The sequence below is a fragment of the Panicum virgatum genome, chromosome 1K, assembly GCF_016808335.1.
Source record: "Panicum virgatum strain AP13 chromosome 1K, P.virgatum_v5, whole genome shotgun sequence".
In the NCBI taxonomy this organism is placed as follows: Eukaryota; Viridiplantae; Streptophyta; class Magnoliopsida; order Poales; family Poaceae; genus Panicum; species Panicum virgatum.
The window spans coordinates 26,612,709-26,676,990 of NC_053136.1; the positions used below are offsets into that span (position 1 = coordinate 26,612,709).

The 64,282-nt window shown below is 46.4% G+C and overlaps 4 protein-coding genes and 1 long non-coding RNA gene across 5 annotated transcripts; 2 read left to right on the forward strand and 3 right to left on the reverse strand.

The window, feature by feature from the left end:
- The first annotated feature begins 26,568 nt into the window (after nt 1–26,568).
- LOC120651859 (GDSL esterase/lipase At4g26790-like) lies at nt 26,569–30,312 on the forward strand. The gene is made up of 2 exons (XM_039929502.1): nt 26,569–26,965; nt 29,451–30,312. The coding sequence occupies exons 1-2, from the start codon at nt 26,570–26,572 to the stop codon at nt 30,144–30,146; spliced, it is 1,092 nt and encodes a 363-aa protein (XP_039785436.1). The 5' UTR covers nt 26,569; the 3' UTR covers nt 30,147–30,312.
- Nucleotides 30,287–31,293, reverse strand: LOC120651866. The gene is made up of 2 exons (XR_005666342.1): nt 30,721–31,293; nt 30,287–30,641 (listed from the first exon to the last, which is right to left on the reverse strand). It is a non-coding gene; the product is annotated as an uncharacterized LOC120651866 (long non-coding RNA).
- A 13,189-nt stretch (nt 31,294–44,482) lies between these two features.
- LOC120700282 (microtubule-binding protein TANGLED1) lies at nt 44,483–46,217 on the reverse strand. The gene is made up of 3 exons (XM_039984516.1): nt 45,983–46,217; nt 45,764–45,906; nt 44,483–45,676 (listed from the first exon to the last, which is right to left on the reverse strand). Exons 1-3 carry the CDS (start codon nt 46,085–46,087, stop codon nt 44,755–44,757), a joined length of 1,170 nt encoding a protein of 389 aa, XP_039840450.1. The 5' UTR covers nt 46,088–46,217; the 3' UTR covers nt 44,483–44,754.
- A 3,103-nt stretch (nt 46,218–49,320) lies between these two features.
- On the forward strand, nt 49,321–52,772 carry LOC120700293 (L-type lectin-domain containing receptor kinase S.7-like). Its single transcript, XM_039984526.1, has 2 exons — nt 49,321–51,509; nt 52,569–52,772. Exon 1 carries the CDS (start codon nt 49,433–49,435, stop codon nt 51,491–51,493), a length of 2,061 nt encoding a protein of 686 aa, XP_039840460.1. The 5' UTR covers nt 49,321–49,432; the 3' UTR covers nt 51,494–51,509; nt 52,569–52,772.
- A 393-nt stretch (nt 52,773–53,165) lies between these two features.
- On the reverse strand, nt 53,166–54,919 carry LOC120700314. The gene is made up of 2 exons (XM_039984545.1): nt 53,805–54,919; nt 53,166–53,678 (listed from the first exon to the last, which is right to left on the reverse strand). Exons 1-2 carry the CDS (start codon nt 54,481–54,483, stop codon nt 53,599–53,601), a joined length of 759 nt encoding a protein of 252 aa, XP_039840479.1. The 5' UTR covers nt 54,484–54,919; the 3' UTR covers nt 53,166–53,598.
- Nucleotides 54,920–64,282: the final 9,363 nt, after the last annotated feature.

Sequence of the window (64,282 nt, forward strand, 5' to 3'; positions counted from 1 at the left end):
TACTAATATAGTTTCCTGATCCGGTACGCTTTTTTTTCCTTGGGGTGCATCACCTCTGTAGTTGGAAACGGTTAACATACCGCCTTCTGGAAAGACCGGTGGCTTCATGGCAACTGTTTGCGGACGTTGCTCCCTGACTCTTAGCTGCTGTACTAAAAAGAAGCGCTGTCAAATTGGACTTGGATTTCAGATATAACCGTTGGGATCTCTTAGATGGCTTTGAGCTGCAGCCGGAACCATTGTGTGTTCGATGGCATCACGCCTAGCATTGCTGGTGCCTTGGTCGCTGCAGGTGAGGAACATCAACTCTGGTCATTGGTCAGCTGTCACTTTTGACCGCCGCACACTCCCTGTGGATTAGTTGTACGTGTGTGTTGTGTTTTGGGTCATCTTCGTTCTAGTTATGCAGGCACGGATATAAATGTTATAACAGTGTTGTGTGTGTGTGGGGTGGGGGGGGGGGGGAGGTTGTGAGTTGTAAGGGTATTTAACCCCTCCTTTTAAATATAATATGATGAGGCGCAGCTCTATTGCATTTTTGAGAAAAAAATGAAGTCATGTTTAAATAGTTGCACTCTGTGTTCTAGCATCCCTATAGATATGGGTCTCCATCGATAATAAGCAGAGCAATGCAATGTTATTTTTGTATATAGTTATGGAATATACATTTTAATCCCAAGACCTTTGTCATCAATACATTTTAAACTTTATTTTACTTCAAGTGTGGTATATATATGTTAAAATAATATTCCTAGCTGTTAACTTGTTGAACTAGTGTGAGAAAATACCACCACTCAATCCTTGTCAAGCTATCTGCAGAGACACTACCAGAGAAGTACACCATATACTGACTACACTATAGTCACCCACTACAGAGACACTACCAGGGATCTATATATATACCGACTATACTCAACCTGCAAGGGGTTCAGGTCGACCCTCTTATGAAATCGCTCCGCTCCTTGAATCAGTGCGTGGATCGAAGCGGACCAACCCCAAAACAGAGATGAGCAGCAGGGTCGTGAGCCTATTGACCCCTAGAGACCCTGGATCGACCCTTTGAGCATCGCCGCTCCTTGCTGCCACCACGTTCAAGAGCTTTTCCAACTCGTCGCCGCCCATTGTCACGAGATTGAGCTTTGGTCCGAGGAGCCCCGTGGGTTATTCCGAGCAGAACAAGGGCCGGGTCAGTTCTTGACCGTGTTTTTGTGCAAACGGGGCAGCGGAGCGCGCGCAGGGGCACTCCGGTCCAGTCCCTTTGCAGGCTGACTGACTACAAGCTATAGAGAATTACTACCGAGGAAGATTGTCAATGACCTGCTGACATCCCCCGCTTGCACATTACCATTAACACAGCTTGATTTGGTGTGCAGATATTTTGTCCACGCCAGATTATATTGCCACCAAGACTTAATATATGCAATATTGATCTTGTTTTGTAAATGTTGTCAAAATAAACATTTTTAGCATGCGATGCTTAGTTTGGAAATAGTTTAAAGTTTAAATGTTGAAGGCAATAATTATCACGAATTGCAAAAACCTGTTGAGCGGACGTAGCCAGAGGACTGGAGTCGGTGAGGAAGAAATCTCCCCAGATGGATGGCTCAAAACTTGAGGTGTCTCTGTTCGCACGGTCCTCCATTTCTTTTGGCTGCTTGTTAGCATTAGCGGTGGCACTAGAAACGATGCCAGCGGTGGCCCGAATTCAAACATGTGAAGGCTGCTGCCTCCATGATGAAAGACTAGGAGGGACCTGTCGAACCAGCAGCAATTGCTTGCCGGGCGATGCCCTAGCACCGGCGGCAGAGGTGCCAACGGGAGGACGGCAGCCAAGGCTGCAGCGTCGTCCACTCGGCAGAGGTGATTGTCATTTTCCAGCAACGTGCAGTGCTTGGAATCTGATCTGCTTGCAAGTTCAACAAGTTGGGTCACAATGCATGCCATTCCCACGCCTTATGTAGGTGCCTTATGTCAGTCTTGTTCTCCGACTGGGGGGTTGGTTGCAAAAGGCCGCATTCACGTGAACCTCGAGCAGCTGGGGTTTCATTGGTATACTATCAGCGTGGTTAACGTGATGCTACCAACTAGAACGACTAGAGATCCGCCGTTGTGTTCTCATATTGTTGAAGGAATTGAATTTGGATGACCTCTGGTGCTCATACAGACAAGAATCTAGAATTGCTTTTGTTTTTGTTAATATTTAACATGCCACCAGCAATTTTCGCTGGTGAAAGTGATGGCAAATATACTTATATTAATTAGTTACTCCACGTAACATAAAGCCATCAGATGGAAATGTTGATCACGATGGCAAACATATATTAATGCAAACGTGAAACATATATAATTTGATTAATGTAATGTATCACAGCGACATGTTCCATCAGAAGTTTTATAGAGATGATTGGCGCGCCTTGCATTGATTGCTATGTCAACGTTTAACCCCCCAATGCTATATGGATTGCCTTTGTATTCTCAGATATTTAATGTCACTAGGTATATGTCTGTGTGTTGCTACAGGTGGCAAAAGAAATTGAGCCAATTCTCTCAGTACCACAAAAACTCTAGCCTATTCCTTTACGACCATAAAATTTTATGAATTCTCCTAAGTATCATAGAAATTTTGGTTTACAACTTCAATACGATTCCATCCCTTTTTCCATCCATCTGCTGTTAACTGAACTGTGAAAAGATGAATTTGCCCTCTGGTCCCACATATATGCTGTAATATACCAATTACTCAGATAAATTTTTTTTAGTTTTCAAAATCGAGGGAGATTAGAGATTTGACCAAAATTTGACTTTCTTAATCGTTGGTCAGATGGACGATCGGGCACCGCGCTTACATAGAGCTCGTCGAAACAAATCGGTTTGACTACTAGCTTGTTTGGTTTGGATGTCATATGGATTTTTAACAGACCTTTGAAGCTGGACCATCGGGTATTGTTTTTCTGGTCAAAAGAAAAAGAGGGGAGGATTGATCCTTTATTGTCGCCGCCCTCCTGTCGATGTTTTTTCCATAGTGTCGCCACCCCTGCCCCAGCCCTCGTTCCTGTCCACTGCCGCCTCCCCTTCTTCTGCTGCACGCAGCCTTTCATCTCTTGCTTGCTAACTAATCAGTCCAACGTGGGGGAGGATCTAGGGAAGAAGCAAGGGAGAAAAGGAGTAGCAGCACACGGAAGGGAACAGAGGAGAGGGAGCCGCAGGTGGGGAACCATTATTTTGAAAATTGGTGAGGTTACCACGGTGCTGACCCCTATTAAACATGCCCACAAAGTTTTGGGTAGAGATTCAATCCGAGGATTGGTTTTTAGTTATGTCAAAACAATTAGGCTGATTTATTTGATGAATTTCTGGCATTAATGGGTGGGGAATTTGATCCTGCTCTAACAACGAAAGTTGTAGGTTTCGTCGATATCTTTCCACTGGCGCTGGTTTCATTCAATTCCGATTAGCGGTTTAGGAGATATCTTCAAAACTGTATCGCTGTTCCATTTAGAAAATGTGTGCGTAGAAACTGTTTATCTTTTTTCAATTTAGAGGCCGAATTTCCCATGGGTGCTGTAATGACAGTTGTAGGAAATTCTCTATAGATGTTCAAGATGTATTTATTTACTGCATTTGGTTAAGCGAATCAAAAGTTATGGGCCAAACAGCGAGTAATTTTGAGAGTTAACGGTTTAGGCTTTTATCTCGGGATTTCTTTGGTATATAGGCTTTTGGTCGATATGAACTAATTCCTAAGAGTGATTTATTCTATAGGTTCGATAAATTCTAGTGGCGAGCGTGTGACGCCGGATTCTCGGCAAGGTTAAGGCAAGTGCAATGACGAACCTCTTGATGTGTGACTATGTTTGTGGCTTTCTTGCTGCCCTCGGGTAACGTTTATTCAATGTCTTTATTTCATATGTCAATTCCTTTAAGCATCATGTCATAATTTTCTGGTTCTATCAAATGTTCAAGATCAAGTGCCGGGGGTTTGTATAAACACCGGTTGTGCAATTTGATTCTTATGTTCAGATTCCTATGAATAAGTGTTGGCCCCACTTATTCGGCTTTACCGGTAAATGCTAAAGAAGTTTCAGGTGATGTCCATTTCATACGGAAACTACTATTTCATTGTTGTTCCATTGATTTTGGATTTCCATTTTTCATGTACTTGCAGTCATTTTTCGGGTTCCGAATTGTGCTTGCTGAGTATTTTTACTCACTCGTGTTTATTTGGTTTAGGTACTCGCTGATCAAGTTTGTATGGAATGGGAGTAGCCACTTCATGATGAGCATGCACACCTTTTGCCATTCATTAAACAAATCTCTAGGCTAAATAATTTTTTGATATTGAGGATTCTCACGTGGTTGTTTGGTTGTTGCTTGAGATTTATTTATTCGATTGTATTGGTTGATGAGAAAGTCTATTTACTATCTTTATATTCACTATGCTATATTTATGTCTTGTGTGTCGCGGATGTTAGAATTTACAAAGGAGACTGCCAAAATTTTCTAGAATTTTAATAATAGTGCAAATTAATGTCTTTAGTCGTAACCTCCAGGTATATCGGTACTTGGGGCGTTACAGTTGGTACCCAGAGCCAGGTTATATTTGGTTGTTAGATTGTTTAAGGCTAAACATTTGTGAAACTTGATTAGGCCTACAATTAAAATTTGACACACTTATGCACAATACAATGGGTTGCATGGGCATATTCTGCATCTTGTTTTCTGCTGTCTAATTTTCTTTATGTGCTTACTCCAGCTATGTTAGCACGTTGTTAATTTGTACCCTCATTGTTTTTCCAAACTATTAGAACTATGCCGCAGCGAAGGAGTGCACGTAATGCTGCGCGTGGGTGAGGTCGTGGCAGAGGCTGTGGTCATGGTAGACGCGATGTTAACCTGCAGGTTAACAATGAACAAGTGAACCAAGAAAATGAAGAGGTTGAAGGGGAGGAGGAACACTCAGTTGCTGCTGCTGCCCTCGTCGGTGGTGGTGCAAATGCTCCAGTTCAAGCAATGACATTTACTAGGTGGATGTCTATGCACTTGGACACTTTTGATGGCCCAAGAACACTTTCTGATGCTATTGATTGGCTGTGCAAGATGGAGAAGGTCATGGCTGCATGTAGACTGAGGAGATGGTCCTGTTTATTTCTCACCAGTTGACGGGCCAGACCAATATTTGGTGGGTAGTCGTGTGTGATTCATGGACTCCTACTCGTGGTGCTATCGTTTGGGAGGTTTTCTTGGCGCAGTTCAGTTCTAAGTATTATCCGGACTCCTTCAGGGACAAGATGAATGATGCATTGAACCACATTCAGCAGGCGGACAAGACAGTGGATGAGTATGAGAGGGATTTTAGCAACATTGTTTGCTTTGTGCCTAATGTTGCAAGTGATGAGCGTGGTACTTAATGCCTGGTACAGGGAGGTGATGGGAAGAAATCCTCCTACCACATATATCACACCAGTTGAGAAGGCTAGGGGTATGGAGACTCAGTTTCAGCTTACCATGGTCCAGCAGAGACGTAATGGGAATTTGAGTAACACGGGTGGTGAACATAAGAGGGTTTACCAGGAGGGAGGAGAGCCCTCGCAGTAACCCTCTTTCAAGAAGTCTAAGGAAAACCAACTGTCTCAGCAGCCTTCCAAGTCTAAGCAATCAGGGGCTCAGTCTTTTTCAGGGCAACATGGTGGGAACTCCTCATTCATGCATCCTGTTCTAGGACAAGGTTTTGATTTGTTTCAAGGGTGGAAAGCCACATCGTGCCTAGAATGTGGTTTTTCTAGTACATGTAACACTTGTGGCAAGGAGGGGTATGTCAGCATGGTTTGCAAGAGAAATTCAAATTGTATCATCAAGTGGCAACGTTCAGATTCTTCTTCGGCTGGATCCACCTCAGTTGCAAGTTCTAGGGGTTCGGCTCCTACAGTTGGTGCTCCTCGTGGTATAGTTCAGATGATGGCTGGTCCCCCAGCTCCATATCCTTCATGTCCTCAGTACTACTACCCTCCACCGGGTTACTATTGGCCTCCACCTCAGCTTCCTACACCGCGTGCTCCTTTATAGTTACCTGCTCCTACAGCTCAGCTTCCTCAGTATGCGGCGGGAGGTTCTAGTTCGATAGCACCTACTAGTGTATACACCATGCCTACAGCTTCTATCTCGGTCGCCCAGATGTGGTTTCAGGTATTCTTGATGTTGGTTCACATGATGCTCATGTTTTATTTGATTCGGGTGCTATGTTTTCGTTTATTTCACTTAATTTTGCGAGAAGGACCAATATATCTAGTCAACAGATTTCTGAGTAAATTCATGTTAGTTCTCCTGGGGGCTTGATATCTAGTTCAGTGGTGTGCCCGGGTTGCACTATTTCTATAGGTGGAGATGCCTTTTGTGGCTATTTAATGGTGATTCCCTTACCAGTTTTTGATGTTATTCTGGGCATGGATTGGTTACATCACTATCGAGTTGTTATCTCTTGTTTTTGGAAGACTGATACACTTGAGGCGCCATCAGGACAAACCATAACCTTTCAAGCTAATCCACCTAGTCCGTACTGGTGATGGCGAGTCTCTTTCCTGGGCGTCGCCCTATGAAGACAGGCTTTCTTTGGAGCCTGGTTAAAATGCTTACCAAGCCATTGATTATTGAGGAAATTCTAGTAGTGTGAGACTATCTTGATTTCTTCCCAGATGAGCTACCAGGAATGCCACCCAAGTGTGAAGTGGAGTTTCGTATTGACCTTATACCTAGCACTTGTCCTGTAGCTTTTGCCCCATACCATTTGTCTCGCCCTTTTCAAGAGGAGTTGAGAAAGCAGTTGAATGATTTGCTGTCGAAGACATTAATTCGACGAAGCATGTCACCGTGGAGGGCCCCTGTGCTATTTACTAAAAAGAAGGATGGTGGTTAGCGTATGTGTGTTGACTATCGTGGCTTGAATACTGTGACAAACGAGAACAAGTACCCATTGCCCCATATTGAGGTGTTGCTTGAGTGATTGAAGGGGGCTATAGTATTTTCCAAGATTGATCTTCAGTCTGGGTATAATCAGATTCCTATTCAGGAGGAGGATTATTGAGAAGACAACCTTTTCCACCATGTATGGCCATTATGAGTTCAGTGTTATGTCTTTTGGACTCACTAATGCGCCCCCATACTTCATGGAGATGATGAATAATATGCTTCAGGGATTGGAGGAGTTTGTTGTAGTGTTTATTGATGATATACTTATCTTCTTCACAATTGAAATGGAGCATGAGATCCATTTGTGGAGAGTTCTTGAGACTCTAAGGAGTCATAAATTCTATGCTAAATTCAAGAAGTGTGAGTTTTGGCTTTCAGAAGTTGGTTTTCTAGGCCATGTGATTAATAAACATGGCATCTCTATTGATCCTGGCAAAGTTTCTACTATAGTGGAATGGGAAAGACCAACAAGTGTCAAAGAAGTCAAGAGTTTCTTGGGTATGGCAGGTTATTACCGACGCTTTGTAAAGGATTTCTCTATCATTGCTAAGCCTATGACAAAGCTTACTCAGAAGAACATTATATTCGTGTGGACTCAAGAGTGTGAACATTGCTTTCAAATATTGAAGGAAAAGTTGGTGACTGCTCCTTTTCTTATCCTCCCTGAGCCCGGCAAATGTTTCATTGTTTATTCAGATGCTTCTCGCGTAGGACTTGGTTGCGTCCTTATGCAAGATGGAAAGGTAATTGCCTATGCATCAAGGAAATTGAAAACACATGAACAAAACTACCCCACTCATGATATAGAGCTTGTTGCAGTTGTTTTTGCACTTAAGATTTGGAGGCACTATTTATATGGGGAGTCATGTGACATTTTCACTGATCATAAGAGTTTGAAGTACATTTTCACTCAGAAGGATCTGAATTTGTGGCAAAGGAGGTAGTTGGAGTTGATCAAAGATTATGATCTGAATATTCAGTACATGCCAGGCAAAGCAAATGTGGTGGCTGATGTCTTGAGTCGTAAGGCTTCTCCTCCAACCATGAATGCATTAGTAGCTGATTTTGAGTGGATGGGTATCTCCTACTGCTTTGCTGGAGTGGCAGAAGCTGAGACACAATTAATTCTATCGTCAGCTGTACCAGGGTGTGTGTTGGAGGCACAACACTAGGACCGATTATTAATAGATGTGAGGAAACATATTCATGAGGGGAAGGTTGGGGACTTCACCTTGGATGCTTCTGGCGCTGTTCGATTTTGTGGTCGGGTGTGTGTGCCACAAAGGTCTCAAGTTAAAGAAGATATTCTCAGAGAGGCACATCGTACTCGATACACCGTCCACCCTGGTGAGAATAAAATGTATCATGGTCTGAAGAAAACTTATTGGTTGGAAGAGGGTGAAGAATTGAAGATTGATGCGGCCAAGTATGTGGCTTCGTGTGGTATTTGCCAGCGGGTGAAGGCTAAGCATAAGAGTCCTGCGGAAAAATTGCAGTCCTTACAGGTTCCTATGTGGCCTTAGGATGATATTGCTATGGATTTTGTGGTTGGTTTGCCACGTTCTCCAAGAGGACGAGACACTATATGGGTTTTTGTTGATCAACTGAGTAAGGTGGTCCATTTCATTCCTATTCGGTCCACAAGTAGACCCACTGATTTGGCACCTATCTACATGCGGGATGTAGTGCGATTACATGGTGTACCTCGCACCATTGTTTCAGATAGGGATGCCAAATTTGTTTCTAAGTTGTGGGATACCCTGCAAAAAGCATTTGGCACTACCTTGAGGATGAGCACTGCTTTTCACCATCAAACAGATGGACAGTCTGAGCGAACGATTCAGACCTTGAAAGATATGCTTAGATCATGTGTACTATCTTGGAAAGGGAAATTGTGAGGATCATTTACCACTCATGGAGTTTTCCTATAAGAACAGCTATCGTTCTATTATCTGTTGTGCTCCATATAAGGCTCTATATGGGAGAAAGTGCAGATCACCAATTTGCTGGGATGCAGCGAGTGAGAAGGCTATTTTGGAGCCGGATTGGGTTCAGCAAACCACTGAGCGGGTTGCTGAAATTCGAGAACACATGTTAGTAGTTCAAAGTAGACAAAAGAGTTACGCTGATGTGAGAAGACGAGACCTGGAATTTGGAGAAGGCGATGAGGTACTTCTTAGGGTGAGGCCTACCAAAGGTGTTCTAAGATTCAATACTAAGGAAAAGCTTAGTCCAAGGTTTATTGGTCCTTTCGTGATCAAAGAGCGTGTGGACAAATTGGGTTATCAATTGGAGTTGCCTGAGTCGATGAGAGGGGTTCACGATGTATCCCATGTCTCAATGTTGAGAAAATATCTAAGGGACCCAGAAGATCATATTACTGTGAAGCCGGTTACCATTGAGCAAGATTTGTCATTTCAGTCTTATTCGTTAGGATTCTGGAAACATTAGAGAGAGTCCTTAGACGCAAAACATTCAAGTATGTAAAGGTGCTATGGACTAACAAAACTGAGCATGAGGCAACCTGGTAGATTGAGTCACATATGTGTGAGGAGTATTGTTGACGGTCACTAACGACCCTATTTGACCGTAAACTCCTGCACAAAATTGAATCATAATGTGGAATAAATGCTAGGATAGACTTATTTACTAACGAATTCCACAGATGATACTTGAGAATGTGTGCAGGTGATTTTAAGCTAATTTTGCAGCATAACGGTTTGGCATGATCCAAGACACGACGTTCCAGGGAATCAGAGCGCGACATGTGTCATAACATAGATTGGATAGCCCACCAGAGCAAGAAACCGACATAACAGAAGCCATACCTCGTGCAAATGACATGTGGGCCCAGAGTTCAGCCCAACAGAAGAAGATAGAGGTCGGTTGGCCCCACTAGGTGGCCGGCCGACCACCCTAGTCAGCCAACGGCCCAATGGGCCCCACCACCTCAAATCTTCCATGTGGAGGTGAAGCGTCCCCTCATAAGAGAAGACTTAAATGTGATACAAACATCAGTCCCAGGAGGCTGATGACACATTTATTACACCAGATGGTTCATTACCGTACAACTCTACGCGGTAGTGAGCAGATAAGCGCCACTATCGCAAGAATTACAACCCACACCCACACAACGATATTAAATACAAAAAGGGGGTCATCAGAGTCTTGCGCCATGCGGTATCTCCTGCGGGTGACCCTAATTCACAGGCAAGGCTGGGTGCAGGACGGTACCCTACTCAACGTCCTCTGGAACGAAGTCAGGGTCTTCCTCTGTAAAAATTAAGAATGGGGTGAGTACAAACGTACTCAGCAAGTCCAACCACACCCACGGAAGGGGGGTATAAATAGAATATAATACACAGGGTAAATCAAGGATAAGGCTAGGGTTTGATTTGCGGAAAGCAATATTTTATGCAGGGGTTCATTTGAAAGAAAGCATTTTCCAAAACCAGTTTCTTGTACTGAGTAACACGAGGGGTTGATCCACACAAGATCCAAGTTTTAAGCTGCTACCGGACTCCTCATCCGCCGTAGCACACGACACAACTGCCAGACACATTTCCAAAACAACTCACGCCAGCCCATCCCACAATAAACACTAGTTATGTGACCACACCGTAACTCGCCCAGTACCGTGGGCACGGCTATTCGAATAGATTCTTAACTCTGCAGAGGTGTGCAACTTTACCCACAAGCGGGGTACCGCAACTCGATCACCTTAGTGTCGGTGCAGATCCCAACAAAGCCATTACCCACCTTAGCTAGACCTGACTAGCCATCACGGGATGCACCAAGGGGTCATTGACCTATCACAGAGGTTGTAACCGGGGCATAAGTCACACAGAGCTAATCCCTTCTCCTTGATCACCCGTTGCTCTCAGCTCTCCTGATGGCTATCAGACTAACTAGTGGGGTTTATGCTAAGCCGTTGCCCATACAACGGTCGAGTGGTTTGCACGATAGTGGAGTTAGGTGAGATGACACACCAACTTGGTCCTTAGTGGTGACAAGATGGATATCTCCCTTCCTTGCTCTGCCACACAGGCACGAGCACACCATCGGCAAATCACATAGAAATGCCATCCATCCCGTCTAAACTCATCTTTCGAAAATCCCACTTTTATCCCCTCCCACACACACACACACCTTTTCTTTATAAAAACAAGTTGTATTGTGTATAAGATCCTAAGCGTTCTAGCAGCGATTAACGTCCAAACAAAACACATTCAGACATTAATCTAGGTGATCAAGGAATGGTTATAACAAATCAAGGGGTGGCTATCCAACCATGTTTTCAGCAGGCAAAACATATGCAATTTTGTAAAACGGGCCAATAGGTTGTATTTATAAAAACTAGGACAAAAGCATGCATCAAAGGATGGGATTGAACTTGCTGTCTTCAAAGCCTTCCGGGAGGTCCTGGTCAAAGTGCTGTCCTTCGAGCTCGGGGTCGCAGAACTGGTCCTCGTTCACCTGCTCGCAGTACTGCTCGTCAATGGGCTCTCCTTCGTTCTCACCGTGGTCTACGACGCATACAAGCAAGCACACAATCAAGAAAAAGAAATAAAAGTTTTATCATTGAGCTCGAATCGGAAACAGTTAAGATATGGGGTTCGGAGTAATATTTTTGGGTGGTTTCCTAATGGCACGTTCAAAACTATGTTATGAGAGGCGTGATGAAGTTTTAGGTCGATCCGAGGTCGTTTGGCGCATGAACTGATAGGTTACAGGAAGGTTTAGGGGTCAAATAAGGATCCAAGGACTTGTTTGTAATTATATTTGAGAAGGCAGGGGCTTGGTTTGTATTTTAGAATTTTTCTAGGTCAATTTGGAAAAGGTCAGGGGTTTATTTATAAATGTGTTTATATGAGAGGATGGTTTATTTCGAAATATATTAAAGGAAGGGTTTAATTTGCAAAAATGTTAAAAGGTGGGAGGGATCTTAAGCAATTAGGAGAAGGGCCAGGGGGTTATGGGCAAATTGCCCCTCTCCTTCTCCCTCGCGACCAAAACAGGGGAGGGGGAGGCGGCTCGCCGACGACGGCCTGGCCGGCGGCCCTGGGCTCGATGGCGGTCAAGGGGTGAGGGAAAAGGGAGAGGGAGTCGCGGTGGGTCGATTCCCCCACTTAATTTGGGCGGAGGTGGCCTGTGGAGGCGCGGCCATGGTGGCGGGCGGCCGGGGTTAGGGGAGAAAGGGAGAGGGAGGTGAGGAGGTCCTATTCCCCTCCTAACCTCAAGCAGAGACGGTGCAAGGAGGCGGCTCCGCGGTGGCTGGCGAGGGGCGGCGGCTATGGCTCTGGGTGGCGGCGCTGGGGAGCTGGTGAGGGAGTTAGTGGCGGCGGTAAGGTTCGTGGTGGCGAAGGGCGACGCGGGTGGACCCTTTTATAGGCGAAATGAGGCAGTGGCGAGGCGGGAGAGGGGAGGAGTAGGTGGTGGCGGCCGGTGAGCGGCGCGGCAAGCCTTAATAGCGTTCGGCCGCGTTCACTCGTCGCAGAGCGGCGCACGGGCGGCGAGGCGGCGCAGGGGTGATGGGACGCGAGCGGCAGCAGCGGGTGGTGGCAGTGGCGAGCACAGGGCGGCGCTGTTGCTGGCGACGGGCGGCGCGCGGCATGCGCATGTGGGCGGGGTCGGGAGCAGTGGCGAGCGGGACCGGGGCGGCCGGCGAGCGGCGCGGCCACGCGTGCGCGTGCGCGTCGAGGCGGCGAGCGGCACGGCGGCTCAGCGAGGCAGGGGTGTGCTCGTGGGCACGGTGGGGCTCGCGGCGTTGCGGCTCGGCGCGCCGGGCGCGTGCAGCAGTGGCGAGCACGTGGGCAGGGCGCGTGCAAGCGGCAGCAGGCGAGCGCGTGGGGTCGGCCAGGGCAGAGCACGCGCGTGGAGGAGGGAGGCGGCCGGTGCTTGGCACGGCGGGGTGCGGGTCAGGGGGCGAGCGAGCGTGGCCGCGAGGAGCGGGACAGAGCAGAAGGGGGAGAGGGAGAGGGAAGGAGAGAGGAGAAAAGAAAAGAAAAGAGGAAATGGAAAAGAAAAAGGAAAATGGAAAAATAAAAGAAAAGGGAAAGAGGGAGAGAGAAGAGAGATCGTGCGCGTGCCAGCGAAATCCGCGGCGGCGACCGCGGGTTGGTCGGCCACGCGCGCGTTGTCAGGCGGCACTTAGCGCGTCGCGCGGAGAGGAAAAAGGAGATGGGACATCAGTTGTTCGGGACAGGAAAAATTCCCGGAATTTAGGGTTTAGGGCTTTATGAGGGTCTTGAGCTCAACGATGAAAAATAATATTGAAAATAAAATAGCGCGTGATTTATTTTGTGGATTTTCGGGATGTTACAAGAGGCTCATCATTGGATGCTTAAGTCGGTTCTTGGAGGAAGAGGTGCAGAAGACACCCCTGTTGGCCGTGGCTCCCTCCTATAAATACAATGGGGGGGTGAAGAAACGAAACACACACCACACACAACACAACTCACCTCTCTTCCTTTGGAGCTTGGAGGTCCTCATCCTAGATGCTTTAGGCAGCCTAGGAGGTGTAGATGATTAGGAGGAGAGTAAGAAGGAGTCGGGGGAAGTCCGGGTTTGTCGGCACTCTTCTCCACTTGTACCTCGACGGATGCTTATTCAGTTATAAGTGTTCGAGACTTTCTTATTTAGAATTAGAATTTCGTTGCAAGTTATTTCTTCTGCCTTATATAAATTGAGTGTATGCTTAGAGTAGCATTTGATCCTAGCTTAAGACTCTAGATCGAGAAGGATAATCTTGGCCAGGGTTAGGATTAGTACGGAATAGCGTAGACATGGTGTCTAGGCTAGACTTTACCACTCAGTTGTCTGATAATCCCACAGTTCGTTGAGGTAGCCAGCAGGTGGTGAGAGCCCTGTCCGAGCCCTAGTAACCCTCCACGTCCGGATATTGGATAGAGCATTATTACTGGATCTATTGGCTTGTATAAGCCAGTCGAAACCGGTAGCTCGAAGTATAACGACGAAGTATCTTTTCCTTTAAACATAGATTCTAAATCTTAGGAAGTCCACTCTATCCTATCCCACCTAGACCTGTGTGTGTGTGTGTCCTTGGATGAGCCTGAGCCCTTAGGTAGTATACTCACGTTCCTCAGTGGATACAATACCCTGAAATACTCAGCCTGTAGCAATGCTTGCTGGAACTCAGCCATGTTCTTCTCTCTTGTCTTTTGTTCCAGACCCGACCCGACCCAGTACCAATTTCTAGAATGAATGTTTTCCTGAGCTTGATGTATAAGCCTGAACTTGACTTTTGGATCTTAGGTTGTGAACTTGCCAAATATGCAGTAAATCTAAGGAGAATGCAAACTAAAGTGTTTTGAAATCTTGGGAAAGAGTTCTGTAACTTGTTCACACATGCATGTTCAGTTCTGTTCATTTCTATCTAAGTTTAAAACTTGAGCTAGATGAGTCATGCATGTTTTAATAGTTCTACATATGACTTGAAACTAAATGATGCATGGTAGTTTCTTAAGTTAAACTGAATTAATTCTTGCATGTTTGTTTCTGAAGTCGAAACGAAACTAAAACTGAATGTTTTATCAAATCATGTTCTACACTAGAGTTGATGGCTACTTGTTGATCTGCATTTGTTCCTGAAACTTTTTAATAAGTTGTTGTCAAATCTGAAACATGCAGCAAATGTTTTAGCACCTGTACTTGCATACTTCGCTCTATTACATGCATCTTGAAAGGATAGAGGCTGTTTATTTTGTTCCTCATGTTTAACTGTACAAGTTTTAACTGAAAACTGTTGCTATGAGTTTTAATGAAACCATGAACTCTGCAGCCTCAAAAATATGTTTCCTAGTAATTTTAGCAAGTTAACTCAGTTACTTTGTGGAAAATAGCAGAAAGCACAAATGTACCAATCCAACTTGCTTACAGAGTTAAGTAAAGATGTTTAATACTCTATAAATGATTGCCTAGTAAAATGTACTTTAACTTGCAGCACAAACAAACTATGTTTTGTGGTTTACAATTTTATAGTAAAGTAAATAATGAACTTTCATCTTCAACACAACTCATACATCTGCATTTCATATAGATACGACTAGTTTAGCTGGCGAGACATACGAGTTGGTGTTGGAGAACACTGAAGGAGGGTATCCTGAAGACCAGGTGAACCACGCTGAAACTACTGAAGATCTGAACCAGAGTTCAACTGCTGACTGTTCTAACTCAGCCCAAGAAGGCAAGCCTGTTGACGGTCGCTAACGACCGATTTTGAACGTCAACTATCGTGCAAAAGTCGAGCATCAGAAGGAATAGATGTTAGCATAGGATGATTATTTGACGAATTCCACAGATGCTGGTCTGAGAATATGTGCAGGTGAATTTGGGCTAAAAAGGCAGAAAACTAGCAAGAATGATCCAAGGTACAAATGTCTAATCACTCATGGGAGAGCCCAAGGGCCAAAAGGGCCCATATGGCAGCCACACAAGATGAGGAGAACCAGCCCATGCGCAATGCCACATCAGCAATCCGAGGCAAACTCCTCTCAACCAATCAGACACAAGTGCGAGGATCCATGGGCCCACATGCAGTAGCTACACCGACTTACCAGAGGCAATACCACGTGCTAAAGACCGAGGGACCCACGTGTCAACCACTGGACGAAGGCTGAAGGCGGTTGGCAGCTGGGCCAGGTCGGCCGACCCCTTGTTCGGCCGACGGCCCAGTGGGCCCCACCACCTCAAGCTTCGACATGGCACTTCCTCATTGGTGGAGGACGTCAGTTTAAGGAGTAGTAGCTGCAGCTCGGCGATGCAAGACCCCTAGCTCCCTCCTATAAATACAAGGGGAGGGGGTAAGGAATGACACACACATCTCACCCTCTCAACTCACCCTTCCTCCCTTGGAGCGTGAGGCCTTCATCGTAGATGCTTAGGTAGACTAGGAGGTGTAGAAGAAGAGGAGGAGAGTGAGGAGGAGTCGGGGGAAGTGCCGGGTTTGTCGGCACTCTTCTCCGCTTGTACCTCGACGGATGCTTATTCGGTTGTAAGTGTTCGAGACTTTTTTTGTTTGTTTATCTGGAATTAGAGTTTAGATCGCAAGTTATCATCTCTGCCTTATATTAGTTGATGTGTATGCTAGTGAGTAGCATTTGATCTTAGCTTAAGACCCCGGATAGAAAAGGGTAGTCTTGGCCAGGGCTAAGGTTAGTAGGGAAAGGCGTGGACGTAGTGTCTAGGCTGGACTATACCACTCAGTTGTCTGATAGTCCCACGGTTTGTAGAGGTAGCCGGCAGGTGGTGACAGCCCTGTTCGAGCCTTTTAGTAATCCTCCACGTTCGGATATCGGATAGAGCATCATTAGGAGCTATCGGCTTGTATAAGCCGGTCGATACCTTTAGCTTGAAGTATAACGGCGATGTAATCGCTTCTTCTAGGCATAGATTCTAGATATAGAAAGTCATCTCTTCTGTCTTCTTCACACGACGTGTGTGTCCTTGGATGAGCCTGAACCCGTAGATAGCGTACTCACGTTCCTCAGTGGATACGATACCCTGGAATACTCTTGGGTGAAAGCTACAGCGGTATCCGTGCGCTTGCGGATTTTATTCGTGACGTTGCAAACTACCAACAAGCTTTCTGGCGCCATTGCCGGAGAATGCTTGCTACATTATCTACGGACTCAGTCATCCTCGTATCTTCTTTTTTCTTTTTCTTTCCTTCTACCTTTATCCCTGCTACCCATGGAGGAGCCATCCGTTTCACGGCTCTCTAACCCCAAGGGCGAGTTCTAGAAGCCATCATCCTCATCGAATCCATTTCTTACGGCAAGCGGTGAACCCCATCCTGCCTTCAAAGCCATGGTTCGACCTCAACTCTTTTCTAGAACAATTAGTGAAGATCCCGGCGATCATTTGAGAGTGTTCGAGGGACTGTGTTCAAGCTTGGTAATCCCAGGCATGACACAGGAGGCCGTGCGGTGGAAGTTGTTTCCTTTTTCTCTCACAGAGAGGACAGAACAATGGTACACCCTCACAATAGGAAGTATGAGCGGTGATTGGGAGGAGCTTCGAGATGACTTTTGTTACTCGTTCTCCCTCACCGAACGCATAGACTCCCTACAGACCGACATCCTCGACTTTGAGCAATTAGAGGAGGAGTCCATAGGTGCAGCTTGGGCTAGATTCTTACGCTTTTTGGCATCTAACCCAGGCTTGTCTCTACCCGACGATGTATCATTGAACATCTTCTGCTCGGGTCTAGACATGGAATCTGCCCTCAAACTCGACATCACCGCCAGAGGTTCATTTACTCAGATAATTCCAACGGAAGGAAGAGAGATCTTAGATTTTCTCCTAGCAAACTCTTCCTTCCCTACAAACCACAACGAACCCATCCAACAAGAGTGTGAGTCGCATCAAGAGGAGCTTCCAACAGCTAAATCCAGTCCTTCAACTTCTACATCCGTAGATTCAGCCATAGGACTCACGCCCGACACAGGAACATCGGGGGAAGAAGAAATTCAACCTCCGAAGTTCTGTGTTAGAGTCGAGGATGAACCTTTACGAAACATCCAAAACACCTCGAATCATCTTAGGCACGAGGAGCCTATGAAATCGATGTTTCTTTTTGAGACCCTCGATATAATTTCCCACCATACACCTGCAATTGATTGGTCAAAGGAGGCAAAGCGTGCTTCCGAAGCAATTCGGATTAGCCCAACCTCTACAACCATCACTTGTTCTATGAAAGGAAATATCTAGAAGCTCTTCATGACCCTGCTGCTAAGGTTTGCATTATACCCGAGTACCTTTTGGATACTCTTGTGGGTAATAAGCCTTTAACCCCGACCGACAAATACTTTAAAAGTCCATCCGGACTGTTCTTTGAATGTCGGGGATTGCAAGGGACGTGCCTATCACAATAGACAAAATCGAGGTGCATTTGGATTTCTACATCTACGATATCCTTGATTTTGATCTTCTCCTAGGCTACCCGCTAGAAAAACTCTTAGCATCTCATGGGAGCCAAGATGAAATCCCATGGCAAAGCATTTCCCTGAGCAGAACCTGCTCGAGGAGATGGTGAATACATCTCCGTTCGTATCATCCGACTCCGTCCTCTTGAAAGATGTAGAATCTTCTGAAGAGTACGACTCGAAAGATAGCCTTCACTTTTGTGAAGACGAACGTTCATCGTCCCCCTCGATCGAGTGTGAGCCTCTTCCCGCTGGCCATGAATATGTTGTTCTCGATCTTTATCGAGTTACAACTATGAGCTTCCACGATAAATCTCTTGAGATGGAGAAATCATGGGCCAAGGAATTTTGTGAGGCGCCGACTCTGGAGTCCAACGAAAAGGATTTCTCACATGAGCATGGGAACTTCACTCTGGATATACCACATAAACCATGCTCATTCAATGCAACTCCAGAGTCAGGCACGCTTAGTGCACCGTGCACGCACAAGGACTACAGCCACCCTATAATCCTCTTTTGCAAAATCTTCAGGAGGTTGGTTGTAGATGTATATGTCTATCGTAAACATTGTAGATTTCGTGGGTGCACCGTGGCACTAACCTTGTAGCTAGCTTCAACAATTGGTGGTGAAACAATGACCCATCACCAATGATGGCTACAAGAGTTATCATGGTCGAGCTTATGACCAGAAACAAAGCACTGCCAGGAGATAGCCCGGACTATTATCTATTTATTTACTTCTTTATTTCCCTTTCAATAAAAAGCAAGAGCATGTTCTAGGATATAGCTTTCCTTCGGGTATTTTTGGTCGCTAACCTTTCTAGGGAAAGATCAAGAAGAATGACGGGCAAGCAACACCGATGGACATGAGAGCTAAACCGACTACAACACATCGATATATTTTGACGAAGGAACAACTACAGAAGGAGACTTGAACCCCATACACTTGGAGTTTTGCAAACTCCAAGTGTGGGGGAGGTATGTGAGTACCCCAAAGTAAGTTCTTTTCTTAATTCATATCTTGTCTTGGAATTAGTGTATGTCCTCGCATCTTGCTCTATAAAAAAAATGAAAAAAATGAGAGGAGTCGCCACGGTGACAACATTGAGTCTTCATCAACAAACCATCATGGTAAGTACTCTCAATGTCCTACTTTTGACATTAAAGAAAGCCCTACCGGGAGGTCGCTCGAGGATCACCAGGTTCATACTCATACCTATCTCTCTTCAAATAAGGCTCAATCATGCTTTGTGCTCCCTTTATCTATCCTCGTATGCTCTAGTTTGAATGTGTGTCATGAAACACATTCATAGGCCTTTTAAATCAAGCATGGTGTTTGGGTTAAAATGTCCTCTTCAGTCAAACTAGACCTTGTGTCAAGTTTGATTGATGTTCTGGAGTTAATACTTGCATAGATGTTGGTTGCATATATGGACTAACCCTTGCAGAAAAATCAAATCCAATTGGGAGAGTCGATGAGCTGAAATCAAATGGAAAAGGTAAGACAAGGTTTTGGATTAATGTTGCACAACATACTCATATTGATGCAAGCTTAGTTCAGCCTTGCCTGAGTAAGTATCGTGGTGAGATTAAATTTTAGTTTCAATAAATTTTAGGAGCTCCTTGGTTCTTAAAACCGGTAGAGCTATTAGTTTGTTTCCATATTTTTGTTTTTGAATAAGCACCAGGTACAATAATGAGTGTGGGGGAGATCTCTCGGAACTTTCATGCATATACACTCGAGATCTCTCACAACACGTGCACAACACCGAACGAATCAGGTTGCAAAAAGCCAAGACGAATCAGAACTCGTATTGGGCAGTGAAACCTCAGGTTTGGCTAACTAGCACCAGCTCCGATCATCTTCATTGCGACGGTTTGTGCACTCTACCCCTCGTACTCTCCTCAACCAATGAGTTTAAATGAAATCTTTGATTAATCATTAAAATTAAACTCAAGGTATCCTCTGGTTTTGTGCTTCTCAATGATTGGCTTGCGTACTTTTTATTCTTTGCTAAGCCTGAGCTTGTGAATCATATCTTAGCGAACCCATAATTGTTAAGTTGTTGACCAGTGAGATATGGTTTGATGGAAGAATCCTTGCTTTATCTGCTTATGTGTCTGGGAAATTTTTATCAAAAGGAAAACCTCCATAGCTTTACAACTCGTGTTTGTCCTACCAAAGCCATATGATGATCTTCATAATACAAATTTTTACACATATGTGCCTTGTGGTTGCTTTGAGCTTCATCAAACTTTGTGACCCTAGTGAGACGTCTTTCATACTTGTTTGATCAAGATCATGTGCACTCCACCAGCTAAACTTCTACAATGGAAGTTAGCTATGCCATTCCATCCATCCACAAAATAAAACTCCATGTTTAATGATCTCTCTCTCTAGTATCTCTCAAATGAGGCATGGGCTATATATAAAAAAAAGAGAAAAGATGGCATGCCCAAGAAGCATGACCCAAAAAAATATAGGGACACATGAAGGTCCCAGTGTTGAAAAAAAAATTTGGACACATGAAGGTCCAAGAAAAAAAGGGGAATATATATATTAATATAGCCATGTCCTCATGTTATCCAAATAAAGGAGAGGGATTCATAAAAGGAGTATTTCATTCCATCATCCACCTTCCATATCTGCACAATCTAGATCAACTTGTGTGATTTGTCATCTCCATGGATCCTTTGTTTGATTTTGCAATATATGTGACACAAGTGCATGCTTCCACTTCCCCTACCATGAGCTCCACATAAGCCATCTTTAGAAGTAGGGTGAAAGGAGGCAATGCCTTGGTGAGGATATATATACACAATGAGCGACATGAGAGATCCTATGGAGAAGTAAAGCTATGGTTGGTCTTTGCAAAATATTTTCAAAACCCCAGTCATATGGCAGGAAAGTGGAGGAGACGAAAGTCAACACCGTTCCACTCTTCAACTTCCCAAACTTTTATGGTAGACACATCAAAATTCACAGGTAAGAGTGAAGCTTAGAATAATCTGTATGCAGGTGTCATATCATGTGAAGTCGGGTCCGCCTTAGTTCTTGGCTTTACTCGAGGATGAGCAAAGAGCTAAGTGTGGGGGATCTTGTTGACGGTCGCTAATGACCCATTTTGATCGTCAACTATCGTGCAAAAGTCGAGCATCAGAAGGAATAGATGTTAGCATAGGATGATTATTTGACAAATTCCACAGATGCTAGTCTGAGAATGTGTGCAGGTGAATTTGGGCTACAAAGACAGAAAACTAGCAAGAACGATCCAAGGTACAAATGCCTAATCACTCATGGGAGAGCCCAAGGGCCAAAAGGGCCCATATGGCAGCCACACAAGAGGAGGAGAACCAGCCCATGCGCAATGCCACATCAGCAATCCGAGGCAAACTCCTCTCGACCAATCAGACGCAAGTGCGAGGATCCATGGGCCCACATGCAGCAGCTACACCAACTTACTAGAGGCAATACCACGTTCTAAAGACCGAGGGACCCACGTGTCAACCACTGGACGAAGGCTAAAGGCGGTTGGCAGCTGGGCCAGGTCGGCCGACCCCTTGGTGGAGAACGTGGCGCTTCCTCATTGGTGGAGAACGTCGGTTTGAGGAGTAGTAGCTGCAGCTCGGCGACGCAAGACCCCTGGCTCCCTCCTATAAATACAAGGGGAGGGGGTAAGGAATGACACACACATCTCACCCTCTCAACTCACCCTTCCTCCCTTGGAGCGTGAGGCCTTCATCCTAGATGCTTAGGTAGACTACGAGGTGTAGAAGAAGAGGAGGAGAGTGAGGAGGAGTCGGGGGAAGTGCCGGGTTTGTCGGCACTCTTCTCCACTTGTACCTCGACGGATGCTTATTCGGTTGTAAGTGTTCGAGACTTTCTTTGTTTGTTTATCTGGAATTAGAGTTTAGATCGCAAGTTATCATCTCTGCCTTATATTAGTTGATGTGTATGCTAGCGAGTAGCATTTGATCTTAGCTTAAGACCCCGGAGAGAAAAGAGTAGTCTTGGCCAGGGCTAAGGTTAGTAGGGAAAGGCATAGACGTGGTGTCTAGGCTGGACTATACCACTCAGTTGTCTGATAGTCCCACGGTTTGTAGAGGTAGCCGGCAGGTGGTGACAGCCCTGTTCGAGCCTTTTAGTAATCCTCCACATTCGGATATCGGATAGAGCATCATTTAGGAGCTATCGGCTTGTATAAGCCGGTTGATACCTTTAGCTCGAAGTATAACGGCGACGTGATCTCTTCTTCTAGGCATAGATTCTAGATATAGAAAGTCCTCTCTTCTGTCTTCTCCACACCGGCGTGTGTGTCCTTGGATGAGCCTGAACCCGTAGATAGTGTACTCACATTCCTTAGTGGATACGATACCCTGGAATACTCTTGGGTGAAAGCTACGGTGGTATCCGTGCGCTTGCGGATTTTATTTGTGACGTTGCAAAATACCAACAAAGCACAGGAGCATAATCCTATATTTTACCTCCTTATGCACTTACACATATATGTTTATATATCTATATTTGTTTGTGCATTTAAGTGTAGGAGTTGGATAAACCTCTAGCTACATGATCTTAGGTACCCTTGTACTGCTTACTAGCTTTTGGTTCGAGTAGATGCTTTGCTAAATAGGACTAGTAAAAGTCGAGTGATTTCATGTCACTCGCGAGAAAAATAGGAGTTGCTTGATCTCCTATATGCAGCAACTATAAGGATTGACGGGCTGGGTAAATGTTGATGTTGATGATGATGATGATGATGATTGTGGCACCTAGTCTGTCTAGTGATGAAAATGTTAAGGCCGCAGTGTGTGTTAGTGGTGGTTAACCAGTTGAACGTACTAGCCACATGCCGTGAAATATGGTAAGCGGTAAGCAGAGTACCTGATCGGCCCTGGGAGTGGACTTTTCTCTCTCTCTTTGAAAGATGTTTCTCATGCTGCCACATGCGAGTGCAAGAGCAGCGACGCCCGATGACGTTCCGTGGTTCGTGGGCCTCTTGTAGTCGAGTGGGGTGACCCTGATCGACGAGCTGGAAAGAGAAGGAAAATGTTGTGTGGGTGAGGATGCTCCCCATGCGTGTGTGTTAGGTTTCCCCTGACCAAGTTAAGAAATTCAATTCGAATCGTCCATTTCTCACGGTTATTGAGACTGCTTGACCCTTTTGCCACATAGAGTAAGAAGTGAAACTTGATGATGATGATGATGATGATGATGATGATGATGATGATGATGATGATGATGATGATGATGATGATAAACTTAGATGTTTGTATAAACTGATTGCAACTTGTTTGATCAGTTCTAGACGCTCACCTAGAATGGCTAACTGAACTAGAACTTGAAAGCTAAAATTTAAAACTTTTGAACATATTCTTTGTTGCTTTTGGGCAAAACAAATCACCAGCCAAAGAGCTTTGCATGTCTAGTTAAGTGGGCTAAGTTATATCCACATGTCGGATAAGCCTTGCTGAGTATTAGTATACTCAGCCTTGCTTGTGGCTATATTTTTCAGGTGTGACATTAGAACATTTGAAAACTTCATAGTTAGTCTAACTTATCCTTGTACTCTGCCTGCTGGTTGGTCTGTGGCTTCCCCGGGCCAACAGTAATGTTCTGGGATGATTTTCACATACGGGCTTCATTGTGAAGATCATTATCGACGTTAGATGGTCGTGTTATTTTGCTTCTGCTAATGTTAAAAACTCTAAAGTTCCACTATTGTAAAACTCTGAAATTTATGATGCCTTTAACTCTGGATCTACCACTATTAACTCTGAGTTTCTGAAGTTATGAACATCTACCTTTCAGTTTTGTGATGTAAATAATTTGTGAAGTGTTGTAATCTTTGGACTCACCTTCACGTGAGTTGTATGCAACTTTGAGATCGGTCATTGTCAAGTTCTTTAATCGGGATGTAACCCGACTGAGCAACCATTTTACTCTGTTTGAAGTGTAGGACAGATTAGCTTGTCCTTGTGACATTGATTGCTGCACTTGAGCCGGATTAATCTGGGGTGTTCTGCCACACTACCCGCCCGCCCACCCACCCAATAAGGGAAGCCAACCCCTTCTCCGGCTCCATCGCTCCCCAGCCCTGGCGCTGGTGCAGCCCTCGGCAGCAGTGCTTGCTGCCGTGATTGAGCCCTCCTCCCCGCGCTTCTTCTTCTCCTCGCTGACAGGGACCAACTCGGCCTCCTCGCACAGCCGCATTGCCATCACCGTTGACCTCTCTAACGAGTCTACCTTCGCCATCAAGTGGGTCGTCCACAACTAACTCCATCCCAAGGGCGTCGTCTGCTACTCCACATGCGCCCCACCTCGGTCCTCTATGGCGCTAACTGAGGCTCCATCCTGGTCTCCGTCACCTACGAGGCCAACGCCACTTTCGAGGACGCCTGTTTATTTTGAGGCTAGTTGGAGAAGAAAGGAAGGAGGAAGAAGATGACGTGGGACCCACACGTCAGCAAGCGGGGAGAAGAGAGGGAGCAGGGGCATTGTTGATATTTTGTAGCGCAATCACCTAGCATGGACATAGAATCCATCCCCAGCAATGGCGCCAAAAATGTTTATTGGCATTTACCAGCGTCACCGCTAGGTTGGGTGTACCTATGCAGCGATGCTTGCAGACACCAAGGGGTAACGGGGATTTCATAAACTATGAATGAATTTGCAAGCGCATAGAATACCGTTGAAGCATTTTACCCGAGAGTATTCTGGTGTGTCATTTATATTTTCGCAGGGAAAGTGGTGGTTAAGGTAGAACAAGTTGATGAACTAATCTAGATTGGATATTCAATTATATGCGAAGGATTAAGATAAATGATGGATAGGGGTAGTATGACACACAAATCTCATACTCAGCTCAAGATAAGATAAAGGTAGGGAGAAAGAAAGAAGTTAGCAGCTCAAATTTCAAGTACTTTAGCTAATTATACAGTTTATATCTTACTTTACAACATACACATGATTAAACTAGCTTTATTTAACCTAGCACTACTAGGAGACCGCTTATAACTGATAGATAGGACTGTCAACCATTACGGTACTTTATGGACCTCCTACCCCCCCCCCCCCCCCCTCCATCCGAACCTGGATGATTTCGCTGGCACTAAATAGGGTTGTCACCACCTGCAGGCTACCTCTATAAACCGTGGGAAAGGGCTACATCCAGCAACACTTATTTAACCCCGACAAACCCCTACTCTTTGGATGGACAGACATCATACTAGAGCAAACATACGAATAATGAAAACGGTACCGGTGCACTAAACCTAAACATCTAGCCATGCAAAGCATAGAATGAACATATAAACTAATCAAGAAGTATATGTCTGATACCGCAGGATATAAGTCATGCCAATATAAAGAACTATAAGATTTGTCTATTACAAATATCCGAGAATTTCAAAGGATAGTAAGAGATAAACCCATACCGAAACTCTTGAACAACTTCGGGACCCAAGGAGTAGCTAGATCAGCCTAAACTCCGCTAATCTATAGAGCTAAACATGAGAGGAGAGCTTGAGCTTCAACTTGGTGTGTGTCCTATTCTCACCCCTCCCCGTACTATTTATAGAAGGGAGCTATGGGTGAACGGTGAAGACCTACAGCCAAGCCTTGCCAAACCGCTATCGGGAGCCAATGAGGGAGTGACACGTCAAATTAAGGGGAAGGTCAATGGAGCCCATGGGCCGTTGGCCGATCGGGCCGGTCGGCCAACCCCATGTGGGCTCCAACGGCCCCCATTTTCTTCAGGCTGGCTATCTTGTGGGCCTTCATGCCTAATCCACGTGAGTTGCAGATGTCCTAAGTCGGTTACTGCTGAGAGTGGGCCCTTCGAACCATGTGAGACTAAATTATGCACTCTAATTGGTCAACGTATTTCTACCTCGGATCAATAGGTACTTCCAGCCTGCATTTTAGCTCAAATACCAGTGTTGCATATTTTCTAGGGGTACAGTGGGTTTTTGCATTATTCTAGATATGTATGTAGGTAAAGAATGCAAATTCTAATAATTTTCTGATCAAATTGATGCTTGAAATGGTCTTTATCGAGCGTCGATAGGCATTTTTGACCATAAGAAAATACGAAGGTCTGCGAGTAGATCTAAGAGCATCAAATACGTACAAAATGGCTCATCTCAAGCAAAGAATAGATTGTAATGGCGTATCTCCAAAAAGGTGAATCGTAATGACAGATCGGTGAACTTGAAAAATTATAATGGCATACATCCAATTAACCCTAATGTTTTATACACTCTGGAACATGACCGAATCTGTGAATATGCTGGTGGTCAAGTGGGCGAACAAGCCATCCACGCGCGGAGAGAACAGGTCCATGCATGTTCGTTGCACGGGAAGCACGGCGCCTTGCAGCAGAGCTTTCCTGTTCTCGCTCCGAAAGGTGCGCGACGGCAGCATCCGCCATGCACGCGCACGAACCTGACAGCGACACGCCCGCCGGCGCAGGAAAATAGCCGCAGCGGGCAACCTACCCGCCGCCCAGAACCGCATGCAACCATGCCTCCGGCTTTACTGCAAGGCCCTTTTCACGCCAGTGCTCCTTTTGTTCGAAGAGGCATGCTGCCCTGCCCTTCAAGAAATTGAAGACGTATAGGATAGTCGTCGGAGTCCCGGAGATAGCTATAGCATCGGCATGGCTGCGGGGGCATCCGCCGTGCACGCGCGCCGTCGTCGACGTCGTAGCCTCGTCCTGCCGTTGCTCCTGCTCCTCCTGCCGGTCGTGCGGGCGCGCGTGACGGCGCTGATCGTGTTCGGCGACTCCACGGTGGACGCCGGCAACAACAACGCCGTCCCGACGGCGGTGCGGAGCAACTTCCCGCCCTACGGCCGCGACTTCCCGGGGGGCCGCGCCACGGGGCGGTTCAGCAACGGCCGCGTCGCCACCGACTTCTACTCGGAGGCGCTCGGGCTCGGCCGCGCCTTCGTGCCGGCCTACCTCGACCCGGACTACGGCATCCGGGACTTCGCCATCGGCGTCTGCTTCGCTTCCGCGGGATCAGGGCTCGACGTCGCCACCTCGCGCGTCTTCGTAAGTACTCCTGCGCTAGTATCTATCAGACGATCGAGCAGAGTTGTGCGTGTTTTATTTTGTTGATTTTTGTGCTCCATGCCTCCATCTGTCTCTTGCTTACGAACGAATGCACTGGCGCGACGTTTTTCTTTTTGGCCGTAGCAGAAATTATTGTCTGCTAGGTTTCTTTTGAGAATAATTGAATCATTTGGCATTAAGATGAAAATGTAAGCGTGTAGCTCGATGCATGTTACGGTTGACGTACGTGTACATATACACATGATAGAACGTTGTAAGGTACGACTACTCAAGAACTGGAGCCTAATAGATGGATTGTAGTTTACTAGTTTCGGGATATATCAGGTGCAAACTAACATTTCCGTGCAAATTATGCAAACTTCAATCTAAGCCACCAGATCAACATCTAAGAGGTATGGGGTGATTAGGTAATTTACAATTAACCGCTCGTCCTTGAATTGCTTAATCACACTTTTGCAAATCCCTCCTCCCACTCTCCCTGCGCCCGCCATGGATGTTGATCCTATGGTCCAGATTGAAGTTTGCATGGTTTGCACGGAGAGATTGGTTTGCACCTAATATGTTCCCTTTAGTTTTAGCTTTAGATTTTAATAGATGGGCTGTAGACTATAAGTTTTCTAAAATTGGATTCTTAAACTTTATTTATTTGTATAAGCAAGGGGCTCATTTGATTTAGCTTCGAAATAATCTAGGAAAACATTTCTAATATATATATCACACACACACATCGAGGAAATATTTGTTAGATACTGATACCATTTAAACGAGATCGAAAAGGTTCACGCAACGTAAATGACCCAACATGATTCTATAGATCGCATGCAATGGAAGTACGTTAAGAATGAATATAATGTAACAGGACCCACGTACGGTTCCTTTTCCTCCAAACTATGTGAACTTTAGTAACTGTACTCGTGAATGTAAGGCAGGGCATCTGCTAGTCATTTACTCCTGGATGTCCAATCATCATGACAAAAAGAAGAGGAAAAAGGGCGGCAATTCAAACATTTTTTTCTCCAAAATGCAAAAGAGAGTTGTGTTTCTTTATATCAAGAAGATGGCAACTCAAACGGGTCGTCTAGGAATTTTATATATATTTAACTCGTTACACTAACAGAATGTCAATGTGTTTGGATGGCATACTTCAAAAATATATTTGCATGGTTACGAAATCATGGATAAGTTCAATGCGAACCAATATGGATTGGATCAAAACGTGACCCTAAGTTTTCAGATGGGGAAAGTCCAATTTGTACCTCAAACCATCACAAAAGTCTAGTTTTTAATCTTCAACTATAAAACCAGATAATGTGGGGCATTCATATGTTGAAACTGAGCAAATTTGGCCCCTTGAGTGGTTTCAAATGTGTTTTTTTATTTTATAGAAAATTTAAATATTCAAGTTTAAACTAAAACATTTATAAGTAATTCATTTTAAATTAGAAAATACAAATAGGTGCCAACTTTTTACTAAAAATGTAACCTATTTATTTGTAATCTACTTGTCAGTTATTTGAAACCAATTTCTTTATATTCCTAGTATCCATTTTCTTGTAGTTTTGCCTATTATTTTTGGATAAATAAGATTAGCACCAACATAGATTAAACTTTAGAAATTCTTTGGTACTTACTAGTTTCATATTTTTATAGTTTAAAATTAGTTCATTTTAGTTTTGTAGATCTATCCAGAATATTTAAATTTTCAAAAAAAAAACAAAAATACCTTTGAAACCATCCAAACAAACAAATTTGTCTAGTTTCGATAGTTGGATGGTTGTAGTTGAAGGTTGAAAATCGAAAAATTGTGCTAGTTCGAGTGTGGAAACTGGATTGTTCCCTTTTCAAATAGATAAGGGGGCTGCATGTCCCTTGAATTGTGCCATTTTGCAATTTCAGATCAAAGTAATACTACACGCAAGAAAGTGAAAAGGTTCCAAACACTGACATTATTATTGCCTATACATAGCATGTGTCCATAACTAAAAAGTGCACACATGCCTCGTACGTACAACTCTCCTGTATGCTACTACTTTTGAACGGCCTTTGTCGCCCCCCACGGGAATTTAATTTACCACGGAACGTCCATGTCGCCGGACCAAAGTAAAACCAGCAGCACTTTCCTGCAATATTCCCGCTGCACATTCGATGGGAGCCAAGCAGATCCTCTTGCCCCACTCAGGAATAGTTTTAGACTGACGGTGAGCAGTGTTAACGCAACAGTCAGTCAGCCACATTCTAGCTCCTTCGCGTAGGACGGGGTACTTTTGATCCCGTCGCCAATGGTGTTTAATTGAACGCTAGCTTTCACATGCATTGTAGCAATACGAAAAGATATAATCTTCAAACTATGCCGTATAAACATGGGAAATGTAAGTATGAAACTACAGCTTGTTTGTGTTCTCCAAAAAGGAAGAGATTTATATAACCTACACTAATCTCACTGTGATGGATCCATACGTTCCAGCGCGTGATCCCCCTGTGGAAGCAAGTGGAGATGTTCCGGGAGTACAAGGCGCGGCTGGCCGCCCACCTGGGCGCCGCCGAGGCCCACGCCGTGGTGGCCGGCGCCGTGTACGCCGTCAGCATCGGCACCAACGACTTCATCGAGAACTACTTCGCGCTCACCACCACGCGGTTCCTCGAGTTCACGGTGCCCGAGTACACGGAGTACCTGGTGGGCCTGGCCCGGGCGTTCCTGGCGGAGCTCTACGGCCTGGGCGCGCGCAGGATCGGCTTCACGGGGCTCGCCGCCATGGGCTGCCTGCCGCTGGAGCGCGCCCGCGCCCTGGCCCGCGGCGGCTGCGACGAGGGGTACAACGCCGCGGCGCGCGCCTTCAACGCGGCGCTGGCGGCCATGGTCGCCGACCTGGGCGCCGAGCTGCCCGGCGCCGACATCCGGGTGGCGGAGGTGTACGACTTCTTCGAGGGCTTGGTGCGGGAGCCGGCGCGGCACGGGTTCGCGCGCGCCGACGTCGGGTGCTGCGGCACCGGAACGTACGAGATGGGGTACCCCTGCGGCGCGTGGGCGGCGGCGCCCGGCGGGACGTGCCCGGACGCCGACCGCTACGTCTTCTGGGACGCCGTGCACCCCACGGAGCGCGCCAGCAGGCTCGTCGCCGAGCACCTCATCAACTCCACCTTCGGCCGCTTCGGCAACTGAAGGATCTCGCCCTGATTCGTGTAATGACGGATACTACTACGTGCGCGCATTGGTTTAATTACTACTCCCAAAAGTATGTTTGCCATTTCGTCTTGCTGAAACTGGAATACTGGATCAGGGGACGGAAAATCACAGATCCGAAAGCGAAAAGCACTTCAGGCTGATTGCAAGTTGCAACTGTGCCAACATAGACACACGTACGCTAGCTGAACTGAAGAACTCAGGGCAACATCATAACTACAGACACAGAAGCAAAGAACTCGATCTCTATCTGAATAGGGAACAGTGTGCTTCAGTCAGCTCCTAATCATTCCAAGCCAAAATTGTGTCAGGTGGACTAAATTGTACAGACATACCATGCACAGACAGACCTAGTCAGCTAGCTACATTCGCCCCTGCTTCCAGCTCCTCTCCAGCGCCGGCCGGGTGGATCATCGGTCGACCTCGCCGTCGTGGACGCTCGCCGTTCCGGGGTCCGCCGCCGGCACCTCTGCACTGAAACCACAAGCAAATCTCAGGAATCCAAATCATAAACCACACGGCATCTTTTCGCAAACGAATTGCCAACACGTACCTGCTGAGTGCTTAGTTGTGAGACGGGTTCGCGTGGGACCCAGGCACACGGCGGCCGAGGCTAGCCCCGGCACTCCTGAACGGCGTTGCCCGCCGCCAGCCGCCGACGTCCATCTCCTGCTGCGACCCCGACGGTCGCGTGTCCGGCGACACGCGCGGCGCGGTCACCAGCAGCTTCCGGCTACGGGGGTAGCTGTAGCTCTCCTTCGTCGCCCGTGCCATCGTCCTCGTCGTTTCAATGGCACGCGCCGCCGTCGAGGAGGAGCTCAGGAGGAGCCCGATGAGGAGCAGCGCGAGACTCGCACGGTGGCGCACCAACCGGTGTCTGGCCATTGCTTGCCTAGGCGTGTGCTAGCTCCGGCAATGGATTCACCGAGGCGGTGAGATGTAGCGAGTGTATGCAGGGGACGCTGGAGGTGGTTACAGGGGGGGATTGGAGGAAATGCTGATGGGATCCGGTCTGGTCTGGAAACGATGGAGCATAATTGCCGGTGGCAGTTAGATATAGGTGGTTAAGCGCGGAATAATTTACTGACGAGGGATAATGGTGGAGTATCAGTCAGTTAGTCGTATGCAGGTTTCATTCACATGTACTCCAATTCGGACCCTGCCAAGCTTTCGCCATGTGCAACCGCCGCTCCTAAGCTTGTAGATCGAGCTCAGAACACATGTCTAGTGGAGTAGAGTAAAATTTGTCTGGTCAAAAGATTATTCAACAGAGATGTTAACGGACAAACCCCTTTTACTAATGCTTGGTTAATGCCATACAGGCTTTCCATTCCTTGGAACGCGATGAGGCATCTGCTGATCTGCAGCAGTCCTCGGCGCTACCTATCCTAACCGTAACTGCCAATCGCTTCCTAGACTGTTCAGGTCGGTACCCGGATCATCCAGTGGTGAATTATTCTGACAAGGAGCCGTCCGCTATTAACATTACAAATTTTCTGAATTTCACTGCAAGAGTGGGCTTTTCTGTACTTGAAAAGCCTGATGAATGGTACCTGTCTCTTTCGAACTTCTGTATTTCCGTTTTAATAATGAAAATAGGGGTTGGCCTGGATTCAAAAAAGAGAAGCCTGATGAACTGATCGATCGTGCGTGACACGCGCATCTTTGACCGGGCAGTACGTGCGTGGGAAACACTGGCCCGCTAATGGAGAGCAGCGTTCCCCGCCCGATTCAGATGCATTTCGGCAGCACCAACCTGCTCACACAGGTGAGGAGGAGCTCATGCCTTCATGTGAGTGAGGACTGAGGAGGGCACGTGATGGACGGATCCGGTTGCCGGAACCCGAAGCCTCGGTGCCACAGCGCCGGCCAACCTACTCCTCGGGATTGCCGCGCCGCATCTTGACCAGACCACGTTTGGGCGCCGGTTGGCTATTGTTCAGTAGTCTACCCTGATGTGTCTTTTCTTGCTGCCCCTTCTTCCTTCCCAATTCCCGTCTACTAAATACAAATACTGCGTTTTTTTTTCTTTTGTGCGTTCCTGCAATAGGGTACGGCCACTGCTAACGTGTGCCGATTGTACCAGTACTTTTGTTACTACTCGACACAAAGTTTTCAGAGAAGCACATGCATGTGGTTGCGATGATGTTTCTACACTTACAAACTCTTCTGCATGGTTAAGGCCAGATTCAGTTTAAGTCATAAGTCCCGTCACATCATATGTTTAAACACCAATAAATATAGACTTATTACAAAACTAATTTCATAAGTTGTGACTTAATCACGAAATAAATCTATTATAAGCATAATTAGTCCATAATTTGGTCATTAATTGCTACAGTAATTATACACTAATTATATTTAATAGATTCATCTAAAATCCTAATTGCAACTTATGTAATTAGTTTTATATTAAGATGGCATCTGAACATTGGAATTGATATCCGAACATTCAATGTGACAACTACTTAAAAAAGTAAATGAGACCTAAGGATAATTTGACTCAGAAGATATTGTTCTTGGAGTGATGAAGACCGAAATGCCATGTGTTCCTAAGCTTGAGGTACGAATTTTTTAGTCAAATAGAATCCACTAGCAAAGTGGGACTGCCTGAACAAAAGCATAATTCAGACAATCAAGTCATAATTTCTCCGAACTGGAAATTGCTCATGAAAACTGAAATAATGCTACCTGAAATAGAAACAGGTACACGCGTCGCCCCTAGGGATGAAAACGGGTCGGATACGGACGGATATCACTGATATCGTATTTGTTTCTATATTTGTGTTCGAATACGGATAGTGTTAGTTTTTATCGGATAGGATTGTAATGGATATCGACATCATAAAAATATAATTTTTTAACATTCGGATACGGATCGGTTACGGATATTGGATACTCGAAATCAGATACGGACAGATAAAAACCCTTCTAGACCAGATCGAATTTGAATACGGTCGAGAAATATCCGTACCATTTACATCCCTAGTTGTCCCTCAAATTCAAGCTGCAGCTAGCAGGCTCGAAACCCTTGCTACAAAGACTTACTTTGTTTTAGCAAACGTGCCTAAACATATACTTCATTAACAGGAGAGAGGGAGCAGTACAAAGAATTACTTTTTGCAAAGAATTATTGGTTGTGGCTCCTGAATATATCCTGTCTGACGTGCCAAATATACAATGTAAATGGAGCTAGTGCACCATCCAACTTTTTCAGCAGATTCTCTCTCACATAACGCTATTAAATCAGCCGAAATCAGCTATTCTACCAGCTGAACAGAATAGGGTCACAGCTTGGACAAATAAACCCAAAGATGTCGCAAATCTCACTTGATCCATTATTGCACTGAGTGGCTATTTGGGATTCCACGTCATCAATTTGTATCAATGGCGAAAGTTTTCAATGGTGAGTGAGAAAATGTTTTTTTGTAGCAAAATAGCTGAATTCGTCCGTAAACTTTCGTGATTCACTCAATTTTGCCCCTTAACTATAAAAAATGTCCAATTCAGTCCTTGAACTATCCAAATCGATATATTTTTGTCCATTTGCGTTGCTGATATAGCATGCCAGGTTGACTCGCCTAGCTCAGTCAGCTAAGGTGTAAAATACCTTTTTACTCTCCATAGAGTAGCTCACCCCTGGCAGTAACTTCCGTCAATTAGAGGCTGGATGTCCCATCCTCTATCCGCCTCTAGCAGCTCACACTTTGTTACAAAACCTCCGAGTAATGGCCGCCTCCACTGTAAGTATCCACAAAGGCCGCTGTTGATGCCTTGATGGGAGTGCATCTTTTATAATCAAAGACAAGTGATGGCATGGCTCCTGGGACATCTGCAAAGGTAATCATCAATGTTTCGGGAGGAAGTAGCTCAGTCATGATTCAGTCCACTTCAACTGATCGTGGAGGACAAAGCAGCTCCTCTCAAAACAGATTAGGAAAACACGTAATGCCATCAGAGAAGAACATCATGTAGTTTGATTGCCCAGTACATGGCACATGTGTCATTTTGCATTAAACATTGGCATGGTCTGTCATTTTGAATGAACAACTATAACTATCTCAACTGCAGACATGGTTATAATACTCACAACATCATTTGATATCAAACATTACAATCGACAGAATCTATATATTTAGGTGTGAGCTTCTCTATTACAAACTTACAATTAAAGCTATCTATTGATGGTAAAAAAGTGTATTTTACATCTTAGCACACTAGGCAGGTGACTAGACGAGCTAAAGTGGCGTGCCAAATCAGCGAATGGACGATATTGGACCGATTTGGATAGTTCGAGGATTGAATTGAATGTTTTCGTAGTTGAGGGACAAAATTGAGTCAAGCATAATAATAATAGTGTAGGGATGAATTCAGCTATTTTGTCTTTTAATTAGTATTTATATATTATCTTTTTAGACTTTGATTGATGAATTTTCCTAATACTTACTATAGGAAGTGTACCTGCACATTGCCGGGGACAAAAAAAGAATGAATCAATGGGCAGATCGTCTCACACTCAGATCTTTAGTTAAATAGCTAGGGAGGAACCTGGGGTGCAGCGGCAGTGACCCGGTGGCAAGGTTATATTATATAAACTCGACTCCAGCTAGGATTTGCTGATCGATGTTGGTGAAGCCACGCGAGATCTACCGCACGTGATGACAGCAAGGACAACGTGAGTGCCCAATGCAAGGTACTCCAAGCGATCTAGGTGAAGTGTTGCGCTGGAGGCTGGAGGAGGAGATGAGAGACGCGCGAGTTTTGGCAGGTCTAGGGGCAAAGCTGGACCCGTACGGACTGCATCCAGAAAAGCTTTGATCAGATCCTCGTGACGCTAGAAAGAAAAGGCACTCATCCCTATGAATATACGTACGCAACCCTGCCCCTATGAGTACCTCCGAGTGTCTGCGTTTGTACTGTGTTTCTAAAAAAAAGAAAAAAAAGGCTAAGGTCTGGTTTGGTTCTATAGGAACGACTTGGAACGACGCCTATTCCACATGGATTGATTTCACCCGTTTTAAAATCTGGCCCAATACAGAATAGTTGTTCGGTTCGATATGAATGGAGCCGGACTTGGTTTTGTTTCAACCCATTTTGACTTATTCTGGCCTCTTAGAGACCCAGAATCAATCCCCACGTCTTGACCTCGGGAATGAAACCATCCGGATCAATGCAAGTGACACAACTGGATCCACTCATTCCCCTCCAATAACAAATCCATTCCATGATTCAATCGGGAACAACCGAACAAGGCCTAAAGGCAACTCTGGTCCATCCAAATAGGTTCTTAACCGTGATTGAAGGACTAGACCCCGCTTTGGGCACGGCATCACTTGTATATTAGGCTATGCATAGTGTGGAGTGCTGCCTAAAACATTTGGGTCCCACATAGAAGAACTGGGCATCGCGATTAAAATTCCATAACAGGCATCGCTTGCTGGCCCAGATAATGACAGCATGCCACAACAGGCTGTGTCTCTGTAGGGGTTCATCTTTGCTTCTCTCTAATTCTCTCTCTGCACTCTCTAAAATATATATTTTTCTAATGAATGGGCATTGGCCCAAGAACGTTCACCGCTCCCAGCACTAGCATCACTACCTGCAATGCGTTGAGTGGTGCCTATATACTCTCTCCCCTAGTTTTTAAGAAGTTATTCGGCTTTAAGATCAACTTCCATAAAAGTGGATTGTTCTGCATGGGATTGGAGAAGCTAAAAGATTGGTAACAACCTACACTCAGTTGTTTGATTGCCAAGAAGTAAGCTTTCCTTTTAAATATTTGGAGATCCCAATAAGTGATAATAAGTTGGCAAACAAGAACCAAAACATGATAGAAGAACGATTTCCAAAACAAAGTTAGCAGCCGGAAAGGAAAGCTCTTATCACTGGGGACACTAGCGCTCATTAATTTTGTTCTGTACAGTTTACTAATTATGTGTTGACGACAAAATATTGCAATTATAATTTTAGAAAAGAGAATTGAGCTGATGGAGAATTTTATGGAAAGGCTGATGGCCTGTTCGACCCAAGATGATTATTTGGAGGCCCGATTAAAGCTGGCTCTACCACGTTCAAAGCTTAGTCAGAAGGTGGTCAAAAGGGATCCAGCAAAAAGCTATGTGTCGGTTCCAAAAATGGCTGACTACTAATCTACTTGTTAGCATGTTGTCGTGCGTTTGGATTGGATATGACCTAGCATACAATGACTCAAAATTTATACTGATTTCAGGCCTGAATGCCCTACATCTAGTTGGGGGATGATCGACTGTATTGCTCGAGCCCAGGTGCTCAAAGAGTTGGGGAGTTACAAGCTCACGAGTGAGTATGAACTAGAATGCGGATTGGTGTTGGGGTTTTTTAATTGGAAAATCTAGCCGTGTCTATACCCATGGGTTTATGCATCAAATGAAGTGGAGTGGGGTGGGTTACTTAGTTGAGCTTTTGAGTTGGGGTAGGTTGCCATTAGATTTCCATAAGCATTGGGACAAGTAGGCAAGGGGTGAGTCTAGATCTATTAGCAGGCATAGTGCGGAACAACATGATCATGCCCACACAGTATTAGAACAACAATAAAATTTAGGATAAAATTATGTGATTGCATTATGACAATATAACTCTTCTAGGGTAATATTGTCTTTTTCATTCTAATATAACAACCATGTAACTATTTTGTGACAGCAATGATATAAGAGGGATGAAGTTGAATTTTTAATGGTTTGGAACGAATGATCTAAATTTTCATTGACATAAAAAGAATTTTCTCCAGAAGATTGTGGTGGAATCGCCATGTGATAACTAACAATGGCTGCTCCGCAAGCCTCTTGAGACTATGACCAAACCAGCGCTTGCACAATTTTGTTTTCCCAAACCTCAGTCCGTTCTTCCAATTCCATAGCGTCTATTCATCGCACATGCGACTAGGAGTCATACTATCACACTTGATTATATTTAGATAATATGCCTGGCATGGGAGCTTGGTATGCATAAGACAATTCCTGAAAGGGTGGAGGTACAAAAAGCTGGGAGGTGAAGAGGATAAAAGCTGATATTCTGCAACAGATGGAGGCCATTGATCAGCAAGCTGATGGTACTGCGCTACCTGCTGAGGTTTGGCAAAAAAAGGTACAATTTGGAAAATTCCTTAGAACAGATCTATCAAATGGAGGAGTTACATTGGAAACAAAGGGGGACGTGAATTGGTTGTTGTAAGGGGATGCCAATACTCAGTTCTTCCACCATTTTGCCAACGGCAGAAGAAGGAAAAACACCATTGCTTATCTTGAAATTGATCAAGGGGAGTCAGACCTCAAGAAGCAATTCTAGCCCATGCTACCTCATTTTACAAACAGTTGTTTAGCTCCCCTAATTGGAATAGCATGCATGGCCTGACTGTTGAGGAGAAAACTATGCTAATTAAACATTTCAGTGAGGAGGAAATTAAAGCTGCTATTTTTTAGATGAAGTCGGCTTCTGCCCCTGGGCCTAATGGCTTTGGTGTACATTTCTTCAAATCTTTCTGGGCTCTGATCAAAGATTATTATATTTCCATGTTTGAGGACTTGTTTTTGGGCCGACTGACTAAACTACGGAGTTATTACTCTAGTTCCTGAAATTCAGGAGGCCAACAGTATAAAACACTATAGGATTTGTTTGCTGAATGTAGATTATAAGGGTGTTACTAAGGTACTAACTAATAGATTCACCCCTTTTGCAACTAAGTTAGTGGGTTCTAACTAGTTAGGATTTCTCAAGGGGAGAAATATTCTAGATGGCGTGCTGATTTTACACGAAGTCATTCATGAGCTGAATTCTACAGGAAAGAGGGGTCTTATCCTGAAAATTGACTTTGAAAAAACTTACGACAAGGTTAGATGGGACTTGCTGGAGAGCGTGATGAAAGGGAAAGAACTCCTAGAAACTTGGATTAAGTGGGTGGTGCAAACTGTCCGTGGGGGGCGAGTTTCTGTAAATGTAAATGGGCAAAGAGGAGATTATTTTAGGACCTACCAAGGACTGCAGGGGATCTCTTGTCACCACTTCTGTCCAACTTGGTAGCTGACGCTTTGAGTGCCCTTCTGGACAAGGCTGTTCAGAAAAATCGCATCACCGGGATCGTAGTTGATCTATTCCAAGGAGGGATTTCACGCAGTCAGTATGCTGATGACACGGTGATTATGACTGATGGTTCTGAGCAATCGGTTATTAATCTCAAGCTTATCCTCTACAGTTTTGAATGGCTCTCAGGTCTTAAAATATTTTTTCATAAGAGCGATGTTTTTGTCTTTGGAATGGAACAATCTGAGCAGGAAAGGCTGGCTAATATGCTTAACTATAAGCTTGGCGGTTGGCCATTGAGATACTTGGGTGCTCCCATATCTGACTCCAAGCTTGGGATTTCAGCTTTTGGGGCGCTAAAGCAAAAAATGACTAAGGGTCTGTTTAGATGAAACGCAAAAACTTTTTGCGTTGGAATCTTGCTAATTTGAAGTACTAAATGAAGTCTATTTACAAAACTTTTTGCACAGATGGGTTGTAAATCGCGAGACGAATCTAATGATGCTAATTAATCATGCTCCAAGGTATCCACACTGTAGCATTGTATTGTAGCGGCGGCCGGGGTTAGGGTTTTTAGGCGCCCTCTCCTCTGTTTATATAGCCCCTTAGGTGGGCTGCCTTGGGCCCCACCTTGAGTGCCCCCCTTTTGGGGCTAAATGGTCCATTAGTGCACCTAAACCCAGTCTAATTCGGATCTCATCCTTATCAGGCTTCTTTCCCTTAAGTGTGTGACCCTATGGGCTCACATGCGAATAGACATGGCCCGAGTACTCTTACTCGGCCCAATAGTTGACAGTGGCCTCTAGCAAGACATGTCAACTCCTATGCGTACGTAAAGATCATATCAGACGAGCCACCACAATATCATATACATGCTGTTCCTTTTGCCTCACGATATTTGGTTTAGCTTAAAGCCGACCACTCTTTTCTCGATCCTGTGATTCGGAATCCTTGGTTAACTCTTAACCCTAGTGTGGCCATGCATTTCTTGATCCGAATCACTCGAGGGACCCAGAGATATCTCTCTCTTATAGAGAGGGGAAAATCCCATCTTGACCGACTATGTCTCACAGCATGTTTCTTGACAGACCCGAAAGCCACCTTTATAACTACCCTGTTACGGTGTAGCGTTTGATGACTCCTAAGTAAGTCGGTTCATATCTTGAGTACATACGACGATCTCAGGTCTTAGGACATAGCGTACATATTGTGTAATGAGAAGTCATCATCTCGTGTTGGGTCAGTTCTGTCTCATGTCTCACATGAACCCACATTATTAGTTTGACATCCCCATGTCCATGACTTGTGAAACGTAGTCAATCAACTAATACATGTGCTAGTCTAATATTCATGTGTGTCCTCACATGAACTCCGACTAGGAATATTTTAGAATATCCATACAAATAAAGAGTTTCACAAATACTTCACATAAGTATTAATCAATACAAGTTGTCATCCATGGATATTCAATGAACACTTTGTTAATCATGAATACAAGGAAATATGATTGCCTCTAGGGCATATTTCCAACAGCCCATGGCGCTGGACGTGCCCCTTGCCCCGTCGAGGACGCGGCGGGGCCGCGGTGGCGATTTCCCCTGCCGGCAGCGAGAAGGTGAGCGGGTGGCCCAGATCTGGGGCTGGGGTCGGATCCGCAGTGGGGGTGCGGGTCGGGATTGGGCACGCACGCTGGATCCGGTGGCGGTTTCCAGCCGGAGTTGCTAACCATGAGTGGGGTTTGTTTCCGGGTGCAGGATAAGGTTGAGGCGGCGGCGGACAAGGACGGCGGCGTGGACAAGGGCGAGGGCGAGGAGATTGGGGAGATGGCACCCACGGAGCTGCTGCTGGAGCCCCCCGATGCAGGATTTCTACCCTCTCACGGTGAGCCATCCGCCTCCCCCCCTCTGGATTCTCTCTCTCTGTAGTAGGTATATCCTTGATGAAAGCTTACATACCCATTCCTGAGTAACTTGCTAGACAAATTTCCAAATTAACATGTGTAAAAATAAAATTTTGCTGAATTCATATTAGGCAGGTCATGCTTAGATTATTTTCTTCTAATGTTGATATGATATTATGGTGTTTAGGTCCACATGGACAGTGGCAGTTACAAAGGAACATATGATATCGGCGCCCAAGAAATAGAAGGCCACGTTCAGCATGCTGGGAAGCGACTTTCAGAAAGTGCAGATTTCTGGTAGATTTATTGAAGTGTGGGCTCAAGTTCTTTGGATCATTGGCATATGCAGTCCATGACATCAGTCATGAGAGGGAAATATCTCACTGTTTGGTTTGTATATATAATTGAAAAGTAGTTCGACTATGAGGGTAATAGGTGTTGCTTGCTCCATGCTACCATATAATGCTCCCTAGATATTTTATTGAATTATTAGGGTTGTTTGTTTCCATTGCATAGGACTCTACAAATATTTGTGCTAGATATACTAACTTCTCAGGTCAGGCAATATATCTTCAAGGGTTTATAGATTATAATGGGAAGGTGGGAAGTGGTAGAGATCAATGTTTTGGGCAGTATGCCATTTTGTTATCCAGTCAGGTGGGTGCTAAAGGTAATTACACGGAAAGTAAGTCACTATTTTATTCTGGTTGTACATTATACATGGGTTCACCTTAATGAGTTGGTTTACCATTCTTGATAGATTTTGATACCATATTCAGTTCCTTCCTCTTCAGTTAGCCCTTCGATCGGGTTATCGCCTAGGGGCACTGTACCAAGCACCACGTCCCACCTCCATCACACATACCATTGTGGAGTTGGTTGAGGTAAACCATGAGACATTTTACTTTGTTGGTACTACTAGCTTCTTACTAGAATTTGTATGATTAATTCTTGTACTGCCTCCTATATTCATGAATGTTTGGTCCAGAAGATGAGAATACTTTTGGTTCTTGCTCAAGTTTTTTAGTTGGTTCCACTAGCTGCTATTCTGATGATTTGGTGACTAGGCATGAGCTAGGTGCCTAGGTCTGATAAATTCAGTGAATTTGAGGAAGAACAAGCATGTTAGATTTCGGCTGAGGTTAGAATAAGTTTCCAAGCAAAATCCTGGTTGATAAACCTTGGGAATAATTCTTGTTTGGTACTAGATATTTAATCAGGATGAAATAAAAATGGCTGAGGATTGTATTAGTCAATGCATTGTATTGCAATTACCTGGTAATGGCAGCTGCTCGTGGAGGTGCTAGCGGAGCTAAAGCGGCTGCAGCCACGGGCGCATGCTGCCGAGCTGCTGCGCCGACTCCTGCAATACCTACGGCAAGCGCCGCTGGCTCGTCGAGGTGGCGTGTGGCTGGGACCACGAGATCTGTGAGTGCCTACAGAAGGGCGAGCTGCAGCAGCAGCCACGAGATCTGTGAGTGCCTACAGAAGGGTGAGCTGCAGCAGCAGCCGTCGCCAGGACCTTCTGTGTGAGGAGCAGGGGTTGTAGCATTGTGGGCAATGCTGGTTGCCTCCTATTATGGAATTTTTTTTCTGCTTTCGGCTTCTTAGTCAGGAGATAGTTTCATGTGCTGGTGGCTACTTCATGTTCCCGTGAGATAATTTCCCAGTAAATAGTTTTACTGGAGAGTGCCACTCCTTGATTGCATTTGCACTTCCTGATCTTCTTCATGCCTGAGATTTTATATTAAATACCTGCATATTTGGTTGTAGCTGGCAAAACTCACTTTCATCTGCTATGCAGTTTCCTGCACTTTGAGAGTTTGTCATTATCATCATCTTCAAGAGACACAGAACTCCTGCCAAAGAATAAGCTGCTTGATCTGCCCATTTTTTAGTAACATTAGAAAGAAATAGGGTCAAAGGATTGAAGATAGGAAGAGGAAGAAACTGACAATATTTTTATCACTTAGCTGGCTATAAAAGATGGAACAGCTGAGCACCTGCTATGCTAAGTGGAAATGTGTAATCTTTGGTACGAACTGTAAGGACCAAAATAATAACAGTGTGTGTTGTTCGCAATTCTTCAGATAAAGCAAATGTTGTTGTTGAAATTGTAACCTTGCTCTGCAAAGAAGCGGCTCAGTTGAATATGTTATGTTCGCCTTCAGTAATTTTATGGCAATGATAGGTGTGAGGAGATCTGCGTGATCTCTGAGCTATTCCTATAGGGAGGCTATTTTTCATTCCCAATTGATAGTGGAGGCAGTCATATGCATAAGTTGAAAATTTTCTTTTATTATGATTGTTCTTCTTGTTTTGATTGCCGAAAGGTCGAACCAGTGAGTGTGGAAGGTAGGCTGTGTCGGTTCCATCAGAATGCTATTATTGAAGATATGCATGTGTCGGTTCACAGGTATAGTACAAAATTTTCTATGGATCGAAATTACTAAAGGCAAGAATACCTCGCTACCTTCAGCATCAGGTAGGGTGGGAATACATGCAACTGTTGTGGTCACGTGCTTAGAGATTGTGACCTCACAAATTATCTGAATGTTTTCGGATGCTATAATGCACTTTCATTGAATAAATGTAAGGTGTACACGTGTAAACATATCTATTTTATCATGAGCCGTGACATGTCTATTATGGGATTAGTCCGGTATATATTCTTTTTAGAATTTGGTGAGTGTGAATCAATTTCGAATCCAACTTTGCTTTTGTTATATCAATTTTGAATCTCATATTATTTTTAAATATAACATAGTTATTTTTTAAATATGTAATATTTTAAATATATTGTTCTTTAGACACGTGCTTGCGGCACGTGCATCTCCACTAGTCCTTATAGAAAATCCAGTTTTATCGACAGGATGAGGTGGAATGGGCACTAGAAAAATCTAAAAGTTTTACCACTAAAAGCCTATACAAATTCCTCACGCATAGGGGTGTGCAAGTGAAGGACGCAGAGAATATCTGGAAAACTAGTTTGCCAATGAAGATAAAGGTCTTCCTTTGGCAGCTATCTCTCAACAAATTACAATCCGCAGTGACTTTGAAGCGGCGGGGCTGGAAAGGAAGCACTCGCTGCGTGCTTTGTGGACGGCAGGAATCTGTCTCCCATATTTTCTTTTCTTGCTCTTTCGCTTGTTTTGTCTGGGCTTGTCTTTCTGAGGTGTTTGGAGAGGCGATACCCAGTTATTGGGGTGAGTTGCAAGGGGGCAAGCTCACGAGCATGTTTAAAACTAATATGAGGCTAAGCCTCTTCCTGTTGCAGGGATCGCTTGGTCGTCCATTTGGAGAACACGCAACAAGATGGCTATCGAAAGGGCGTTCCCTAATAATCATATTGATGTTATGTACTCGGCTATTTCTTTCATACAGAAATGGTGGAGACCGTTGAAACCCTGCTGATAAGGAGAAGCTCACCGAAGCTGTGGACGCGATGAGGAGCTGGTTACAAGATTACAATCCTAGTAATATAGTGTCGTCAGATATCGTGAAGATTTAGTGGAGGGTTAGATCCTAGTTTCTGTTCTGCTTTGTTGGAGTTGTTTCTTTCAAACTGGTATCCCTAGTATGTACCGTACGGTTTATTGCTTTCAATATAAGCCGACTGTTCTCTTTCGAAAAAAATATTTAGATAATATTTTTTCTATAATATTTTATTTATTTCGGAACAATTTCTATCTCTAGATATTTCTTGAAACATTTTTATTTGCTTCAAAACTTATCTTTTTGAAATATTTTATTTTATTTCAGAACAATTTCTTTTTTTATCTCTCTAACGGATCTATGCGATAGTCTAACTTCAGTTGTTGCATGTGCGATGAATGAACGCCCTCGTAGATTCAGCTCCGACAGCCAACATATGAAGGGGTTGTTTGGTTCCAGGGACTTTTTTTAAGTCCCTGAAACTTTTTAGTATTTAGAAGTATTAAATAAATATTAATTATAAAATTAACTGCAGAACTCTGGGGCTAAACTGCGAGACGAATCTAATGAGGTATCTTAATCTATGATTAGCGAATGGTTACTGTAGCATCGCTGTAGTAAATTATGAATTAATTAAGCTCATTAGATTCGTCTCGCGAAAAAGCACTCAGCTGTCAAAAAACATTTATAAATAAATTTTATTTAATACTATAAAATAGTCAGATTCCTTTTAATGTGATAGGGACTTCTGAAAAAAGTTCTGGAGCCAAACAAGTCGGAAGTCCCTGACTAGCAGTTCAGTTCCGGCCTGGCTTCGGTCAATCGGTTGGTAGTTCATGCTGACAAAGATAAGACGTGCACGACGCTGAACTGAATAAATGACTAGAATGTACGGATAAATTACAAATTTGGAACAGTTGTCAGACATTGTAGTTTTGACATTTCATTCTAAAAAATCGGCATTTCGATTGTCCATTTTGCCTTTGGATTATACGGTCGAGAAGACCACCATGTATTATCACCAAGATTCACAGAAAAAATACATATAAGCGTTATGTGTGTGTACAAGCACCCCCAAGAAAGGAATTTCTTTCCCAGAAGAGTATCTTATTCAGGAGAGCCACTCAATTCTCTTCTTACTCTGCAATCTGAACTCCCGGCCAATACTTCGCAAGACGCTGAAGACTGACACCAAGATCACCTCGACGATATCCTGCTCGACACCGTCCGCACCACGGTCATGCTGACACCCGGCCGCTGCTTCAGCCCGCTCATCGGGCCGCCGGCGGCACCGCCGCCGCTGTCCCTGTTCCTGTTCAGCGACAGCCTCGCCTTGATCGGCGACACGAGCCTTGTCGCCAACCTTGACGGCGAGAACGAGCAGCGCCGGGTTTTGGCTGGTGTTGCCTGCGCTTTGGGCGGCGGCGGCGATACCGCGGCGGACCTCGCGGGCAGTGCCTTCCCATGGCTCCTGATCTTGGACCCCAGCGCGCTCGGCGGCGTCTTCACAAGGAACTTGTGTGGCGTCTGCCGGGCGGCGACTGGGGACCGCGTCTTGTAGGACCGCTTCTGTTTCTTGGACGGCGACGGCGTGGCGCACGCGTCGGCGGCGGCGGAGGTGGAGGCGTGGAACGTCGGGTTCGGGAACATTACCGCCTTCTTGGCCCACGGCCGGTTCCTGGGGGAGACCCGGTTGGCGGACACCGACGGCCGGCCCAGGGCGACCGGCGAGGCCGGTTTGAACTGGATCCGGGACCGCACGCGGCCGCGCGACGGCGGCGTGACGGCATCTGCACCTCGTGCCGGGGCAGCGCCCCGGTGGCTCTGCTTCTCCCGGGCGCGCCGCGCGCGGAGGGGCGTCTGCTCAGCTGCAGCTGGCTTCCTAGTGCTGGGCGCCAGCTTCGGGGTTCTCGGGGGCTCCCGGTTCGTACCGCCGGCCACCGCGACGATGTCTCGCGCGAACTGGCTGGCCTGCACGATCTCCAGCACGGTCTCGCCGAGCAGCATGGCCGGCAGCGACATCCGCCGCCACTGCGCGCTTTCGCCGCCAGTGCCCGCGCCCGCGCCGCCGAACTTGCCGTTCGGCGACCTTTTCTGCGCCGACGCGCCGCCCCTCATCCTGAGGCGGAAAGGGAGGTGAGGAATTTGCGCGCGTGAGCCAAGAATCTAGATCGGATCGAACGGGTTCGGGATGGAGAGCTCTTGCCTGACGGTCTCCTTCTTGCACCGGAGGCTGGTGCGGAGGTACCCGCGCGTGCTGCGCGGGCTGAGGCTGACGCCGGACACGACCTTGGCGCCGCCGGCCACCGTGTACTGCAGCTCCTGCAGCCGCGCCATGCACCGGTCCACCTGGGCATCGAAACCCACCAAGCACAAAAATTGAGTCCCCAGCAGAAACCCGATTGAGCAGAGCAGCTTCTCCTACCTTCTTGAGCGTCTCCCTGACGAGGGCCGGATTGAGAGCGGCGGCGGCGGCGAGGGTGGCCGCCGTCTGCCTGTCCGGCTTCGCGTTGGGGCTCCTGGCCACCATGGTCCTCGTCGTCGTTGTGCCTAGGCGGTGGAACGGAAGGTGGGCAGGGGGAGGAGGTGGAAGTCAAAAGGGGAGCTCCTGGCGAGCGGGGAGGGAGGGGATTGGAAAGCGAGTGGCACATTTTTCGCTGGAGGGTGTCTACCGTGTCAAACAATATATTTGCTCCTTCATCTCCTTCCACTACGGTCTAACGGTCGTCGGCTCAACGGCTAGTTCTCTCGGGAGTAAACACCGGGGGAGGGGGACCGGAAGGCCGCTTCTTCTGGAGTAAAGCGCGGCCGGGCCCGCCACGTCAGCCGGTGGACTTGAGCAATTACGGTTACGGTGAGGATAAACTTCGGATTTGTTGCATCTTGCTAGACATGGAAATTTTATTTCTTATACAGAATGGGTTAGTCATATTTATGGCTGAGAAGTTACAATAGGGAGATTTATGAATCTTGATTTCTATGTTTATTTTAGCGATATATAATAGGAGTTCCACCATCGCACCATTGTGCTATGGTCGTAGAGTTTCCATTCAAAATGCATTAGAGGGAGTGTCCATTTCAAAACGAGTATCTGACATTTTTTAATCTCCATTGCAATAAAAGATAGTTTTAAGACCAGCGTCGTCAATGTAATTGTGTGTATGTTCATCCTGAAGCACTACTTGGTTTTAGGTTATCTCCAACCATTCTCCGTCTCCAACTCCCCCCAAACGTACTATTTACCATATTTTACTACTTCCCTTCAAAAAATTCCCCCCTATAATTCCGTCTCTCCAACCATTCCCTCTATATCTATTCCCTCTATATACTATCACTCATTAACTAACTATTTATTTATCATTTTTTAATTTAAAAAATCATACAGTATTTGTACTGTCATAATATACATTATCATCATGTTACGGGGCTCAAACGGAATTAATATCATAAAGAAACGGTGTGATTAAAATATAGGGGAGTCGAAATTCACCCTATATATAATGGGAGTTTTAACTCCCTCCATATATATGGGAGCTTTGGTGGGAATCATTGGAGGGGAACCCCCAACTCCCCTACGTAGGGGGTGGGGGGTGGTTCCACGAACCGTTGGAGAAGCCTTAGACACATTTCAATAGATTTAGGCACCCCCAATCTCTTGTCCAGACTACTGGCTTACTGCCACTCGCATGCCATTATAGATCCTTCTTAGAACAGCAGTGCTGCCACTAGCCCATTGTTGGTTAGCGAGTTCGAATGTGCTTTTTGTCTTTTGTGACCAAGGCTTGGCAAGAAATCCTTAAATTCAGGGCTTATAATTCATACTAGTATGGTACTTAACCGATCAAATTCGTGCGACTAATGTCTCTGAAACTTATAAATGAATAGAAAACCTGCTTCCGGTCAGAAAATATAATGGTAAGGAGCTTGTGCAAATGGAAAGTGACATATAAGAAATCTCGAGCAGGATCATAAAAATGTGTTGCCCAATTTTTAGATATGAAAAGTCATATTTTGCCACCTAAGAGAATATGCAGATAAAAATGTGTTGCTCAAAGCAAAGTAAAAAAAAGAAAATATTAGTAATAGGGAGTGGTTGTATAAATATAAATATTATTTTTATAACATATTAAGAAAGAAGAAAAATGTCTGTTGTGCCCCTTAATCAGTCACAAAATATTAAATTAATGGCGAGGGTTGGTAATGGTATTATGTCGTAAAATGACCACATATGTAGATAAATTTTAAATGCTAGAAATGCTTATATTTATGGCTGATGGAGTGTAATGATTTCCTTTTGCCGTCTTAAACTTCGGTTCAAGGATATTTTTAATCGATGAAATGGTACGGATCCCCATTTATAAAGGGTAAGCTTTTGAGAAATAGACATAGAAATTATTTTGAGACAAATTATTTTAGAGTAAATTACACCAATCATACAACAACTTGTCAGATGTGTGCAAATTAGTCCAACAACTTGTAAAATATTCAATTTAATGCAATAACTTGACATGTGGGTGTACATCAGTCCAACAACTTGTAAAATACCCAATTTAATGCAATAACTTGGAAAATAAGTGCATGTACAGTACAAATAGCACACGGCAATGAACTAACGCAAGGTCTCACTAAAGAGTATATTCACGTTAGGATAAATTATCAAGTATTATTTAACCATTCATTTTTGTGTTGCACCTGCATGGCAATGTATTTAAGATAAGAACCCTCATTGTTTATAAATTAACGTTATGTCTTTACATTAATTATTTTTGTATAGTGATTTAATTTTTATTAAAACTATTTTATTTGATATTTAATATTGAAAAAATTACCCTCACTGTTTTCAATATGTTTGATTATATGACCTGTTAAGCTAAAAAACCAATATGTTGATACAAAATATTTTTTAGAAGCTTGGTACATATATTTTAAAGCCTCATATATTCATTAGAAAAGAAAAATGAGCTAAATAAATAGAAACAAATATATGCATTGTTGAATACATGAGCAGAAGCGCAGAAGAAACCTAAAGTTTTAGAGTCTCTCTTATCGACTTCAGTGTTTGAGTGACGTTAATGGTGTAATTCTAAAATCTGATTAAATTTGAACTAACAAAAAATTGTACATAGTTGAAAAGCAACAACCGGATCACCATCAATAATTTCCATTTATAAAATTTAAGAATTATTATGTTCATCTATTTTGCTTAATGTGTTATTGTTGTAATGGTGGTTAAATAATATATTATTTTTAGTAAAACCATAATTAATTTATTCGGAGAATAAAACTATTGGGGTCCATTGCGACACGAAAATCTATGGTCAAATAATACGTTCGGACATGAATATACTCTTTTCTGTGACATGACATTAGCAAATATATTGTCATGTAATGTTTGGACTGTGAATGCACCAATTTACTAAGTTATTTTACTAAATTAAGCATTTTTTAAGTTGTTGGATCAATCTGTAACCAGATATCAAGTTATTGCACTAAATTGAGCATCTTACAATTTGTTGGACCAATTCGCACCCACATACCAAGTTTTATATGGTGGATGCAATTTACTCGTTATTTTGTTATGCCTACTTTTGAGAGAAGTTATTTTGCCGGCGAAAAAATCCAGCAAAATCCAACAAGTTTTTTTTTTGAATTAGCAAAATCCAACAAGTTGCTTTCAAACCAGCCATTTGCCATTTTCATGGATCCCATATGTCATACTGCCCGGCCTAAACCCTTCTCCCTGTCACCCCCGCCCCGTTCGCATTCCCCTTCTCTTCCGTCCTCTCGCCCAAATCCCCACTGCCATTGTTGATTTCTCGAGCGCCGCCTCCCCACCCATCCAATGTGACCACCAATACCCTAGCCGCGGGTCTCCATGCCTCCGCCTCGCTCCTCCGTCCTCTCCCTCCTCCTGCTGCTCCTCCTCGCCGTCCACCTCCTGCCCCCCGCCGTGGCGACCAAGCACCGCCATGCGTCCACGTCCACCCCCGCCCCCGCCCCACCCGCCTCCTACCTCGGCGTGTCGTGGGCGAGCAACCTTACGCTCCTGGGATCCGCCTCCCTCCTCCCGGGCGCGACCGCCGTCGCGCTCACCACCCCGTCCCGCGACGGAGTCGGCGCCGGGCGCGCCCTCTTCTCGGAGCCCATCCGTCTCCTCGTCCCCTCCTCCACCGCCCCCGCCTCCTTCTCCACCCGCTTCACCTTCCGCATCACGCCCACGCCCACCTACGGCGATGGGCTCGCCTTCCTGCTCACCTCATCCCGCACCTTCCTCGGCGCCTCCAACGGGTTCCTCGGCCTCTTCCCCTCCTCCTCTGCCTCCGACGAGGGCGAGGCCGACCTCCGCGGCGTCACCACCGTCGCCGTCGAGTTCGACACCCACCGCGACGTGGCGCTGCGCGACCCGGACGGCAACCACGTCGCGCTCGACGCGGGGTCCATCTTCTCCGTCGCGTCCGCCAGCCCCGGCGTGGACCTCAGGGCAGGGGTGCCCATCACCGCCTGGGTGGAGTACCGCGCACCGCGCTGTCGCCTCAGCGTGTGGCTCTCATACTCGCACTTCCGCCGCCCTGAGAAGCCCGCCTTCTCTGCTGACGCCGACCTCTCCGGGCTTCTCCGCACGTTCATGTACGCCGGCTTCTCAGCGTCCAATGGCAACGGCGCGGCTCTTCATGTCATTGAGCGCTGGACCTTCCGCACCTTCGGCTTCGCCAACTCATCCCACGCTCCGCCACCAACTGAGCCCCCAGCGCCGTCCAACAATCTACTGCTGCCACACAACAAACCACTGCTGCTTACAGGAAACCACCAGCACCACCACCACAACCTATTGTACAAGGTGCTTGGTGGAGTCCTCGGTGGCGTGGTCCTACTTGTATTTGTCATCGTTGGCTCTGTTGTCAGGCTCTCTAGGCCAATTCGCCACCCAAGTGAAGAACGCACAATGCCGAGTGAAGACAAGCCTTATGGGACGATGTCTATGGAGGTGGTGCGCGCAGCAACAAAGGGATTTGACAGTAGCAATGTGATTGGAGTTGGTGGTTCTGGTGCCACTGTGTATGAGGGGGTGCTCCAATCTGGTTCAAGAGTTGCCGTCAAACGGTTCCAGGCTATTTGGCCGTGCACAAAAGCATTTGTGAGTGAGCTTGCTGCAATGCTGAATTGCCCAAATCACCCCAATCTTGTGCGGCTTGCTGGTTGGTGCTGCAGTAAGGATGAGCTAGTGCTTGTTTATGAGTTCATGCCCAATGGGAATCTTGACTGTGCATTGCACACAATGGGTGGAGCAACACTTCCCTGGGAGGCACGATTCAGGGCAGTGGTTGGTATCGCCTCAGCACTTGAGTATCTGCATGATGGGTGTGATCACCGGATACTGCATCGTGATGTCAAGTCATCTAATGTGCTACTTGATGGAGAGTTCAATGCCCGACTGGGTGATTTCGGGCTTGCTCGTTTGGTGAGCCATGGTGGATTACCACACACAACACAGCCAGCTGGCACGCTTGGCTACCTTGCTCCAGAGTATGTGCATTCCGGTGTTGCAACAGAGCGGTCTGATGTGTACAGTTTTGGGGTGCTTGCTCTGGAGGTGGCCACTGGCCGGAGGCCCACAGAGAGGGGAATCTCTGTTGTTGACTGGGTGTGGGTTCTATGGGGTCGTCGGAGGCTGGTTGATGCTGCAGACCAGCGACTTCAGGGCCGATTTGTTGCAGAGGAGATGCGGCGGGTTCTGCTTGTGGGCCTCTCTTGTGTGCATCCAGACTGCAGGAAGCGGCCTGGCATGCGAAGGGTTGTCAAGATGCTTGATGGGACTGCACCCTTGACACTAGTGCCAGATAAGAAGCCACCGGTTATGCTCCAGACACAAGTAAATCAAGCTTCGTCAATGAACTCTGTGGAAACTGTCAATACTGCATTCTATAGCTGTCGCTGAACTTACACGTTAATAGGTTCGTAAAGATCAGCATCTGATTCATATGTAGTTGTGTTGATAGTTGATACTCAACCTTTTCCAATGCTCTTTTCTGAATCATGAGGGTATAAGCTAATGTTTGGGTTGTTATATAATGTTCTCGGAACACAGTAGTGCACAGAAAGGTAAATAGAATGTTGTTTTGTGGTGCAAATTGCACTTTTACCAATTAGGTTGTAGATTCAGATGCCATTTCTCGAGCAGTGCTTCAGTAACTCCCTTTTGCCTCATGATCTGCTTGATTTTGCCCAACAAATGATTAGCATCTACTGGGGTATTTGGGCATTGGCTCACTGTGAACAATCACAACGGAGCAATTGCTCTGATGTTCATATAGATGTAACAAAACTGTCTTCCTATGTAGTTTGAACATGTTACATTCAGTGCATGTTTTTCTTCACTGGAGTTCTTACAATCATCTGAACTATACTCAGTTGGTTCTATCACACATCATTACTTCCTCTATCCCTTCATTAAATATAGTCAGTTGCTTTATCATATAACATAACGTGTAGAAAATTGACAATTGAGCACTAGACAATCACGAACATATTTAAGTTTCTTTCATTATGGGAAACTATTTGATATTTTGATATTTCCTGTTGGCTAAAAAGTTTAAAGGAGCAGCTTATGAGGGGCATAATAATGTTGAATGCTTTGAAGGATGTTATTAGCTACATACTACCTGTCCTAACTATGCTCTTACTTGAAATTGCATAAACAGTTTTAAGTTCTTGGATGTCCAGGCTTTGTTTGTATTAGTTTTAATGAGAATGTAATTCTTTGTTCTACTGAATATGTTTTGGCATGTGAAATGATCTGCTCTGGATACATTCAGGCACTGTAAAGCAAGTATATTAATGTGAATTGGTTCTGATATCTGTAATTTGATCTGGATCTCCTCTATGCATTACATGAATGCCAATCAATTACATTCTCCTGTTGTTTTTGTCCTTTCTGTTGCTATGTCTTGATGTTAGATTAATGAGAGTGGTTCATCCATATTTCAGTTTTAACAGATCCACATTTTCTGCAGAAAAGTATAAAGATGGTGATAATTTCTGTATAAGTTGATAGCTTCTTCCACACAAAGAACTGATGAAATTGGATGTTTCTGCTAGGGCTTACAAAGTACTCTGATAAGATGTCCAGCATTCCCCTGTATATTTAATTTACGAACTCCTGTATCTTTCTCTATAAGCATTCCGTTTATACCCAGTCTGATTCTTTTGCTACCTTATCATTTCGATCCTTGATCTTTGCTTTGTTTAGGAATTGAAAAGTGATGCTTACTATTGCATTCCAGTAGTATTGCTGTTTCAACGGATTGACTGGTTTCTGTGTAACAATGCAAATCTCAGATGCGAAGGTAGGTTGAACTTAAAACCATTCCTGAATCCTCAGTCTGGGAGAAGTTCTCTTGTGTTCACTTGTTTGTACATTCGTAGATGGATGCTTGTGAATCGTGTCAGTTAAACACCGGATGTTGTTACCTCTACCTATGTACCACAATAATGCGTTCAGCATAGATTGCCTATGAGCGAGCTGTCTGAAGCATAATTTGAATATTTCAGCATCTGCTGTCCTGCTGTTTTTTGACGATAGGTAACTTATTCCTGTCATGTTATTTCTGAACCCACATTATCAACATAACTTAATCGTTTGCAGCTGTTTCAATTGCAATGAACAGCTAAACTATGTAAGCCCTTGTATCTGGCAATTAACCAGTTGAGCCAAATCCTAAATTGTTGGGATTACACGTAAGCAACCATTGATTGTCGATCAAGCATCCTGGGCAAACTGTCAATTGCTTTGCAGATGAACTCCTATCGTTTGCAGGCAGAAAAGGGAGCAGTTTTATGTGGTCGAAACATGGTAGATCGGTGTACCATCAATTCACGATAGGCACTAAGCTCCTTCTGTACACGAGGAATGATAGACAACAACATGACGACTTACATCAAGCACCTATACAACAGAGTGCAAACGGCGGCAGGGCATGATCCGTTGACTGAACAGGATTACCAATCAGATGATGAAATGCCAGTGGATCCTCTCTCTGAGTCTCAGCAGCCGTGCTTGATGGCGCAGGCCACCACCTGCGCCCAGTGCCTCAGCCTCGTCTTGACAAGCTGAGGGTTGTCGCCTGCACCGATCATGCATCCATGGCCATGCATATATGATGTATCAGAAGTTCAGAACACTGAAGTTAATGGAGATCAAGATAGCTAAAAATGATTCAATGGAAGCACACGAGCGCATATATACTTACCTGGAGTGAAGATCTTCCATGGGTCGACCCCGGCGGCCGGGGCGTCGTTGGGGCTGCGTGGGCTCGGGGTGTCGGGGAGCGTAGAGGACGACGACACGGCCGACAGCGTCGACGTGGGGCTCGCCGTGCGCAGCTTGGGGTCTGACAGCTGCCGGTTGATGGCGAAGTAGAAGTCGAGGGCCGGAAGCGTGTTGCGGAGGTGGGCGCCGCCGGTCTCCTCGTCGAACCCGAACCCGAGCTCGAAGGAGCCCCGCAGCTCGTCCAGGTCCTCGTCGGTGAGGCACCTCATCGCGCGCTCCGATGACGCCCTCACGACATGATGCAGTCCGTCGACGGCGCTCTTGTTGCGCCATCCTCTGCCGCCGTCGTCGTCTCCCTCCTGCTGCTCCCTGCTCACGACCGAGACCAAGCCGCTGCGCCGCAGTATCTGCCGCCGGCGCTTCTCCCACTTGGCCTCCCTGGTGGTCTCCTTCATGGACAGCTGCTTCGACAGAAGCCGCCTTCTGGCTGTCGGGGGCAGGGGCAGGGGCGCCTCCCTCGCCGCGGCCACATCCTGTGCTTCGTGTTGTTCCTCCCTGTCGCTGTCGTCCGACGACGAGGAGTCGTCGATCTCGATGCGCAGCTTGTTCGGCATCACCCGGTCGCCGACGATGTTGTCCACCATGTCCGATCGATCCATGCTTGCCTACTACGTATATGTACTATATACGATACATATATATATTCCTCCTCCGATGAGTGTATACTGCGGTGTATGGATGACACGTAGCAGCTGCCGTCCGTCACCGGCCGGGTGCACGTACGGCAGCCGCGCGGCGTTCGGAGGAGGGGGCCGGGGACGACGGCGAGCGTCGTCGGGGTTGGGGGAGGAGGGTCTCCTCCTGTATGTAGGCCCTCCTTGCCGATTAAGGAGGGGAAGAGAGACGTCCTCCCAGGAAATAGGGGTCCACCAACCACATCTTTCCTATGAAAAGCAAAGCCGACACAGATGTCCATGCATGGTTGTGGAGCTCGCTGCAGGCAAGCAGCTAAGCTGGGTTGGCCGGCCGTAACGACAGGCGGCCACGGAGATCAATCACCACCTCTAGCTGCGCGGCTGCAGCGCGCCAAATTTAGCTGCAGGCATGGAAACGGGGATATGTCATCAGCTGCATTGAGGAGAGAACATGAACAGCTAAGCAGCTAAGCAAAGCATCTATGTTGCCCGGGAGCAGCGAAGATGCAAAGTTTTGCTGGCCCGGACAACGGTCCGGCCCCCTCGTGCCTCGTGCCTCGTGCGCGTCCGGTCTAGACTACACACGTTCAGCATATTGTGCCATGTCGTACTGGCATGTCAAATTTTTTACCAAGCTCAAGCACAGCCCACAGCACGGCAACAGTGGCGGAGGGCCCAGTGTGGCGAGGTGTGGCGCTCGCCATACCTCGGCCCGGCCCATAGTGGGAATATACATCGGCCCATGAAGAAACAACCCTAGCAGCCGCAACTTGGTCAGTTCGTCTGACGGTCAGGTAAACATCCACTTTTATATCTTGTATTCTTGTTGAATGTTGATGAATCTTGTTATAATATTTCTAAATATTGTGCGTTTCCTCATATAAGTATGTGAATAAAAAAGGGCAAGTAGTTGAAAGATTTTTGGGTATCAAGCATGTCAAGCTAACTACATCAGAAGCATTAAAGAGAGCAATAGTGGAGGTTCTTAGTGCCCATGGTTTAACTATTGCAAAAAATACGAGGCCAAGGGTATGATGGAGCTTCTAATATGAGAGGTGAATTCAATGTTGTTCAAAAACTAATTCGTGATGAGAACCCATATGCTTTCTATATCCATTGTTTTGCTCACCAATTGCAGTTGGTAGTTGTTTCGGTTTCAAAGTGTTGTTCATCTATAGAGGATTTCTTTGACTATGTGAACATGATTGTGAGTAGCACTAGTGCATCTTGTAAGAGGAAGGATTTATTGATTGATAGTCATCATACAATTGTTTTGAATAAGTTGGAGAGTGGAGATATTTCATCAGGTAGAGGACAACATCAAGAAACATCATTGCCTAGGCCTGGAGATACAAGATGGGGATCTCACTACAGGACATTGCTTCGTATTGAAACAATGTGGGACTCAATAATAGAAGTTCTGCAAGTGGTGCATGATGAGGAACGTAATCCATCAAGGGTAGGGGGGTTGGTGCCTACTATGGAGTCTTTCAGCTTTGTGTTTATCATGAAGATGATGTTACAGATCCTTCGCATAACAAATGAGCTATCTCATCTGTTGCAGAAGAAGGATCAAAATATTGTTGAGGCCATGTCTTTGGTTATTGACGTGAAAACACGTTTGAACAATTTGAGAAGCGAAGGTTATGAGCCACTACTTGAAGAAGTCAAAACATTTTGCCAAGAAAATGATATCCCAATACCAAATATGGAAGATAGTGTACCAAGATTTGGTAGATCAAGGAAAGGAGGGAGAAACAACATCACTCAAAATCATTACTTTCGTGTTGATACCTTCTTTGCTACCATAGATGCTATCACAACATAGTTTGATCATCGATTCAGTGAGGTATCATCGGAATTACTTACTTGCTTTGCTTGCCTTGATCCTAGAGATTCATTCTCTAACTTTAATGTGAATAAACTTGCTCGCCTCACGGATATATATTTGGATGATTTTTCTTTTGATGACCGGAAAAAAATAAGAGACCAGTTAGAAACCTTCATTATTCATGTTAGAAGAGTTGAGGCATTCAGAGCTTGTTATGACCTTGCAAGCCTAGCAATGAAAATGGTTGAACTTAAGAGGCATGAAATATTTCCCTTGGTTTATCGCCTAATTGAGCTGGCATTGCTGCTACCAGTAGCAACTGCATCAGTTGAAAGAGCATTTTTAGCCATGAAGATTATTAAAACTGAGTTGCGGAACAAGATGTCCGATGGTTGGCTTAATGACATGATGGTGGTGTATATTGAGCGGGAGATATTTAAAGGAATTGATCTTGAATCTATCAAGAAGGCTTTTCAGAAGAAAAAAGATAGAAATATGCAATTGCCAAAGTCTCCTAGACGCAACTAATAATAAATATACCGGTATAACTCTATACTCTAATTGTGTATCTTGTATTACATTTAATATTTTAACTCTAATATTTCGTTACTAATTTATGTTTTCTCTTTGTTTGATAGCTTCTATGGTCCAATTGTTGATTTGATGCATACTTTACGTGTTTTTCTTCATTTGAGGTACTTCTAAACCATATTTTTTTTGTGAACCTTTATTTCCGTATAATATTTGAACATAATCTAGTAATCCACTGCCACACCTAAAATTTTTGGCTTTGTCGGTACCCTGCAACTGGGGTACCCACTCCTACTGTGCCAAGACTCGCGTAGTTATCCGTAACTACGCCCTAAGGAGCTGAGCAGCCGGACCCCTGGGGTCCGACTCCATCTCACCGGACCAACGGTCCCGGACCCGCTTCCCGCTCGGGGACGGGTCCGGTGTCACCACGTGTCCTAGAGGTGGAAATACTCAGTACCTGTGGCCGCGGACCCGGACCCCCGCAGGAGGGTCCGGGACCTCCACGTGACATCCGGACCCCTGTAGGTGGGTCCGGGACCTCCACGTGCCATCCGGACTCCCGCAGATGGGTCCTGGACCTCCACGTGCCTATCCGGACCCCCGTGAGCTCTCGGCTCAGCTAGCTGCTCGGGAGGGGTCCGGAGTCGCCACGTGTCACGCGGGCGCGGGCGCAAGCCTTCTGCTGGAAGCTCCCTCACCCACCCGCATTAAGTGCGAGTGGTTGAGGTGGGCTCTGCTGCCTCTGGGGACGGGGCAGCTTTTGTCAGTCCACACTATGGATCGCCAATTACCGACGCGGCTCGTCATTTACCAAGGCAAGCATTAAAGACTCAGCGCCGCGAGCATGGACGACGAGTCATGATGACCAGCTACTGACTGGAGCAACAGTACACACTGCTACAGTGGACTGAGTCAGTAGTTCGGCGCTTCATCATGACCTCGACGCGCGGCTGCAGAGGCTAGACTCTACTCTGACAGGACAGCTCAAGACCATCCCTGGTCAGAAGCTACGCACGAAAGCCGACGACAAGATCTCCGGATCTGAGGCATTGAAGGCCAAAGTGTAGTTTATAATACATCGCCGGGTCCACATGTCGGGGCCCCGCTCAGTGTACGTGCTCTCCTTGGACATATAAAAGGGAGAGCGCGCCCGCTAGAACAGACAATCTCGAGACAGATCCTCAGGATCTCCACATACAGACTCAAGCTCTCGCACCTCCTCACGCTTGTGGGAAGGCAATACAACACACAGTGGATGTAGGGTATTACGCTCCGGCGGCCCGAACCACTCTAAATCCTGCTGTGTTTCTTGTGTTCTGAAGGGAGATCGATCTAAGACTAGCTACCCCCTGAGTACACACCCTCTGGGCTAGGGCGGGTGCCTTCCGCCACCCGGCTGTGGTTTGCAGCTCCACGACATTTGGCGCGCCAGGTAGGGGCGTTTTAGCTAGTTTTAGTTCATCTCTTGCTCATCTCCATGGCTCGGATGGTTGAGCACTCCCACCACGACGACATTTGGAGATGACGGAGGGTGTGGCGTCATCCGCACCACACGCCTCTCGCCTTCCTGCGCCAGGGGCAGCCGTGCCCGTGGAGCAGCCACCGTCGGCAGCGGCGCGCGCTGCACATCGGCAAGAGTCAGGGCGCCCGTCAAGGCCCCCCTCAGAAGCTGCGAGCGGCGGAGCGACAAATCCTAGCTCGCAGCATACCTCACTCATGTGAGGAAGCCCGCTCCGGCGGAAAGACGACTCCGGTCGCACCAAGCCGCTCCGGCGGAAAGCCGACTCCGGTCGCACCAAGCCCGCTCCGGCGGAAAGCCGGCTCTAGTGGCTCTCTCCAGCGGAAAGCCGACTCCGGTCGTACCCCCGACTCTACATCTCTGTAAGTCCTACTCTTAGAGGTCCAGCAGGGAATAAAATCTTTTCCTTTGTAACTATGTAGTACTTTCGTGTGGTCCAGTCCGGTGAGCCTCCCCCGTGGAGGGGTCCGAACCTCTGCGAACCAGGTTCAGGGAAGCGTATTCACCCTCCGGGGAGGTCCGGAGCCGTGTAGCCGCTTAGCCTGGTTCCGTACCCTAAGCCTGCATGCTCTACCTCCCTAGGGTGAGTACCGTAGTACCTAAGACTGGGGGCCCGTAGGTCCGGACAGCTCCGGCCTCATAAACCCGTGTTCTGGCTTACATCGCACATTTCATGTACATCTAGTTATAAAGGAAAAGTTTATTCTCAGTTCGCCTCTAAGGATGTTACATTCCAATTTCGATCTACGCATTCTGTTTGCGCTAATCCCCACGTGGCTTCTTACTCTTGTGCGGTGATTGTGGTCCGAATTGAGTTGGCTAGTTAGTGACTTAGCTCGAGACCCCTCATGGAAGAGAGGGGTTCGGACTCCTGGGAACCTGCAGGTTCAGGGAAGCGCACTCATTCTCCGGGGAGGTCCGGAGCCGTGTAGCCGCTTAGCCTGGTTCCGTACCCTAAGCCTGCACGCACCACCTCCTGTGAATGAGTGCCGTAGTACCTAGGACTGGGAACCTGGAGGTCCGGACTTACTCTTAACCTAAAGGCCGGCCCCTTGAGCTCCGTTCACTGAACCTAGCTGTCTATCTCAAAGGATTACAGCCAACAGGATTTGGGACCCGTGGGCACGCTACTAAGCATCTACCTTGAGTCATGTGCAGGTCCAAACGTGATGATGCAGCAGGTGACCCAAAGGATGGACGACGCGGGGCAAGACCCTTGCGGCACGCACCGCTGGGCGCCAGAAGCAGCCAAGTTGCTCACAGTAGTGGCCCCACCTGCGGGTTCGTTGCCTCTCCCGAGGCGGGCCCGGGGGCCTCTGTCGGTACCCTGCAACTGGGGTACCCACTCCTACTGTGCCAAGACTCGCGTAGTTATCCGTAACTACGCCCTAAGGAGCTGAGCAGCCGGACCCCTGGGGTCCGACTCCATCTCACCGGACCAACGGTCCCGGACCCGCTTCCCGCTCGGGGACGGGTCCGGTGTCACCACGTGTCCTAGAGGTGGAAATACTCAGTACCTGTGGCCGCGGACCCGGACCCCCGCAGGAGGGTCCGGGACCTCCACGTGACATCCGGACCCCTGTAGGTGGGTCCGGGACCTCCACGTGCCATCCGGACTCCCGCAGATGGGTCCTGGACCTCCACGTGCCTATCCGGACCCCCGTGAGCTCTCGACTCAGCTAGCTGCTCGGGAGGGGTCCGGAGTCGCCACGTGTCACGCGGGCGCGGGCGCAAGCCTTCTGCTGGAAGCTCCCTCACCCACCCGCATTAAGTGCGAGTGGTTGAGGTGGGCTCTGCTGCCTCTGGGGACGGGGCAGCTTTTGTCAGTCCACACTATGGATCGCCAATTACCGACGCGGCTCGTCATTTACCAAGGCAAGCATTAAAGACTCAGCGCCGCGAGCATGGACGACGAGTCATGATGACCAGCTACTGACTGGAGCAACAGTACACACTGCTACAGTGGACTGAGTCAGTAGTTCGGCGCTTCATCATGACCTCGACGCGCGGCTGCAGAGGCTAGACTCTACTCTGACAGGACAGCTCAAGACCATCCCTGGTCAGAAGCTACGCACGGAAGCCGACGACAAGATCTCCGGATCTGAGGCATTGAAGGCCAAAGTGTAGTTTATAATACATCGCCGGGTCCACATGTCGGGGCCCCGCTCAGTGTACGTGCTCTCCTTGGACATATAAAAGGGAGAGCGCGCCCGCTAGAACAGACAATCTCGAGACAGATCCTCAGGATCTCCACATACAGACTCAAGCTCTCGCACCTCCTCACGCTTGTGGGAAGGCAATACAACACACAGTGGATGTAGGGTATTACGCTCCGGCGGCCCGAACCACTCTAAATCCTGCTGTGTTTCTTGTGTTCTGAAGGGAGATCGATCTAAGACTAGCTACCCCCTGAGTACACACCCTCTGGGCTAGGGCGGGTGCCTTCCGCCACCCGGCCGTGGTTTGCAGCACCACGACAGGCTTCCTCCGCCACTGCACGGCAACACGTCCTCGTGTCGTGACGGCCCAAGCACAGTCATCCAGATACACTACTAAAAAAAATTTGTAGGGACAGGTAAACTCCATTTGTAAGGCGAGTGCCGCACCCGCCTTTGGTTTTTGAGGCTAAAAATGGTTTCTGAAGTGGTGGGTAACACATCCGCTCCTAAAATCCATTTCTAGGGGCGGGTCACGCCTTTACCCGCCCCTAGAAATCCATTTCTAGGGACGGGTGAGGGCGTGATCAGCCCCGCTCCGCCCCTGTGGATCAAATAAAAAATTAAAAAATTCTAGTCGTTGCGTCCTGCGCTCCACTCATGTCATGTGCCGCCAAATAAAAAATAAAAAAATTCTAATCGTTGCGTCCTACGCTCCACTCATGTCATGCACCGCCACTACTCCCTCGCACGTGCGCCCCCGCCGCTCCTCGTGCCACACCAACACCGCTACAACCCATGCCGAGCCGCTAGCGTGTGCACTGTAGCTCCCTGTGCTGCACCACCACTGCCGCCACTGCTCCCCCGAGGCAGGTGGTGAAGATGACTATGTACTGGCCCAACGACGAGGAAGGTGGTGGAGAAGGAGGAGGAGCGCGCGACCTCCACCCTGTGAGTTTGGACAATCGCCGGAGGCAGTCGAAGGAGAAGGAGAGCTTGACGAGGTTGGACTGGAGCACGCGCAGGTGACATCGAGGCCCTGGAGCTGGCAGAGGATGTGGACCCCAGGTGTCGAGCATGGAAAGGAAGAAGCCGAGATGGGTGAGGTCACGCTCGGTTGAGGTGGGCGTGTCAAAGGCGATGCTCGAGACGTTTAGTTGTGTGAGAAGCCGAACTCATCCAGCGGGATGATGCTCCGCGGGTCGAACCGGATCAGGGTCTCCCAGATCTCGGCCACCACGAGGGAGGGGGGGCAAGGGGACCAGCATCGCGGAGGCAGGCAGGAGGGCGAGGAGGGCCCTCGGGACCAAAAGCATCGCATTGTGCAGCGGTGGTGGGGCGAGCGGCGCGATCCAGAGAGATTTGGGATTTGGATTGGTGCATTGGGAGGGGAGGAGAGGCTAGGAAGAGATGGGGTGAAACCGGGGGGAGGGGAGGGGAGGGGAGGGGAGAGAGAGAGAGAGTAGGGGAGCACAACTGCACAACTGATGTCTTTAGAGATAAGAAAGAGGTACCACCCACGCCACTACCTTTTGACTTTTAGGGGTTGGTGATCCCATCACCCACCCCTAAAAATAGTGTTCCATTTGTAGGGGCGGGTGACCCCATCACCCATCCCTAAAAATGAGCTCATTTTCACGGGCGGGTGATGGGGTCACCCACCTCTAAAGATGCATTTCTAGAGGTGGGTCAACTACTACAGTAACTCCGCTCCTTTTGTAGGAACGGGTTACATTATAACCCGCTCCTAGAAAAAATAGGGTGGTACTACAAATCATTTTTGTAGTAGTGATAATTGCAGTTGGCTTGTGCACCCATCTTACAAAAAGAGATGATCACGACTAACCTACCATTCATATATATTGCTACTACTACCATGATAAGAAAAAGTTCAAAAATAATATAAGAAAAGTAAGTAAACTTTAAAGAATGAGAAGAGACAAAAAGATGTTAATTAGCAGGAAGATCAATTGTCATGTAGAACAACGAACTACATGCGAGCTGACGGAATATTTTCGTGTCATGCTAGCACAAGCACAACCCAAAACACGGGCCCTACCATACAGCCCGTCGTGTTGAGATCCTAGGCACGACATGGCCCTTTGAAAGCATCTAGACCCCTAATTCATATTTTGGTAATTAATGACAATCTATTTAGACTAACAATTCTTTCAGAAGAAATGAGTATAGGTTGGTCAAAAGAAATGAGCTTAAATTGGTGTCATAAAGATGACTTGGAGACATTTTTCACAAGTTAAGCTCAAGGCAAAGGTATATGATAGGGCTTTTCTATTTTTGCCGGTCATAAGGTGATTAGAGGATGAAAAATAACAAAATTAATAGGATAAATAGTCGTACTATGAAGAGGGGTCCTTGTGGCTTTATTTGATTGTTCTCTAGTGTCATTTTGGTCAAATACTTGCATTGCATGCATGAGGGCTAACTGTATTTGAAAATGGCTAAGTTATGTTTCAAAATGAGTGCTGACTATCTAGGAGCAGAGCCCTAAGGGCGGACAGTCCACCACCTCTCTAAAATTTTGGACAGAAACTTTGAGTTTCTGATGGGCGCTAGAAAGTGAACAGTAGACGGTCCGGCCCTAGGGGGCGAACGGTTTGCCAGCTAATTCAAAGTCGTGAATAGAAACTAGTTTGATTGTAGTGGGAACCAAAAGTTGTATTGTGGACAATCTGCCCCTAGGGCGCGAATAGTCCGCATGTCACTTTCAGTTTTATTGAGAGACATTTTCCAACTCTAGGTGTTCAGGATTTTGAACTGTGGACAATCTGCTCCTAGGGAGCGGACAGTCCGCCAAGCCTTTAACGTTCGACCCCCCTAGTGAACTGATCATTGCTTTTGGTCTTGATGACCACGCCATCCACGTAGGCCTCGACATTGCGCCCGATTTGCCCCTGGAGGCATCTCTGAATGGCCTTCCGGTAGGTGGCACCTACGTTCTTGAGCCCGAACGTCATGGTGTTGTAGCAGTAGGCCCCGAAGGGCGTGGTGAAGGAGGTCTTCTCTTGATCCGACTATTTCAGGGCGATCTGATGGTAACCTGAGCAGCAATCAAGAAAGGAGAGAATAACGCATCCGATCATTCATTCAACGACCTGGTCGATGCGTGGTAAGGGGAAAGGGTCCTTAGGGCAGTGTTTGTTGAGATCGGTTAGTCGACACACATTCTCCATTCACCATTTTTCTTTTTTACAAGGATTGGGTTTGTCAGCCAATCTAGGTGTGTGACTTCTCGAATGAGCCTGACAGCTAGGAGCCGGGTGACTTCTAGCCTAATAGCCTCCTCCCGATCTTTAGAGAGATGGTGCAACTGCTATTTGACGGGTCATGCCTTCTCGTTGAGATCCAAGGAGTGCTCAGCCTCCTCACTCGGAACGCCTGGCATGTCGGAGGTCTTCGATGCGAAGATGTCCCAATTGGCTCGGAGGAAGGAGGTGAGCGTGTCTTCCTATGCTGGGTAGAGCTGGGATCCGATCAACGATGGCCTTGACCTGCTGGTCTGACTGCAGCTGGGACTCCGTGGTCGAGTCCTTTGTAGGGATCTGGAGCTGATCCTTTGGCAGGTCCTTAGTCGCCTGAGCGACTAAGGCAGAGTTCCTGGAGCGTTTTAGGGTTGAGGACAAGTTGATGTTTTCTGTCTCACAGGAGTGAGACATTTGGATGTCACCGTAGATGGAGAGTACTCCATTCGGCGCCGGCATATTC

Coding starts and splice junctions, on each gene's coding strand:
- LOC120651859 (XM_039929502.1), top strand. CDS start 26,570: ATGGCTGCGGGGGCATCCGCCGTGCACGCGCGCCGTCGTCGACGTCGT. Junction 26,966..29,450: donor TCGCCACCTCGCGCGTCTTC/GTAAGTACTCCT, acceptor CATACGTTCCAG/CGCGTGATCCCCCTGTGGAA.
- LOC120700282 (XM_039984516.1), bottom strand. CDS start 46,087: ATGGTGGCCAGGAGCCCCAACGCGAAGCCGGACAGGCAGACGGCGGCC. Junction 45,907..45,982: donor TCAGGGAGACGCTCAAGAAG/GTAGGAGAAGCT, acceptor TTCGATGCCCAG/GTGGACCGGTGCATGGCGCG. Junction 45,677..45,763: donor TGCAAGAAGGAGACCGTCAG/GCAAGAGCTCTC, acceptor TTTCCGCCTCAG/GATGAGGGGCGGCGCGTCGG.
- LOC120700293 (XM_039984526.1), top strand. CDS start 49,433: ATGCCTCCGCCTCGCTCCTCCGTCCTCTCCCTCCTCCTGCTGCTCCTC.
- LOC120700314 (XM_039984545.1), bottom strand. CDS start 54,483: ATGGATCGATCGGACATGGTGGACAACATCGTCGGCGACCGGGTGATG. Junction 53,679..53,804: donor ATGGAAGATCTTCACTCCAG/GTAAGTATATAT, acceptor TGATCGGTGCAG/GCGACAACCCTCAGCTTGTC.